Raw genomic sequence first — 72,089 nt, forward strand, 5'->3', positions numbered from 1 at the left:
AGAACAGCAAGGAGGGGACATGAAAAGTCCTTAGCTGGTAGGATTAGGGAAAACCCAAAGGCTTTCTATAGGTATGTCAGGAATAAAAGAATGACTAGCGTAGGAAAAGGTCCAGTCAAGGATAGTAATGGGAACTTGCATATGGAGGCTGAAGAGATTGGGGAGACACTGAATGAATACCTTTCTTCAGTACTCACTCAGGAACAGGACATTGTTGCCGATGTGAATACTGACTCACAATTAATTAGGATGGACATCTTTGAGGTATGTAGGGAAGAGGTATTTGAAATTCTGGAAAGTGTGAAAATAGATAAGTCCGCTGGGCCTGATGGCATTTATCCAAGGATTCTCTGGGAAGCAAGGGATGAGATTGCAGAGCCATTGGCCTTGATTTTTATGTCCTCGTTGTCTACAGGAATAGTGCCAGAAGACTGGAGGATAGCAAATGTGGTTCCCTTGTTCAAGAAGGGGAGTAGGGATAACCATAGTAACTATAAGCCGGTGAGCCTCACTTCTGTTGTGGGCAAATTCTTGGAGACAATTGTAAGGGATAGGATTTATGAACATCTGGATAGGAATAATGTGATCAAGGATAGTCAGCATGGTTTTGTGAAGGGCAGATCGTGCCTCACAAACCTTATTGAATTCTTTGAGAAGGTGACTTAGCAGGTGGACGAGGGTAAAGCGGTAGATGTGGTAAATATGGATTTTAATAAGATGTTTGATAAGGTTGCCCATGGTAGGCTACTGCAAAATAATATGGAGGTATGGCATTGAGGGTGAGTTGGAGGATTGGATTAGGAATTGGCTGGCTGGAAGAAGACAAAGTGTAGTAGTTGATGGTAAAGGTTCATCTTGGAGTGCAGTTACTAGCGGTGTTCCGCAAGGATCTGTTTTGGGACCATTGCTGTTTGTCATTTTTATAAATGACCTGGAGGAGGGGTTAGAAGGTTGGGTGAGCAAGTTTGCAGATGTTACGAAAGTCGGTGGAGTTGTTGACAGAGAGGAAGGATGTGGCAGGTTACAGCAGGATATAGATAAGCTGCAGAGCTGGGCAGAAAGGTGGCAAATGGAGTTCAATGTAGGTGAGTGTGAGGTGATTCACTTTGGTATGAGTAACAAAAAGATGGGGTACTGGGCTAATGGTCGGATACTTGGTAGTGTTGATGAGCAGAGGGATCTTGGTGTCCATATACACAGATCTTTGAAAGTTGGCACCCAGGTAAATAGTGCGGTGAAGAAGGCATATGGCGTACTGGCTTTTGTTGGTAGAGGAATTGAGATCTGGAGTCCTGAGGTCATGTGCAGATGTATAAGACTCTGGTGTGGCCACATCTGGAGTATTGTGTGCAGTTTTGGTTGCCATACTACAGGAAGGATGTGGAGGCACTGGAACGGGTGCAGAAGAGGTTTACCAGGATGTTGCCTGGTATGGTAGGAAGATCGTATGAGGAAAGGCTGAGGCACTTGGGGCTGTTTTCATTGGAGAAAAGAAGCTTTAGGGGTGACTTCATAGAGGTGTACAAGATGATTAGGGGTTTAGATAGGGTTGACCATGAGAACCTTTTCCACGTATGGAGTCAGCTATTACGAGGGGGCATAGCTTTAAATTAAGGGCTGGTAGGTATAGGACAGATGTTAGGGGTAGATTCATTACTCAGCGAGTCGTGAGTTCATGGAATGCCCTGCCAGTAGCAGTGGTGGACTCTCCCTCTTTATGGGCATTTAAACGGGCAATGGATAGGCATATGGAGGATAGTGGACGAGTGTAGGTTAGGTGGGCTTGGATCGGCGCAACATCGAGGGCCAAAGGGACTGTACTGCACTGTATTCTTCTATGTTCTACGTTCTATGTAAACTCCATCTGCCATTCCTTAGCCCACTGGCCCAGTTGGTCAAGATCCCATTGTACTCTTAGACAGCCTTTTTCACTGGCCACGATACCACCTGAAAATTCACCTGATCACAGTCTCACACCTCTCGCCCCTCTCTGCCAGTTACATTGCTACTACCCCAGTCTATATTCAGAAATTAAAGACCCCTTCCCTCCATTTATAACAACTCGATCGTATTTGCAGGTTTCTGTAAATTCCTTGCATTTGTATTCCTCCACATCTTTCCCACTGGGTGGTGACTTATTGACTGCACTGAGAATTCTGTGGACCTTGGTGTTTATCTCTGATATTCCCCCTGGCTCCCACAGCCCAACCAAGTTAGTTTGAACCTTCTAAAACAGCACTAGTAAATCACACGAAAGGAACTCAGTCCCAGGTCTGTTCAGGAGCAACACTGTCTGGTCTGTCCAGGTCCCATCTCCCCCAGACCCGCTCTCAATGTCCCAAAAATCTAAAGCCCTCCCTCCTGGACCCTTTCTCCAGCTCCACAGTCACCTGTGTTACCCTCCTGTTTGTCTTCTCACTTGCATGGGGTAATGGGAGTAATCTGAAGATTCCAACCTTTTCGCTACTGCTCCTAATTTCCTCCCGAGCTCCCTAAATTCTGACTGGAGGACCACATCCCTTTCCTCCCGCTGTCACTGGCACCGATGTGGACCACGACTATTGCCTTTTACCCCTCTCCCCTCAAGGTGCTCTGCAGTCGCTCAGTGACATCTTTGACCCTGGCACCAGGGAGACAACACACCATCCTGGGTTCCCATCTGCAGCTGCAGAAACACCTATCGATTGCTCTCACTCTCGAATCTCCTCACCTCTCACTCTTCCAGTCTTCCTTGTGTCCCCTGTATAGCTGACCCACCCGTGCTGCCAGGGACTTGACTCTGGCTGCACTCCCCAGATTAACCATCATTCTCATTCGGATTCTGAACTGAATCCTGGTTGGAAAGCGGGATGCACTCAGGGGATTCCTGTACGAGCTGCCTGGTCCTTTTGGACTGTCTGCTGCTCCCCCATTCCCTCTCTCCCTGCATACTCAGAAGCTGCAGAGTGACCACATTCAGAAACATGCTCTCCAAGGAGCTCTCAGCCTCAGGGATGCTCCGCACTGACACCAGCTGCTGCTCAAGCTCCGACACCCGGAGCTCCAACTGCTGTCACTGACCACATTTCCTGTAATCATGGCATTCCAGGAACTGAAAAGTATCCTGAAATTCCCACATGGAAGCACACCTCTCCACTCTTTGGTTATCTCTTGGCAAAGTTCTGATGACAAACAGCTACAGCAGGGTTCACAGTTCAGTGGGTTCAGTGTTCCAGGGTTTTGGGGAAACTCTCCAGAAGACTTTAAGAAATAGGAGCAGAAATCAGCCATTCAGCCCATTGAATCTGTTCTGCCATTTGATCTTGGCAGATATGCTTCTCATCCCCATTCTCCTGCCTACTCCACAGGTACCATCAATCCTCTTAACAATCACGAACCTATCCATCTCTGTCTTAAATACACTCAGTGACATGGCCTCCACTGCCCTCTGTAACAATGTGTTCCACAGATTCGCCACCCTCTGGCTGAAGAAATTCCTCCTCATCTCAGCTCTGAAGGGTCGGCCCTTCATTCTGAGGCTGCACCTTGGTTACCGAGTCTCATGTCTTATTGGAAAAATCTTCTCTGCATCCACTCTATCCAGGCCTATCAGTATTCTGTAAATTTCAATGAGATCCCTCCTCATCCTTCCAAACTCCATCAAGTACAGACCCAGAGTCCTCAACCATGTCTCATATGACAAGCTCTTCATCCCCAGGATCAATCTTGTAAACCCCTCCAATGCCAGCACATTGTTCCTTAGAATATGGGTCCCAAAACTGTTCACAACATTCCAAATGCAGTCTGACTAGAGCCTTACATAGCTTCAGCAGTACACCTCTGCTCTTGTATTCTGGTCCTATTGAAACGAATGCTATCATTTCATTTGCCTTCCCAAGCACAAACTGGACCTGCCTGTTCACCTGAAGAGAAACCTGAAAGAGGTTTGTGCTTTAGATTTCCAAAGGCTTTCCTCATTTCACAAACAGTCTTTGCATCTCTTCTTCCTACCAAAGGGCATAATCTCACACTGTAACACATTGTATTCTATCTGCCACTTCTTTGCCCCCTCTCCGAGCCTATCCAGGACCTTTTTCAGTCTTCCCACTTCCTCAACACTATCTGCCCCCCTCATACCGTCTGCAAACGTAGCAACAATGTCTTCACTTCCTTCATCCAGATTGTTCATATATAACGTGAATAGTGATGGTCCCAACATTGACACATGCAAAACTCTACGAGTCACCAGTGGCCATCTTTCCTCATTCTCTGCTTTATGCCAACCTGTCTGTCCTCCGTACATGCCAGTACATTGCCCCTAACACTATGGGCTCTTAATTTATGTCAAAGGCCTTCTGGAAAATCCAAATAGATTACTTCCTCAGACTCTCCTTTGGCTGACTGGCTCATTGCCTCCTCAAAGAATTCTAACAGGATTTGCCAGGCAGGACCTCCCATTGATGAAGCCATGTTGATACAGTCCTATTTTCCCTTTGCACTTCCAAGTCCTCTGCATTTTCATCCTTAAATTGAAGTCTAAAACCTTACCAACAATAGTCCAGGCTAACTGGCCTATAATTCCCCGTCTTCCAACTCCCTCCCTTCTTAAACAGGGCTGTTATGGGAGCAATTTTCTATTTCCTTGCCCCCACCAAATTCCTCCCCACCCCACCGTCACACCCTGACTCCATTGATTCCTGAAAGAACATCACCAATGCCTCCACAATCTCCTTCAGAACAGAGTGATGAAGTTTATCCAGTCTGGGTGAGTTATCCACATTTAGACCTTTCAGCTTCCCCAGTACCTCCTCCTCAGTGATGGCCACTACACGCCCCGCTGCCCCCTGACAATCTTGAAGTACTGGTATGCTGCTGGTGTTTTCCATGGTGCAGCCTGATGCAAAGTATCTATTCAATTCCTTTGCTATTTCTATTATTCTTTTCTCCAACCTCATTTTCCAGTGATCCAATGTCTATTTTTGCCTCCCTCTTTCTTTTTATATATTTGATAAAACTCTGACAATCTTCTTTTGTATTACTGGCACGCTTACCCCCACATTTCACCTTCTCCATCCTTGATGCTTTTATCGTTGTCCTCTATAGGTTTCTCAAGACTTCCTAACATTCTGGCTTCCCACTATTCTCCACCATATCGTATGCCTTTTCTTTTGCTTTTATGCTGTCCTTGACCTCCCTCATCAGCCATGGTTGCCTTGTTCTCCTTTTAGTACGTTTCTTCTTTTTTGGGATGAGTTCCTGCTCTGCTTCCTGAATTACCCCCAGAAACTCTGCTGTTTGCTGCCCCACTATCTTACATGCTCGGCTCCCCATACAATCAACTCTGGCCAGTTCCTTCCTCATGCCTTTGCAGTTACCTTTACTCAACTGAAATACTGTTCCATCTGATTGCAGCTTCTCCCTCTCAAACTATAGGGGGAATTCTATCATGTTATGGTCATTTATCCACAGGGATACTTTCACCTTAAACTCACTGGTCAAGTTTGCCTCATTATACATCACTGAATCCAGAACTGCCTGTTCCATCATGCCTCAACCACAAGCTGCTCCAAAAACCATCTCATAGACATTCCATGGAATCCTTTCCTTGAGACGTGCTACCCAGTCCGCCTATCCATTGAAGTCTGCCCTGACATTTTGTATTCAGCTTCTCTGTCTCCTGATTGATTTCCTTCTCCACACCCTGATTACTGCTTGGAGACCTCGACATAACTTGCTAAGATTCTTTATTTCTTGCGGTTCCTAAACTCTACCCACACAGATTCTTCACCTACTGACTCTCTATCACTTCTTGCTATTGATTGAATTTTATTTCTTACTAACAAGGCAACTCTTGCCCCTCTGCCCATCTGCCTGTCCTTTTGAGAGGACATGTATCCTTGGATATTTAGTTCCCAGCCCGAATCCCCTTACAGCCATGCCTCTGTGATACCCACAACATTGAATCTGCCAGTTTCAATCTGCACTACAAGCTCATTGTTTATACTGTGTGCATTAAATTACAACACCCTCAGTCCTGCATTGACTGTCCACCTTCTCATTACTATTCTCTTATCTGCTGTACTTTACGTTCGACTCCTGATCCTTTCCACACTCTCTGTCCTTTTACATCTTCGAGAAACTTAAATAATCTCCCCTGAGCCCTCCTCCACTTCAAATAGTTTAAATTCCTTGGGAACTCAATTTACCTGGATTTGTGGCATCACTTTGTCGACCTTACTCTGAATGCTTCGTGCATTTCGTTACAAACTCTTTAAGTTTGTTCTATTATTAATTTTCCCGGCGCTTCTTTGGTTCTTTTGATTTTGAAATTTCCATCCCTAACTTTTATTTTCTGGTAACAATCAATCCCATGACTAACCAGCAATCGTACCTTTTTCTTCACCTTGCGTTTTCTCATTTTCCATCCAATTAAACCAAATTACTTTCGCTTTGGGTTACCTTCAGGCATGGTGGCTCAGTGGGTAGCACTGCTACCTCACAGCATCAAGCACTTGGGTTCAATTCCCGTCCTTGGGAAACTGCGTGGTGTTTGCACATTCTCCCTGTGTCTGTGTGGGTTTCCCCCAGGTGCTGTGGTTTACTCTCACTGTCCAAAGATGTGCAGGTCAGGTGAATTGGCTGTTCTAAATTGCCTACAGTGTGAGGTGAAATAGTCAGGAGTAAATGTATGGAAAGTTGCTGGGTGGGCTGCTGTTCGAAGGGTTGGTGTGGACTTGTCAGGCTGAACTGTCTGTTTCCACACTGTCGGGAATCTAATCAGGCCAATATTTATCATTAATCCAACATCATTATTGCTCTTTGATCTCATTGCTTCTACCTGGATCTTGCTGTGTCGAAATTGGCTGCCACGTTCCTGACATTGCAACAGTGACTGCTTGTGAAACAAAACTGTCTGTAAATGTCTTTGTAAGAGCCTGAAATGTTCAGGGCTGAATTGATGCCTGTATCCCTCTAAACTCTTCCTATTCACATATGCATGCCTTTTAAATGTTGTAATTGTACCAGCCTTCACCACTTCTTCTGGCAGCTCATTGTATACATTTAAAACCCTCTGAATGAAAACGTTGCCCCTTAGGTCCCTTTTAAATTTTTCCCCTGTTAGCTTCAACCTAAGCTCTCCAGTTCTGGACTCCCCTGCTCTGGAGAAAAGATCTTCTCTATTCACCTTATCTATGCCACTCATGATTTTATAAACCTCTTTATGGTCACACATCAACCTGCAATAATCCAGGGAAAATAGCCTCAGCCCATTCAGCCTCTCCCTTTTGTGCAAACCCTCCAATCTTGGCAACATCATTGTAAATCTTTTCTGAACCATTTTAAGATTCACAACACTTTTCCTACAGCAGGTATACCAGAATTGCACACAGTATTCCAAAAGTGGCCGAACCAATGTCCTGTCCAGCCGCAACAGCTCCCAACTCCAATACTCAATGCACTGACCAATAAAGGAAAGCTTACCAACTGACTTCGTCACCTACCTACCGACCTGCAACTTCACTTTCAGGGAACTTTTCTTTGTTTTTTGGATGAACTGGGAGTCTTTCAGTTGTGAAAGATGCCATTCCATGGCACAATTGGATGAAGTGCAGGCAGTTCCCCCTGGTGTCCCTGATCAATATTTGTCCCTCAGGCAAAATCACTAAAAATCTATTTCGCTGCTAATTATCATACAGTGTTTGGGATCTCACCGTGCACAGTCTGCTGGAAAGACCCATTGGGACATCCTGAGTTGAGGACAGGTGCGACATAAATGCAAGTTTTTCTTTAAGGTTGAAATCTCCTGATCCGGGTCCTCATCCAAGCACTGCGCACCTTCCAGGGGTCATGGCGTCATTAGGAGCAGTGACCCTATCTGACCCCAGGACATTGAGACTCTTTGCAGTCTCACCCTTGACTCTCAGCCCAGCAGTGTGCAGCAAGGTATGAAATGTGATCTAGAACCTTCTACACAGGCATCCCAATGTGACTCTTTCCCGAAGTGCGTGGATCCGAGTCTGCTCCAATGTTCTCAGATAATGTTCACCTGATCTGTGGGTGATTGCAGGTTTGTTGAAGAGGTATCGAGCTCCATCCCACTTTCCAGCTCTTGTCCTTCTCCCAATAAATACTGACCTGAAATATTTGTTTAGGATCTTACCTATCTCCTGTGTCTTACCAAAATACAGCACTCACATTTATCTGAATTAAACTCCATCTGCCATTCCTCAGCCCACTGGCCCAGTTGGTCAAGAGCCCATTGTACTCTTAGACAGCCTTCTTCACTGGCCACAATGCCACCTGAAAATTCACCTGAACACAGTCTCGCAATTCTGGCTCCTCTCTGCCTGTTACATTGCTACGACCCCAGTCTATATTCAGAAATTAAAGACCCCTTCCCTCCATTTATAATGATTCTATCATATTTGCAAGTTTCTGTAAATTCCTTCAATTTGCATTCCTCCACATCATTCCCACTGGGTTGTGAGGATTCTGTGGACCTTGGTGGTCCTCTCTGATATTCTCTCCTGGCTCCCACAGCCCAGCCAAGTGAGTTTAAACCCTCTCCAACAGCACTAGTAAATCACCCCAAAGGAACTCAATCCCAGCTCTGTTCAGGAGCAACACTGTCCAGGTCCCATCTCCCCCAGACCAGGTCCCATCTCCCCTAGACCCACTCCCAATGTCCCAAGATTCTAAAGCACTCCCTCCTGGACCATCCCTCCAGCTCCACAGTCACCTGTGTTACCCTCCTGTTCCTGTCTTCACTTGCTTGGGGTACTGGGAGTAATCTGAAGATTCGTACCTTTTAGCTTCTGTTCCTAATTTCCTCCCGAGCTCCCCAAACTCTGACTGGAGGACCACATCCCTTTTCTCCCTCTGTCACTGGGACCGATGTGGACCACTACCGCTGCATGGTCCCCCGCTCCCCTCAGGGTGCTCTGCAGTCGCTCAGTGACATCCTTGACCCTGGCACCAGGGAGACAACACACCATCCTGGGTTCCCATCTGCAGCTGCAGAAACACCTATCGATTGTCCTCACTCTCAAATTTTCTCTCAGTATTGCTCTTCCAGTCTTCCTTGTGCCCCCCGTACAGCTGAGCCACCCGTGATGCCAGGGACTTGGCTCTGGCTGCACTCCCCAGATGAACCACCATTCTCATCAGGATTAGGAACTGAATCCTGGTTGGACAGTGGGATGCACTTCGGTGATTCCTGTACAAGCTGCCTGGTCCTTTTGGACTGTCTGCTGCTCCCCAATTTCCTCTGTCCCTGCATACTCTGAAGCTGCAGAATGACCATGTCTAGAAACGTGCTCTCCACGGAGCTCTCAGCCTCACGGATGCTGTGCACTGACACCAGCTGCTGTTCCAGCTCTGAAACCCGGATCTCCAACTGCTGTCACTGACTACATTTCCTGTACTCAAGGTATTCGAGGAACTGCGAAGTATACTGAAATTCCCATGTAGGTGCACATTCTCTCCTCATTGGTTATCTCTTGACAATGACCTGATGATACCTGAAAAATGTGTTGCTGGAAGATCGCAGCATCCGTGAAGAAGGGCTCATGCCCGAAACATTGATTCTCCTTCTCCTTGGATGCTGCCTGACCTGCTGCGCTATTCCAGCAACACATTTTTCAGCTCTGATCTCCAGCAACTGCAGTCCTCACTTTCTCCTAATGATCTGATGATAAACAGCTACAGCAGGGCTCACAGTCCACTGGATTCAGTGTTCCACGGTTTTGGGAAAACTCTCCAGAAGACTTTAAAAAATAGGATCAGAAATCAGCTATTCAGCCCATTGAATCTGCTCTGCCATTTGATCTTGTCAGATATGCTTCTCACACCCATTCTCCTGCCTACTCCACAGGAACATTCAATCCCCTTAACAATCACAAACCTATCTATCTCTGTCTTAAATACACTCAGTGACACGACCTCCACTGCCCTCTGTAGCAATGAGTTCCACAGATTCACCACCCTCTGGCTGAAGAAATTCCTCCTCATTTCAGCTTGAAAGGCGCCGTCTTTCATTCTGAAGCTGTGCCTTGATTACCCCGTCTTCCCTGTTTTTGGAATTATCTTCTCCGCATCCACACTATCCAGGCCGATCAGGATTCTGTAACTTTCAATAAACTCCCTCCTCATCCATTTAAACTCCATCGAGTACAGACACAGAGTCCTCAACCATGCCACATATGACAAGCCCTTCATCCCCAGGACACCTCCAAAGCCAGCACATCATTTCTTAGAATATGGGTCCCAAAACTGCTCACAATATTCCAAATACAGTCTGACCAGAGCCTTACACAACCTCAGCAGTACATCTCTGCTCTTGTATTCTGGCCCTATTGAAATGAATGCTAACATTTCATTTACCTTCCGAAACACAAACCGGACCTGCCTGTTAACCTTCAGCGAATCCTCAATGAGGTTTGTGCTTTAGATTTTCAAAGGCTTTCCTCAGTTAGGAAACAGTCTTTCCATCTCTTCTTCCTCCCAAAGTGCATACCCTCACACTGTCACACATTTTATTCTATCTGCAACTTCATTGCCCACTCTCTGAATCTATCCAGGACCTTTTCAGCCTTCCCACTTCCTCAACACGACCTGTCCCTCCACCTATCTCATGTCATCTGCAAACCTTGCAACAATGTCTTCACTTTCTTCATGTATGACGTGAATAGTTATGGTCCCAACAATGACACGTGCAGAACTCCGCTGGTCACCAGCTGCCATTTTTTCTCATTCTTTGCTTTATGCCAACTGCCAGTTCTCAGTCCATGCAAGTACCTTCCCCTAATACAATGATCTCTTACCTGATATCAAAGGCCTTCTGGAAATCCAAATAGATTACTTCCTTGGACTGTTCTTTGTCTGACTGGCTCATTGCCTCCTCAAATAATTCTAACAGATTTGCCAGCTATGAAGTCCCCTTGATGAAGTCATGTTGATTCAGCCCTATTTTCCCATTGTACTTCCAAGTCTTCTGCAATTTCACCCTTAAATTGAAGTCGAAAACCATACCAACAACTGAGTCCAGGCTAATTGGCCTATAATTTCCAATCTTCTCCCTCCCTCCCTTCTAAAACAAGGGTGTTATGTGAGCCATTTTCCAGTCCCTTGCCCCATCAAAATCCTCTCCAAAAACTTTCACACCCTGACTTCATTGATTCCTGAAAGTGTGGAATCACAAGTGAGGAAAAAAGCCTTCACAATGTCCTCAGCGACCTCCTTCAGAACACAGACGTATAGTTCATCCAGTCTGGGTGAGTTATCCACGTTCAGACCTTTCAGCGTCCCTGTACCTCCTGCTTAGAGATGGCCACTACACTCAACTCCGACCCCTAACAGTCTTGAAGTACTGGGACACTGCTGGTGTTTTTCATGGTGCACACTGATGCAAAGTATCTATTCAATTCCTCTAATATTCCTTTATTTCCTTTTATTCTTCCTTCAGCCTCATTTCCCAGTGATCCAATGTCTATTTTTGACTCCCTCTTCCTTTTTATATATCTAATAAAACTCTTGGAAACTTCTTTTATATTACTGGCTAGCATACCCCCACATTTCACCTTCTTCAGCATCAATGCATTTTCAGCTATCCTCTACAGGTTTTTAAAGGTTGCCTAATCCTCTGGCTTCCCACTATTCTCCATCACATTAGATGTTTTTCTTTTGCGTTTATGCTGTCCTTGACCTCCCTCATCAGCCATGGTTGCCTTGTCCTCCCCTGCGTATGTTTCTTCTTTTTTGGGATGAATTCCTATTCTGCTTCCTGAATTATCTCCAGAAACTCTGCTGTTTGCTGCCAGACAATCTTACCTGCTCGGCTCCCCTTCCAACTAACTGTGGCCAGCACCTTCCTCATGTCTTTGTAGTTCCCTTTACTCAACTGAAATACTGTTCTATCTGATTGCAGCTTCTCCCTCTCAAAGTACAGGGTGAGTTCGATCATATTATGGTCACTTATCTATACGGATACTTTCATTTTCAGCTCACTTACCAAGTTTACCTCATTACACATCACTCAATCCAGAACTGCCGGTTCCATAATGGCTCAACCACAAGCTGCTCCAAAAACCATCTCATAGACATTCCATGAGACGCGCTACCCAGTCCACCTATCCATTGAAGTCTGCCCTGACATTTTGTTTATGGCTTTTCTGTCTCCTGATTGATTTTCTTCCCCGCACCCTGATTACTGCTTGGAGACCTGAATATAACTTGTATGAGATTCTTTATTTCTTGCGGTTCCTCAACTCTACGCACAAACATTCTACACCTTCTGACTCTATATCACTTCTTGCTATTGATTTAATTTCATTTCATACTAACAAGGCCCCTCTGCCCATCTGCCTGTCCTTTTGATAGGGCATGTATCCTTAGATATTTAGCTCCCAGCCCTGATCCCCTGACAGCCAAATCTCTGTGATATCCACAACATCGTACCTGCCAGTTTCAATCTGCAGAACAAGCTCATTGTGTATACTGTGTGCTTTTAAGTGCAACACCCTCAGTCCTGCGATGACTGCCGTCCTTCCCATTATTGTTTTCCTCTAATCTGCTGTGCTTTATGTTCGATTCCTCATCCTTTCTGTACTCTCTGTCCTATTATGTGTTTTTGAAACTTGAATAGCCTCTCCTGAGCACTCCTCCACTTTAAGTAGTTTAAATTTCTTGGAAACTCAATTTACCTCAATTTGTGGCATCACTTTGTCTACCTTACTCGGAATGCTTCATGCATTTAGATACTAATTCTTGAAGTTTGTTCCACTATTGATTTTCCTTGCACTTTTATACTTCCTTTGATTTTCAAAAATTCCATCCCTTTCTTTTATTTTCTAGTCACAATCAATCCATCATTAACCGTCAATCCTACCTTCTCCTTCACCTTCCATTTTTCCATTTTCTCATTTTCCATCCAAATGAACTAAATTACTTTCACTTTGGGTTGAGTTCAGGACAATATTTATCCTTGAGCCAACATCATTATTGCTCTTTGATCTCATTGCTTCTAGTGGGATCTTGCTGTGTAGAAACTGGCTGCCACGTTACTGACATTGCAACAGTGACTGCTTGTCAAACAAAACTGTCTGTAAATGTCTTTGGGAGATCCTGAAGTTTTGAGGGCTGAATCGAAATACAATTAGAGTCAGAGATGTACAGCACAGAAACAGACCCTTCAGTTCAACTCATCTATGATGACCAGATATCCTAAATTACTCTTGTTCCATTTGCCAGCATTTGGCCCATATCCCTCTAAACGCTTCCTATTAATATACCCATGCCTTTTAAATGTTGTAATTGTACCAGTCTTCATCACTTCTTCTGGCAGCTCATTCCATACATTTAACACCCTCTGAATGAAATCGTTGCCCCTTAGGTCCCATTTAAATCTTACCCCTGTCACCTTCAACCTATGCCCTCCGGTTCTGGACTCCCCCACTCTGGAGAAAAGATCTCTATTCACCCTATCTATGCCGCTCATGATTTTATAAACCTCTATACAGTCACCCATCAACCTGCAATGCTGCAGTGAAAGCAGCCTCAGCCTATTCAGCCTCTCCCTTTCACGCAAACGCTCCAACCTTGGCAACATCTTTGTAAATCATACGTGGATCATTTTAAGGTTCACAACATTTTTCCTTCAGCGGAGAGAACAGAATTGCACACAGTATTCCAAAAATGCCCAAACCAAAGTCCTGTACAGCCGCAACAGCTCCCAACTCCAATACTCAATGCACTGGCCAATAAAGGAAAGAGAACCAAATGACTTTATCACTCCCCTACCGCCCTGCAACTTCATCTACAAGGAACTATTCTTTTTTTGGATGAGCTGGGAGTCTTTCAGTTGTGAAAGATGCCATTCCATGGTACTGTTGGATAAAGGGCAGGCAGTTCCCCCTGGTGTCCCTGGTCAATATTTATCCGCCAGTCAAAATCACTAAAACTGTACTTCTCTGCTAGTTATCACATGGTGTTTGGGATCTCGCTGTGCACAGTCTGCTGGAAAGATCTATTGGGACATTCTGAGTTGGGAACAGAACTACACAAATCCAAGTTTTTCTTTCAGGCTGGAGTCTCCTGATCCAGACCCTCACCCATCGTCTGCACACATTCATCTTCCAGGGGTCATGGGGTCATTAGGAGCAGTGATCCTGCCTGACTCTGAAACAGGAAGACTCAGTGCAGCTTCACCCATGACCTTCAGCCCAGCAGTGCGCAGCAAGGTTTGAAATATAATCTAGAACCTTCTACACAGACACCCAACATGATTCTTTCCTGAAGCGCGTGGATCTGAGTCTGCTCCAATGTTATCGGATAAAGTTCTCCTGATCTGTGGGTGATCGGAGATTTGTTAAAGAGATATCGAGCTCCATCCCACTTTCCAACTCTTGCTCCATAGCTCTGGAGGTTTCGCTGTTTGAAATGAATATCCAAGCGTTTTTTCAATGTGATGAGGGTTTCTGCCTCTCCCACCCTTTCAGACAGTGAGTCCCACATCCCACCAGCCTCTGGGTGAAAACAAATGCCCTCAATTCCCCTCTAACCCTGCCCCCAACTGATTTCATTCTCTCCCCATGGTTATTGCCCTCTCTGCTGGTGGAAATCAGTCCTTCCTACCCACTCTATCCAGGCCCCTCATCATTTTACACACCTCCATCAAATCTCCCCTCAGCCACCTCTGTTCCAATGAAACACTCCCAGCCAATCTAATCATTCCTCAAAGCTCAAAGTCCCCACTCCAGACAAACTCTTCCTCTGTCCTGGTCTCTCGAGGGATCACATCCTTCCTATAATGTGGTGACCAGAACTGTACACTGTTCCCTCACTGTGCTCTAACTGGGGTTTTATACAGTTCCAGAATAAACAAACTTCGTGCTTTCACTGTCAATCAATAATGAGATAAGGGAGGTGATGGTCTAATGGTATTGTTGCTGAGCTGTTAATCCAGAGATCCAGATCATGTTCTGGGGACCATGGTTAGAATTCCGCAGATGGTGACAGTCAAATTCAATCAAAAAATCTGCAATTTATGTCTAATGATGACCATGAAACCATTGTTGACTGTCAGGAAAATTCATCTGATTCCCTAATGTCCTTTCGGTAAAGAAACTGCCATCCTTACCATGTGACCTCAAACCCACAGCAATGTTGTTGACTAAACTGCCCTCTGGGTGATTAGCGATGGGCAATACATGCTGCTGATCCAGCACTTGCCATCATTCCATCAAGGGAAAATGAAAAACAGTTTATCCCATGTGTCTTCTTAACCACCTTACTGACCTGCATTAATCACCATGGCCACATCTTCCACCTCCACACACTCCACACACTTCCAGCTTCAAACTGATGAGAGACATTTCTTCATTATCTGAGAAACAGATAGATACGTCCAAAGCTGGAGCAGCAGTAGGCCATTCGGCTCGTCAAGCATGTTCCACCATTCAATATGATCATGGCTGATCATCCAACGCAGTCCCCTGTTCCTGCTTTCTCCCCACATTCTTTGATCTCTTCAATCCGAAGAACTATATCTAATTCGTCATTGAACACACACTGCATCTAATTCCATCATGCTGGTAAAATGGATGAGAATTATTGAGTTGTGGTTTTCTGACCAGGATGGACACAATAGGTCTTTGGGTCTGTCTGACTCTATGACTCTATTATATTATATTATGAATAACTGAGTACCAAGGACTAACACGTGTGGTACCCTGAGTTGGAACTACCTGTCATTCAGAAAAAGACTCACTATTTCTGTCCTGTCTGCCAACCATTTCCCAATCCATGTCAGTACATGACCCCCAATCCGCTTGTTCATTCAGTCCAGACCTGGAAGTCCCACCCTTACTCATTGTGGGAACAGATACTGAATGATCTCTGTCTCGTCCTTCAAGGACTCCCACTGCCCTGACACTGATTTCCCATCATGTCACTGTTTCCGCTCCACTTTTACCAAAGCATCGCACAGTTTAGTAAAATGAAAACTTTTACACTTGCTCCATGGTTCTCCATTTCCATCCCTCCTCTCAAGCTCACTGAGTTCTGATCACTGTCACTAAAATGCTCCCCCATTGATAGCCTTTCCAGCTGCCCACATTTATTCCATAAACAATGGTCCAAAACTGTCCCTTCTCTCTCTCTGCTGCTTCACCATCACCTTCTCAGAAGCAATTAGGGATGGGTAACAAGTGCTGGCCCTGCCAATCACACTCACATCCCAAGACGCAATTTGAACAATGTCTGGTTGTTGTTGTGTTTATTCTGTATTGACTACAAATGTTCAAAAAGATTGAATGGCCAGTGAAAATTGGGAGGTTTGAATTCCCTTCCAGTGGTAGGAATTAAAATTATTTCTCTTGTCTTTCAGGCTGTGACAACTCTCAGCCCAAGCTGACCCTGCTGCCCCCCTCCCCGGAGCAGGTCAATGCCAAGGGCACTGCCACCCTGGCCTTGTCAATCACTTCTATCCCGATGAGCTGGAGGTGCAGTGGAAGAAGGACGGTGCCGTCATTTCGGGGTTCAGACCAGCAACTACCTACGAGCTTCGGACAGCACCTACAGTGTCAGTAGCCTGCTGACCCTCTCTGGGTCCACTGGGAGTCCAACGCTCGCTTCTCCTGTGCCTTTACCCACGTGACCCTCCCCTCTCCCCTCAGCAAGAGCATCAGGAGATCAAAATGTGTGTAGAGTGTTTGAGACAGTCCACAGAAGAGACACAACTTTAAATAGAACAGGGCTGAGCTGGCAGGACTAAGGTCATTGTGAGCACTGAATTTCAACTCTCCTCCTTCTCAGGATTGCTCAGAGAAACATCTGAGGTTTGGATGTTGAAGCATGTCATTGGGATAGTGGTGATAGAGCTTTACATTGGGTCAAACCTCATACTATCCTGGGAGTGTTTGATGGGGACAGGATTGCCTTGTGATGTCAGCTGCACAAAACAATGTAAACCTCAGAAGTCTCTGCTGCAGTAAACCAGATCTTCCTGCTCAGCCACCAGTTCCAATTTAAGGTTTTGTCACTGTTGAAAGGAACAAGATTCTCATGTTATTGAGAAAATCTCTCTAAGTGTTTTCCTCAAGCTCCATTGTGGCTGTGAATTTGAGCAGCTTCCTCTGTCTGGGCTGTTAATTCCAGTTGATTCTTTTTCCGTCAACGTGAATGTGGAAAAGGGAATAAAGGTGAAGATTCAGTCTCTGTCTCTATGTGCTTTGGAAATAACTGACCTCCACCCAACCCCACAATTGATTGGTTGCATTTCAGCAGATCATTGTCACAATTGGTTACTTGTCCTGTCAATCAATTTCAATCATCAATCATTTTCAAGTAGTCCCTTTGATCAGGAATTTATGTAGGTTACAAGATTCCAAAAAGAACAGAAACTGAAAGTTGTTATGACTCAATAAGTACAATGCATTCTCTCTTCACTCTGTTGGTCCAGGCCTAGCTGATGGGATCGAACTGTGCTATAGACAATAGACAATAGACAATAGGTGCAGGAGTAGGCCATTCAGCCCTTCAAGCCTGCACCGCCATTCAATATGGTCATGGCTGATCATTCCTAATCAGTATCCTCTTCCTGCCTTATCTCCATAACCCTTGATTCCACTATCTTTGAGAGCTCTATCCAAATCTTTCTTAAATGAATCCAGAGACTGAGCCTCCACTGCCCTCTGGGGCAGAGCATTCCACCCAGCCACCACTCTCTGGGTGAAGAAGTTTCTCCTCATCTCTGTCCTAAATGGTATACCCCATATTTTTTAAGCTGTGTCCTCTGGTTCAGCACTCACCCATCAGTGGAAGCATGTTTCCGGCTGCCAATCCTTTCATAATCTTATATGTCTCAATCAGATACCATCTCAGTCTTCTAAACTCAAGGGTATACAAGCCCAGTCGCTTCAGTCTTTCAGTGTAAGGTAATCCCGCCATTCCAGGAATTGACCTCGTGAACCTATGCTGCACTCCCTCAATAGCCAGAATGTCTTTCCTCAAAGACAGCAATCTCTGCTGCATGTCAGACAGCCCCTGAAACAATCATTAGCCATTCACAGACATTGCCGGCTGTGTCTCTCTCAGTGTGAGTGTTAAACTTAATGCTGCCTGTAGGTGTCTCTCTGAGTGTGGTCGTGTTACTCAGAGAGACACTCACATGCAGCGCTCGGTAACGCACCCACATTCAGAGACACCTGCAGGCAGCATGGAGTGTGAGCATGTTACGCAGTGCGACCTGTCTCTCAGAGTGCATGTGTTACTTAAGTGCTGCCTGTAGGTGTCTCTCTGAGATATGTGTCTCCGAGCGATGGATTGAGAATGTGCTTTGTGCTGGGGATTGAAGATTAGGCTTCAGTCTTCTCAAATCATGAATGAAAAACAGTTCAGTTGATTCAGTCTGAGATGGCAGCTCATTCAGATGGCCAAAGTTAAAAAAACACACAACACCAGGTTATAGTCAACAGGTATATTTGGAAGTAAAAGCATTCGGAACGCTGTTCCTTCATCAGGTAGCTGGAAGGGCAGGATCATTGGACACAGAATTTATAGCAAATTCAGATGGCTGCTGAAAAAGGTGAATACTGAGAGTACATTCTCAGTAAGGGAGGGAGTTCAGAGGCAGTGGGCACTGTGCTCCCAAATGTGTTGCCGAATTCCGAGGGGATTTTCTGGATCCAGGCTGGATCGAAGGGGCAACAACAGTAAGCATGGGGAGATTGAGGGTGACAAAAAGAGGGGATTGGTCGGTAGGTTGTTATTCAGAGTCAGGTTCCAGAGTATAAGGCCTTCTGACACTCCCCTTTTTAATCTGTCAGCCAGGATTCCCTGACTGGACAAAGTTAACTGTCCCTGTCAGGGAACTCATATTTTATCAAAAAGAATAAAACATTTATTGAAAAAGGAGCTCAAGAGCTAAACAACACGAGACAAAATGAATGGTTTGAAAGGTTTCATCATGGACACCGCAAATAAGATTTGGGGAAGACTGTTTTCATTCAGCGGGTCGTGGGAATCGGGAATGAAATGTCATAGAATCCCTACTATGAGGAAACAGGCCATTTGGCACAACAGGTCCACACTGATCCTTGGAAGAGTAACGCACCCAAGATCCAATCCCCTATCACATTATTCCAATTTTGCCCTGACTAATGAACCTGACCTACACATCCCTGATCACTATGGGCAACTTAGCACAGCCAATTCACATAAGCTGCACGACTTTAGACTGTGGAAGGAAACCCAGAGCACCCAGAGGAAACCTATGCAGACACTTGGAGAAGGTGCAAACTCTACACATACAGTTGCCTGATGCTGGAATTGAACCTGGGTCAAAACTCACGGACTGGCCTTGACTTTGCTCCAGCCTCTGCCTCCACTTTTGGCCCCATCCACTCTGCAACCAAGACTCAGACTGCATTTCCCAGAGTCACCCTGAGTCTAATTGCCTACCTGCAGCGAGCCAGCACACTCGTTCTCCTTCCTCACCCATCCACCCCCACAGTGCACCCGAACCCTCCACTTCTCCCTCTTCACCACATCCCCACGTTCCCACTCCCCCACCTCACTACACAACCCACCTCCGTCCCAATCTCCTTTCTCTCCCACACCCATTCCCCCATGCAACATCACAACCAGCCCTCACCCACCACATGCCATCACCCTTCTCCCCTCCCCACCTTCAGCCAACTTGGGCCCCCCTCAAAAACCTCACCCCTGAGCCTTTCCCCATATTTACTATCCCCCTGACCTCGAACATTCTGAGGCCAAAAGGTCTATTCTCAGGAAAGGGCTCACAGTCATTCCCGTCTGACCCCACCTCAAAAAGTCCCACACCCACCACGACATGGAGCTCTTCTTCCGCAGCATCGACCTCCGTGCCTTCTTCTTTAATAAAAACTCCCAAACTCCCTCTGAAGACCCCTTCTCCCACCTCCAACATTCCTCCTCCACTAGGTCACACCCCCACCCCCAACCACCAGCTGTGTACACACCCGAGACCTCATTATTGCTGACTATTGATGTGCCATCAGTCGCCTTAATTTCTCCCCTCACCCACTCCAAACACACCCCCTCCGATTGCGCACTCCACTCTCTCTGCGCCAACCCCTGGTTCACCATCAAATCCGCTGACAAATTTGGGATGGTGTTAGTTTGGAGAACTGACCTAAATGTCACAGAGGCCAAACTTTCTCCGACACCATGTCCTACCTCACCCTTGCCCAAAACCCCATGGTGTCCCATCAGGCCAAAATCACTCCACTGTCTCCAACCTCATAGTCCCCCAGCCCTGCATTGCCCAGGTCTACTTGCTCCCCAAGATCCACAAGCCCAAGTATCCAGCTGACCAACGTCTCAGCATGCCCCTTCCCCACCGAACTCCTCTCATCCTACCTCAACTCTCCTCCTTGGTTCAGGTACTGCCCACCTACATCCACTGCACCAACCAAGCCCTCCATCTCTTTAGTAACCTCCAGTTCCCAAGCCCTAAGTGCTTTATCTCCACGATGGATGTGCAGTTTTTATATATATCCATACCCCACAAGGATGGCCTCCAGGCCCAATATCTTTACCTCTGCAACAGACCCATCCAGTCCCCCTCCACCAATACATTCCTCCGCCTTGCCAAACTGGTCCAGGGGGTGGCTATGGGCACCCGGTTGAGCTATGTTGACCAGTCTTCAGTGACTATACAGGCACTGTGTCCCAACTATTCTGCCATTACATCAGTACTGGGCATCCTGCACCCAGGCTAAACTGGGGCAGTTCATTGACTTTCCCCACAACTTCCACCCTGTCCTCAACTTCACTTCATCCATCTCAGACACCTTTCTCCCCTTTCTTTACCTCTCCATTTCCAATTCTGGCGATAATCTTCAGAGAGACATTTACTACAAACCCATAGACTCCCATGACTACCTGGGCTACACCTCCTCCCAACCAGTATCCTGCAAGAACTCCATCCCATTCTCCCAATTCCTCTGCTTCCGCTCCATCTGCTCGGACGAGGAGACATTCGACTAATCACAGATGTCCACCTGTTACGAACAACGTGCTTGTCCTCCTTCTGTCATTCACTGCACCACCTCCATTTCCCGTTCCATTGCTCTAAAACCAACCCCCTCTTCAAACGCAATAAGGTCAGTGTCCCCATTGTCCTCAACTATTACCAATCTTCATATGCAACGCATCATCCTAAAACACTTCCACCAACTCCAACTGGACCACACCACCAAGAACATCTTCCTCTCCCCACCGCTGGCTGCCTTCACAAGGACTGTTCCTTTTGACAATTCTTGGTTTGTGCCACTTGCCCACCTACCCTCCCGAACCCCCAGGAACCTTCCCTTGCAACCCAAAAAGATGCAAAGCCTGCTTGTACACCAACCCCTCACCTCCATCCAGAACCCCAAACAGTCCTTCCAGGTGGAGGCAGAGGTTCACCTACCTCTCCTCCAACCTATTTCACTGCATCAGGTGCCCGCGATGTGGTCTTCTCTACATTGGGAAGACCAAATATCATCTTAGGGAACGTTTAATCGAGCATCTCAGCGAGGCCTGCAGGGGCCGACCAGACCTCTCAGTCCACAATTGGAGGAACAATACCTCATCTTCCGTCTGGGCAGCCTACAACCCAGATGACTCAATATTAAGTTCTCCAATTTCAAATAACCACTCTTCCCTTCCCCCGATTGCCTTCCCAGCCCCTCTCCCTCCCTTCCACTCCTCCCTGCCACCTACCGGATACATTCCTCCCATTTACCAACCAAGTTGTACCATCTACCTGTCATCACCAATCCCCACTTCATCATCCTGTCCCCACCAGCCCCTTTATCTGCAGTTTTCTCGACGCCTAACCCCATTCCTGAAGAAGGGTTACACCCAAAACATCAGCTTCTCCACCACCTGATGTTGCCTGTCTTGCTGTGTTCTTCCAACCTCCTGCCTGTCACTGAATGGAAGCAGCAGGAAAGCGTTAAACAATCGTGTCAGGGCCATCAACATATGGGATTGGGGCATGCTACAGATAGATGCATTGAGATGGTCAATCATAAAGAGAAGACCAAACTGGAAATGAAACACTAATACACAGTGGATGGAATTTAATGTCAGAAAGTGTGAGACCATGCACTTGGGTCGGAATAATTTAAAGGCTGACTCCGATTTAAATGTGAGAGATTCCAACAAAGTGCAGTACAGAGTGATCTGGGTAGTATTGTGCATGATACACAGAAAGTTAGTGCAGGTACAGCAAGTAATTGAGAAGGCGAATTGAATTTTCACCTTTATTGCTGGCGGATGGAATTTAAAAGTAGAGAAATCCTGTTAAAACTATAGAGGGTGTTAGTGAGCCTGCATTTGGAGTATTGTATGCAATTTTGGTCCCTGTATTTAAGAAAGAACGGACAGTTATTGGAGGCTTCCTCCTGCTCCTATTTCTCATGTCCTTATGTGCTCCAGTGTCCTTCCCTCACAGCAGAGCTGGTTGGAGCATGCCTGCAGTAGCAGCCTCCAGTCTCTGGGTGGTGCTGCCTAATGATCTGCCTTGCCCAGGCTTTCACAATTCCCCCATTGCAACAATGTCTGGACTTTGGAAGTATTCCATTGACTGTAAAATATTTCCAAACATCCTATGTTCAAGGAACGTATAACACACATATAATTCTCTCTCCTTTTATATTTTATCTCCATGTCTTCCCAGCTGTCGCCTGACAACATCACACACTTGCGTAAAATGTAGAATGAATCATGAATCACTGGGAGAACTTAATCTATGAAAACACTGGGACTAATGACCACCTCCTCAGTGGGCTTTGAGGGTGAAGGTCAATAGCAGTCTCATTGGGACTTGATTTGGGTTATCTTGATCGTGATCCAGTCAGTCAGTGTTTTTGTCTGGGTACAGATAGTACAGACCAACCTCGGAACCTGTAATCTGATTGAAGTGAAGGGTTAGCTGTGCAGGGCTTTCACACATGGCTCACACACATAGTGAAGCAGGGATTACACATTTCATGAGAGTAAATGGAAGTAACAAACTGGGTGGATGTGACATCCCCACCCTGTCCCCAAGAGAGTGGGGACAGAAACAGGAATATTCTCAAACAGAATGGATGGTAAAAATGATATCCCACAAAGAGAGAGGAGACAGGAAAAGTGACGCTCCCCAGAGATAGGCGAACAGTAACTGTCTGATTCCCACTTTCTTCTTGTGACATATGTCCTTGGGAAATGGGTTTGGTTTATATTTTCTCAATTGTATTTAGATTTGATGAGGTGATTCGGGAACAAGGATTCCAATTCAATATTTTGCATAGCAGCAGATCTACTGAAGGACATGTTTTCATTTGGAGTTTGCCCGGGATTCTGTCCAGGTTGATACAGCTTGATCTACCAGCACTGCTCCTATTGGGCTAAACTATCATAGACCAGGGAGTCTGATGGGCACTTTCTCTTTGTGCCAGCAAAGGGAAGGATTTGCTTTTACTGCAATGGCAACCAAAGAAATTAGTCAGTGGATGTTGTTCCAGCTGAATATAATGTTCTGATGTTCATGATGGGATTAACCTCGACAGTTCCCACTTGCCTTTACCCCGACAATGGGACAGGAAGTCACCATGCAGTGGTCTCTTGGCTCACACTGAGAAACCAAGTTGATGGTATAACTGCAGAGAGCAAGGCAATGGCTTGGACTCACCGAACAACCAGAGGCTTTGGCCAGAAACTGGATCACAGGCAAATGAAGTGTTGTGTAAACTTTCAGTATCTTGGGAACAAACACAACTACTGAGCTACAAAACTGAACAGGATATTTTTATGTCAAATTGGCATTCCAAAATTAAATAAAAACACAATATGCATAAAACCTGAGTACAATCTAATTTCAGAGACTACAGCATTTTCTTTGGAAACTGGATGATACTGAGATGAGAATTCAAACAGCCACCCATTCCATCAAACGGTGTTGAAGTTGCATTGTCCTCATCATAACACGTTTGCAAGCTTCTTAATAACACGAAAGGGGAGAGAAACATTGCAAAATATATTAACACGAGTGAGGATCCATTAAAAACTAGGACTATGATGTTAAATTATCCAAGCCATAAATAACACTGATGCATTCACATCATTAGAATGTTAAATGATGTTAAAAAGTCTGCCAACCACTTTCATGAAGACGGAGTATTTAAATCTCAAGAGGCATTGATGACTTTTTTTCAGTAGTATGCAAGGAAGCAGCAGCTGTCATATGAACTCCAACAAACTAATGATAACAGGCACTGAATAGAGAGCAGGTTCTTGAGAGAGAGAAAAGAAATCAACAGCCGTGGTCTGTCCAGTACTGGGATCATTTTAGACAAGACAGTTTGTTGTCAGCAAGTTACTGCAGCATAAAAACTCCAGTACGGTCAGAAAGAGAAAAAGGACAATGTGCATATTGTTGAACAGGCCCCTACACCTGGGCCTGAGGCAGGAGCCCAAGCTCCAACACACTGGCCTCACTTCACACCAACCTTCACACAGTGCTGGGTCATGAACTCTGGCCTTCAATTCTGGGACCTGGACGGAGGGAGCAGGGGTAATTGTAGAAGTGTCAATAGAGAGTAAAGCAAGATGGACAGGGTGATTTGGAAAGGGGTTCGAGAAGGAAATATACTTTGTGCCACTCAGTACTGACATTGTCTATGTGTATCACAGAATGAACAAAACAGCACACTGTGAAGACGAACAAAAGTCACATCAAAGTACTTTTCTTATCACAGGGAATATTTTCATTGTGGTGTGATAAGTACCCTGCTTCTAAAGCTGTACATTCTTTGTGTCTGGAGGAGAAAGTGAGGACTGCAGATGCTGGAGATTAGAGCTGAAAATGTGTTGCTGGAAAAGCGCAGCAGGTCAGGCAGCATCCAAAGAGCAGGAGAACCAAGGTTTCGGACATGAGCCCTTCTTCAGGAATTCTATTTGTTTCTACAGATTGAGTCGGTTAGCTCCAAGCAGGGCCCCATTTTACGTTTTACTGATTAGGGACAGTGAAGCAACTGCCCTCTAGTGGCGAGAGAGCGCTTGCACGGCTGCTGAGGATTATGGGTAAAGTCCCCTTCCATTCGCGCCCACACAAACCAGCAGCCACTTCAGCTGGTTTATTGAAAATCACAAGCTTTCAAGGCGCTGTTCTTTCAACGGTGGAACTGGCCACACGATCATACGAATTAGAGACAAATGAAGGAGATTCATCCTCTTAAGCCTGCTCCCCATGGCTGACCTGATTATTCCATCTTCTTGCCTCACTCCAACAGATTTATGATAAGCAATGGCTATCTACTTCTTCACTACAAGCATTCAGAGGCTTCATTTCTATGTTTGAAGAAGAGTTCCAAAGACCTATGACCTTAAGCAAGAAAGAAAACCTGCTTATCTTGGTCTTAAATGAGGGAACTTATTTTAGTTTTATATTCTCCTTGAAAAGGAAGCATTCTTTTCACATCCACGCTGCCTATCCTGCCACCTTCAATGGCTGATGCACATAAACATCCAGGTCCCCCTGCCTCTATACCCACCCATACTTGCACACTTTGTTTGTCTCTCCACATTTTCCTTCCAAAATGAACCAGTGACAGCTCTTTCCATGAAATTCTATCCGCAACCATCTGTTCATTCCATTAACTTGCATATATATTTTTTGAAGTTAGACACTATGTTCTTCATGACCCGTAATGTATCCAAGTTTCATATCATCAGCAAATTTTGAAATTATGCCTTGTACACTCAGGTTAACATATATTTAACTATTTTAAATCGTTTTTAAAGTGAACTATCGTATAAACTATTGTAAATTAAACCTCAAATTTATTGCTCATCTGTAGTTACTAGGACTGAGTTCTGAGCCAAATCATGGGGCCTTTAAGAATGAATCAGGTCACTGTGGGAGCGGATTCACAGACCGGATGATGTCTGGGTTCCCTTGTCCAAACTACATTCATGAACATGACATTGAGTTTCATGGGGTTTTTGTGCTCAGATCCCAGCACCTTCCTTCCCAGATAATACATGGCTCACCACCGCCCTCTCCAGGACAATTTGGGAAGGGCAACGAATAGCAGCCACTTTTGTGCCCCCCATCCCAGGAGAAATCACAATAAACGAGATACACTTCAAATGATCAAAGTGGTGAGGCTTGAATTCATCTCTTTGAAAGACTGGAGCCAAGCCTAGAAATAGGGCCATGACATGGGTGAACCTGATTTGCCAGACTGAAAGGTGGAGTGTCCTTTGGATTGACACTGTGATCAGGCACAAAATGAATTACACTCAAAGACCGAACACACGGCTATCAAAGCGTGTCACCAAACTGCAAAGAGCAGCAATTTAACTGGGAGAACTCAACAGGTACCAGTGGGTGTAAGAGCATTAGGCAGGCAAGTGTCAGATATTGTTGAACACACCAGAAGCACAGTCACACAGAAAGAGAAGCTATTGGGATAGAGCAGGGAAACGGGAATGACTGAATTTCTCCACTGAGAGCTGGAAGGGATTTTCCCGATTGTAACTCCTCTGAGAACGATAAAGGCTTAGGGGCCATTTATATTATAAATAACACTGCAGTGCGCAAGAAAGAACGTCGAGTGACATATCTACTTTAACTTGGAAATGATATCAGAAACATAAAAGTTTTGGATTGAATATTGAGAGTGAGGCGATGGAGGGAAGAATGACCATGGCAGCTGCCCTGAAGAATGGTTAGGTCATGTCCAGAACATTATTGTGGTGACCTTTTGGGAAGAGTTGGCTGTTCTTGTCCAGCAGCAACATTCTCCATGGTAACGCTTCATTGCATTCCAAAAGTACATGTTAAAACCTGAAAACTCTGATCTTGCACAAAGACAGTACGAATTATTGACAGATTTTATGACTTGTATTACTTGGGGGGCACAAGTATCAGCCTTGGCTAACTTGGTAGAACTCCTTCCATGGAGTCAGAATCGTCTGGATTCAGTCCACTCTAAGGTGGGTCAACAACGATCTCACCCATCAGTGACAGAACTGCTGGGGAGCTCCTTCTGGTTCCTGGGAATGTCCCCAGTTAGAAACGAGCAGAGCAATGCTTGTTGGAGGTAGTGTTCTCATTGGAGACCTTGGCTTATTATGGAATCCCAGACCATATGCAACTAAAGGCAGGCGTGGGTCATGAGAGAGGTGGCAGTTTAACATGAGGACATCATCTGAAGCTCGGTCCATTGATTGGACAAATTGTGGGAAAGCCAAGCCTATTTAATCCCTGAGCTGCCATATAATCAGGATAGATTCAGGAATTTAGTGGTCAATTGGTTCCTTAGTCTAGTTGATATCGTCTGATGGTGGCTGAGAATTCCAATTCATTACTTCTATCCTGATATTCATTGGGAGAGATTTGCTGCCATTGGGGACATTGAAAAGGACGACATGAATGATTAAGTTTGCCTAGAGTCACCTTTCCAACTGCATTAAATCTAGCCCAAAGCGTAAAAATCAAAACTGATGTTTCATTTGCAAAACTGAGAGAAGATGCGTAGGTTGGGGGATTGGCCGTGCTAAATTACTCATTATGTCCAAGAGATGTGCTGGCTAGGAAATGGAAAATGCCATGGAAAACACAGGGTTACAGGGATACGGTAGGGGAGGTGTGGGTCTGGGTGTGATGGTCTTCAAAGGGTCGGTATGAGCTTGTTGGGCTGTGTGGCCTGCTTCCACACTGAAGGGATTCCTCAATTCTATGATTCTATGAAGGCGAGAACAGAATCTCGACAGTGGAGAGAAGGTATTCTGATGTTCAAAAATTCTTATACAAAGAAACACAAAAAATATATATTAACCATCAGAGCATACAAACTGAGCGGCAAAATGACACATTCTCCAGTCATATACCAAGTACAGAAATGAAATCAGGAAAGTTATTTTGATGCAGTTATTGGAATTTAATGATTAATGATGTATAAACTGAGTGCTCCATTCAAAAAAAGACAGAATTATTTTTAGAATTTCAGCAGGTCTAAAGCAAAAGAGGAAATCAGGATCGAATAGTCATTTGAGAATCTGGAACTTGAGTGAGAGAAAGTCCTTCTTATGAAAACATTTCATTTTGCCTTGCTTTTTATCCATGGATGATGCCTGACCCGCTGGGGTCTCCAGTCTATATGGTGTTTGCCTTTGCTGTGCTATTTCTTGCAAATTGCCCTGATGTGTGCAAGACAAAATCTTCGACAAAATGTTTCTTTTTTCAGCAACACTCAAATCCAGATCAGTTTGGAGAGAAAGTAGGGCCACGGAATCATCTGTCCGTGCAGGGAAGGAGTGTGTGTGGAATCTTCCATGGTCAGGGTTCTCCACATCAGGAAGGCTGGAGCTTGATGATCAAGGTGAATGGACAGGGCTCACTCTCACAGTCCTCAGGGCCATGGAGTCTCTTGTGATGGGAGCATCTGCTTGGTGTCAGGGCAGACAATGACATTGCAGTGGGATTGGAAATGGGACAACTCAACAATGGATACTGCACAAGGGCTGCACTGCCTCTTCCTCTCTGCCTGGTCCCTTCAGGAGTGAACATGGATGTACAGAATAGCTGAACACCTTGGTTTTTGAAGATGGATGTGCAATGGAACTTTATTCTCCAGCTGACTGTCACCAGCTTGGTGCTAGAAAAGGTTCCTTTATTCAGTGTGCTGAGAGCCTTGCTCCTGACCCAGCAGATTGGTGTTGAGTGGAGTTTCAGGAGATAAAGAGAGGCTGAGAAGGGAATGAATGAGCAAGTGAATATACCTGCTTCTCAAATTTCCCAGCAACAATGAGAGCTTAGGGTTAAGACACGAATGAGGAAGGGTGAAGCTTTGAAGAAATCTTTCACACAGAGAGTGTGCATGAGTGGGTACAGAGAAAAAACCATTCAATTGTTTTGAACTTACAAATTAGAGGCTGAATTAGGTCATTCAATCCTTCAAGACTTCTCGACCAATCAATAGGACCATGGCTGATGTGATTTTGCTTCCAATGCCACATTCTCAACCATCACAGAATGGTGAATGCACAGCAAAAATGGACAGAAAAGCCAGATCCTGAACTACAACAGCAACCACCCAAACACACACAGGAGAAGCTGCATTAGGCCTCTGTTCAATAGGGCTACAATACACAGCAGCACTCCCGACCTGCAAAGAGAGGAACACTTCTACAAAGTCTTTACCAAGAACGGATTTTCCTGCAACCTCATCCGCAGATACCTAACAGACAAACAACACGATGAGGACATGCTCCAACCTAACTCACTAGCCACGCGACCTTATATAAAAAAAAACGCCACAGAACTGACAGCCAGACATGTCCAAACATGGAACAGTGGCTCAGTGGTTAACACTGTTGCCTCACAGTGGCAAGGATCCAAGTTCAATTCCCACATCGGGCAACTGTCTGTGTGGAGTTTGCACATTCTCCCCGTGTCTGCATTGATTTCCTCCGGGTGCTCTGGTTTCCTCCCACAATCCAAAGGTGTGCAGGTCAGGTGAATTGGCCATGTTAAATTGCCCCTAGTGCTAGGTGCATTATCCAGGGTCAGTATTAGGTAGCGGACTGGGTCTGGGTGGATTACTCTTTAGAGGGTCGGTGTGGACTTGTTGGGCCGGAGGGCCTGTTTCCATACTGTAGGGAATCAAATCAATCATAAACTGCCCAGACACTGACAGCCACGCTCAGACAACAAGGGATGAGAACAAAAGAACCAAACCAATCATGTGAAAGACAAATATAGTTCACAAGATTCCATGCAAAGCCTGCACGAAACACACAGGAAACACAGCCAGACAACTAGCAATCCACATCCATGAGCACCAACGAGCCACTAAACCCCATGAGCAGCTGTCCCGAGTAGCTATACACACAGATGACATGGACCACAAATTCGATTGGGCCAACACTATGATCATAGGACAAGCTCAGCAGAGGGCGGCCAGAAAATTTCTAGAGCCATGGGCTCCATCAATAAACACATTGACTGAGACCCAGTATACCGACCACTGAAATGAAGATTCCCAAACCAACAACCGGAAACAGCAGGAATGGAACCAAATAAATTCCAGAAGACACAGTACAACAGTGCTTCACGGGAAGCGCCAAAGTTCTGAAGGTGTCAATTAGACAGGGGACAAAATGTCTTCAAATCAACTCCCCAGCTCAGCGAACATACCCACAACTAGAGCAAGAGTGAGGGGTTTTCGCGTCCTACACTATTCTCCAAATCCTTACCTGCCCTCCCCATTGTCATATCCTCATGCCCCTTACTACACATGGAATGGGACTACCTGTTCCTGAGGCTTATAACTTCCTTCTGGAACAAGGTCTCCAGGTATCTCTGCACCTCCCTGATGTGTCACCAATTATTTCAACACAGCCTCCAGTCCAAACACCCTGTGTGGGAGTTGTTGTAGATTTATACATTCACTGCAGATGTATTGAACCTGAGTCACTTTAACTTAATAAAGAAATATAGATCCCACTTACAAATGGAAGATACACCTTTCCTCTCCTAATCCAGGAATTGTCTTCAGTATCTGAATTTAAGTTTTCGTGCTTTCAATTTATTGACCTTCTCGAATGGGGATATCCCGAAGCAGTACAAGATGACGCGAGTATATAGACGGGCTGGGAGGGTCAGATGGGCTGATCAGTATCAAGTGGAATTCATTCAGATAAATGTGAGTGAGGTGAGGGCAGAGTGACAGCTGGGCATCAAGGAGCCTGCTGTTGCATGGAAGGGATCAACATCTGGATCCTTCCGAGCAACTCCTGGGAGTTCTGTCATCCCAAAGAGACACATCCTCCTCCTCAGTTCACACAAACAGCAGCAAGTGTGCCACACACACTGTCCAAACTGTTTGGGGGAACTGACCTGAACTCTCACAGCCCTTGTACCGTGCTCTGCTGAAAGATGGAGGGACTACTGGGGAACCCTAGGGGCAGACAGTTCCACCAATATTGTTGTTCTTTAAATGTGAATGTGAACTTGTCCTGGTCCTCATCCCTCCCTGACTCAATATGGACCAGGGCACATTCGAAATGACCAACTGTGTAAAGACCCATTTCCAGTCCATCAGCAATGAGCCAATCTGCTCTGAACACTCCCTGAGTGAGCGCACTCCATTATGTTCAGATAGACTGCCAGAGAGCCCACCCTTACACTCCAGGGTTTTGATAGCCCTCCCATCACAGAGTCCTCCCATCAACCTCTTCAGTTCGCTCTCCACGAGAGAGGGCTGGGCCCAGTGGTTTTGATGGATGCATCTGTGAGTGAGATATAATGAGATATATACATATATATAATATATATAACTCGATATGTTCCCTATTCCCCACCCACACACGTATGGACACAGGCTCTTCCCCATTCATCGTGCACTATCAGGCACAGGTATTCAGGATGGGTACTGCCCCTTCAGAGCACCACCATGGTGGATGGGGGGTTATGGAGTGAAAGGTACCCTCCATACTCTGGGTTTGGACCTTTCCATCTACACTCTGAGTTCAGCTCACTCTCAATCTTTCCGAAGGCAACATACCTTTCTTCTTTTCCCCATTTATTGGGGAAGATTTTCTTAGGGTCCTGCATTCCTGCTGAAAGTGCCCCTTCTCTCCCCAACTGTAGTAATGCCCTTCTGCTCCCAGGACCCCATTGCCCTCTCTATTCTCCCCCTCGTGTTCCGTGCCTTGATGGTGGAGGGTTTCACTTCACACACCCTTTCCCTGAGGCTTCAGCTTGGGCCATTACCAAAGCACACACGAGACAGAGACTGAATCTTTTTCATCTTTATTCCCTTTTCCAGATTGACATTGACAGAAAACAGACTACAAATAACAGTCCAGACAGAGGAAGCTGCTCAAATTCACATGTACAATGGAGTTTGAGGAAAACGCTTGTGGAGATCTTCTCAGTAACATGAGAATCCTGTCCCTTTAAACAGTGACAAATCCTTTAGGTGGAACTGGTAGCTGAGCAGAAAGGAGGTCTGGTTTGCTGAAGTAAAGACTTCTGAGGTTCACATTGTTTTTATGAAGCTGAAAGCTTTCAATATCTTTGAAAGGTTATGCTTGTTATTGCAAGTCAACACTGTCCCCAACAAACAGTCTCCTGGACAGGGACAGAATAGGGTTAGATCCAGAGTAAAGATCTTCCTGTACTTTCCCACCAAAGACACCCATGACAGGGACAAGATAAGAAACAGAATAAAGCTGTCTCCACACTGTCCTCGTCAATACTCCCAGGACAGGGACAGAACTGGGTTCTCAACAGTAACACAGTGACCTGCCTCAACACCTGAATCCCTGAGTCTCCCAGAGGCCAGTCTCAAGAAGGAAGGGAGTTGAAATTCAGTGCTGACAATGACCTTTGTCCTGCCAGCTCAGCCCTGTTCTATTTAAAGTTGTGTGTCCTCTGCGGACTATCTCAAATACTTTACACACATTTTGATCTCCTGATGCTCTTGCTGAGGGGAGAAGGGAGGGTCACATGGGTGAGGGCACAGGAGAAGCGAGCGTTGGACTGGCAAAAGTATCATTTTGAATATTTGTATCCAATGCTCAACAAACCCGATATTTTTGTAATTCCTTTTTGATTGTGGACATTAAAGTTCTCCAACCAGAGTACATGCTGTGCCCTCACCACCCTCAGAGCTTCCTCCAAGTGCTGTTCAACATGGAGGAGAGACTGATTCCTCAGCTGAGGGAGGACAGTACGTGGTCATCAGCCAGAGGTTTCACCGAATCAGCGAATCATACAGTGTAGAACAGGTCCCTCATCCGATCATGTCTGTCCCACCAAGGCAAAACTAAATCTACTGCCCATCCACTTTCTCAAACTGGGCCCAAAGCATTGAATGTTCGGATATTTCAGGTGCTCAACCAGGTATTTATTAAAAGATATATGTTTAAAATATTGACCAGGACACCATGGGGATCTGCTCTGCTCTTCTCATAGTGTCATGGCATATTCTACTGTCCCCTGAGAGGGTAGACATCAGAACATCCAATCTGAAAGATGGTCCCTGAGCACTGAACCTCTGATAGTGTTGCACTCCCTCAGTATTGACACAACAGCTGTACAGCACTCCTTCAGCATAAACTATCTGATAGTACGGCACATCCACAGGATCGACTTTCTGACAGCGTGGCATTCCCTCAGTACGAACCCTCTGGCAGTGCATGACACCCCCAGTACTCACCCTCTGACAGTGCAGCACTCCCTCAGTACTCACCCTGTGACAGTGCAGCACTCCCTCAGCACTGACCCACCATTAGTGCAACACTCCCTCAGTATTGACCCTCTGACAGTGTGGCAGTCCCTCAGTACTGGCCTTCTGACAGTGCAACACTCCCTAATCCCTGGACAGAAACCTGGGCAACTCCAAATGAAAGGATGACCTTCAGTGGATCTGCTGCTACAGGAAATATAGGATTGGAATCCTTGTTACTGAATCAACTCATCAATCCCAATTACAACTGAGAAAATATAATCCAAACCAATTTCCCAGGTCATACATCACAATACAGGAAGAAAATGGAGAACAGGCAGTGACTGTCCCCTGTCTCTCTCGAGTGTCACTGTAACTGTCCCCTCTCTCTTAGGGGAGTGTAGCTGTTCCTGTCCCCTCCCTCATTGGGGGCCATACCATTTTGAGAATCCTCTCTGTCTGAGGATGTTACTATCCTGTCTCCACAACTCTCTCGGTATCGGCGTCAGGGCGTCACAGCCACCCCATTTGTTAGTTCAATTTACTCTCTTGTGAAATGGGTAATCCCTGCTTCACTACACTGATCCATGTGTTAATACCCGGCGCAGCTCACTCTTCAACTCAACCAGATCACAGGGTCTAAGGTTGGTCAGTACTGTCTGGCCCCAGAACAGTAACACTGACTGACTGGAGACAACCCAGATCAAGTCCCAATGAGAGTGTTATTGACCTTCACACTCAAAGCCCATCGAGGAGGTGGTTGTTAGTCTCAAATGTTGCCACAGAATAAGTTCTCCCAGAGATTCATAATTCATTCTAGATTTTACACAAGAGAGGATGTTGTGAGGAGATAGATGGGAAGGCATGGAAGGGAAACAAAAAGGAGAGAGAATTGTATTTCTGTTACACCGTTCATGAGCTGAGAATGTTCAAAGACGTTTTCCAGACAATGGAATATTTTCAAAGTCTAGACATTGGTGTAATGTGGGAGCTGTGACAGCTCATTTACTCTCAGCAGGCTCCCACAATAACAGCAAGTTATTGACCAGGACATCGGGGTGGTAGGACACCAGAGTGGAGAATGGGACAGGCTGGCAAATAAACCCCATGTAACCAGTGAGGCCTGAGTATTGGGCTGGGTGGGATGGAGAGGCCAAAGTAAAGGGAGTTCTTAAAATTCTTTCATGGTATGTGGGGGTCACTGCCTGGGCCAGAATTTATTACCCATCACTTGTTGCCATGCTGAAGTTGGTGGTGAACTGCCTTCTTGAACCACTGCAATCTATGTGCTGTAGGCCTCCCCACAATATACTAAGGGAGGAAATTCCAGAATTTTGACCCGGTGACAGTGAAAGAGCTGCGATATATTTCCAAGTCAGCCATGGGGAGTGGCCTGGATGGACACTTGCAGAGAATGGTGTCCCACGTATCTGTTGCCCTTGTCCTTCTAGATGGTAGTGGTCATTGGTTTGGAAGGTAATACCTTAAGGAACCTTGGTGAGTTGGTAGTGATGGTACAGCGGGTAGCGGTGGTACTGCAGGTAGTGGTGGTACAGCGGGTAGTGGTGGTACAGCTAGCTAAAAATGATCACCTCTCCACAGTCAGTGGTCATTCCCTTTCCTTTTATATCAGTGAAATGTGTCAATGACTAATGCCTGGTCAGTAACAGCAACAACAACAACTTGTCTTGATCTAGCATCTTTAATGTAGGAACCATCACACAGTTTTTGTGATGATGACCAGAAGGAGACAAAGAGCTCTTTCGAAGAAGGGAGAGGGGTTTGTGGAGGAAATCCCCGTGCTGAGGGCTGTGTGGCTGAAGTCACAGCTGCCAGTCATGAGGGGGAAGGCTTGGTTGGAGAGTTTGGGAGATGGGGGAGGGATTGAGGATAACCGAGTGGTCCATTATATCGCCTCCCCAACCTGCTGCAGCAGGAGACTGGGAGAGGAATCGGGTGGCTGGGCAAGGCACCACCCAGGGACTGAAGGCTGATACTGCAGGCAGGCTCCAAACCAGTTTGGCTGTGAGAGAATGAGACTGGAGAGCACAAGGACAGGGGAAATAGAAGCAGGAGGAGGACTCCAATGCCAGTACATTCTTTGTTAAACACAGGGATCAATACTACACACAGTACTGCACATGCAGACTCATTAACACCCTGTACAGTTATAACAAGATTTCTCTACGTTAACATTCCAACTCCCAGCAATAAAGGTTCCAATTCAATTCGCCTTCACAATTACTAGCTGCACCTGCACTAACTTTTCATGTTTCATACACAATAACATCCAGATTCCTCTACATTGCACTTTGTTGGAATCTGTCTCCATTTAAATAATAATCTGCCATTTGATTATTATGACCAAAGTGCATGACCATATACTTTCCAAATTTAAACTCCATCTGCTGTGTATTAGTAATGTCTTATTTCTGCTTGGTCTTCTTTTCGTAATTGTCTGTCTCTGTGTATCTGCCTGTACCATGTCCCATTCCCATTTGCTTACGGCCCAGAGACTTGGTTGTTCAGCCCTTTCCTGTTGGTTCCATTCAATATTGAACAGTTTCCTCGAGACAACGTAGCCCAGCATCTCATCCCCTCCTTCAACCGGGATTTTCCTTGTTGTCTTGTGATGGCATATTCGAGGCTCGGAGAGTTACTTCATGACTCGGTCCCGGGCTCTGTGACGGGCAAGGGTGTGGGAACAGAGGGAGTTCCAGTCTCCGTGACTGGGGAGTGAGGGGAGACCCAGGGCCAAGGCTCCGTGATTGGGAAGTAAGGGGGAGACCCAGGCACAGGCTCTGTGACTGGGGAGTGAGCAGGAGACCCAGGGCCCAGGCTCCGTGACTGGGGAGTAAGGGGGAGACCCAGGGCCCAGGCTCTGTGACTGGGGAGTGAGGGGGAGACCCAGGACCCAGGCTCTGTGACTGGGAAGTGAGGGAGAGACGCAGGGACCAGGCTTCATGACTGGGGAGTGAGGGGGAGACCCAGGGCCTAGGCTCCGTGACTGGGGAATTAGGGGAGACCCAGGGCCGAGGCTCCATGACTGGGGAGTCAGGGGCGACCCAGGCACAGGCTCCGTGACTGGGGAATTAGGGGAGACCCAGGGCCCAGGCTCCGTGACTGGGGAGTCAGGGGAGACCCAGGCACAGGCTCCGTGACTGGGGAGCGAGGGGGAGACCGAGGGACCTGGCTCGGTGACTGGGGAGTGAGGGGAGACCCAGAGTCCAGGCTCAGTGACTGGGGAGTGAGGGGGAGACCCAGTGCTCAGGCTCTGTGTCTGGGGAGTAAGGGGTGACCCAGTGCCCAGGCTCTTTGACTGGGGAGCGAGGGGGAGATCCAGGCGGTCCCTCACACTGTGTCCACCTTGCCCACTCAGGTTGAGGAAAAGGCTGATGTCCTCCAAATCAAACAGAGGCTGTTGGAGACTGAAGATGGGAAAAGGAGACTGGAGGAGGAGGAGTCAACTCAGGGAGTGAGAGGGCAAGGAGAGGTGGGGGGAGGTAGTAGTATGGTCCGTGTGGTTATTGTTTGATGCTGATTGAAACGCTTGTTCTGATCTTTGCTTTCCTGCTGTTGCAGATTAGGGAGGTTTCTCACAGGGAGTGAGAGGAACCGGAATGTGAAGCCTGCAGATCAAGTGCCATCATTTCGGAACACAGACAGGTACAGACACCTGCTGCCTATTTCCTGGGAGATGGACACTGAGCAAATTGGGTTGAACCGAATGGTGCATCGGGTGGCTGGGTATTTCAGGGTCTGAGTGTGGGGTTTGTCTCTCATTCCTTTCTTAATGTCAGTGGGTGATCATCCTCGAGCAGCTGCACCCTGCTGGGGCCTGGCTTCCTGGTTTCCTTTCACTGATGACACATTCTGAGGTTTCATCTTCAGTCTCATATTCAGGTGATACTTTTGTAGCTTTGAGACATTCGATTTGAACATACCCAGTCTGCCTTAGCTGCTGTGAGCACAGTACCTGCTGACTGCTCAAAGCAGTTTCTGAGCAAAGACATTTTCCTGTCCCTTCCTCTTGAGGCCTGTACCTATTCCTGCATTTTCATAGCGCAAATCCTTCACTTACCACAACCACCTGTTGATGAGTAACTCACTGGAACCTGCTTTCTCCTGACTTTCTCTCCCAGCAAGAGCTCCCTTTAGCAAGTGTCCTCTTGTCACGTCCGAACCTCTGATAAGCACAAAGACCCTGAGCAAGCATTTTATTTTTATCCCCTCTCTGCAGGCAGGCGCAGAGGGATCTGGGGGTCCTGGGACATGAATCACAAAGTTGCACACAACGATAGCAAAAGGCGAGGAAGGTCATAGATCATAGAATCCCTACAGTTTGGAAGAAGGCCATTTGGCCCATCGATTTCACACCGACCCTCTGAAGAGCATCCTGATCAGACCAATCCCATTCTTCTAAGCCTACATTTCTCATGCTTAATCCACCAAGCCTGCACACCCCGGGCACTATGTATAATTTAGCATGGCAAATCCACATAACTTGCATGTCTTTAGATTTAGGAGAACACTGGAGTACCTGGAGGGAACCCACGCAGACACAGATCAATGTTCAAACTTCATTCACACAATCACCTAAGATTGGGATTGAATCCGGATCCCTGGCACTGTGAGGCAGTAGTGACCATGCTACCTGGAGCCATTGTAGATGGAGTGTTGACTTCTCGGCCTTTTGGCTAAGATCAAGTGTCTGTTCTTATCAGGACAGGGGTCGAGTTGCGAGTCATCAGAGCTAGTGGAGATCATCGCTAGATTGTGATCAGACGTTGGAGGATCGTTTGGTTATGCTGACCTGCCCTTGGTGGATCTTCATGCTGGCTTTGGCCTAACGCCAATTCAGGGACCAGCCAACCTCAGAGCTATGGCCTCAGCAGTTGCCCATGCCCCGGGCCAGGGCAATAGACAATCGACAATAGACAACAGGTGCAGGAGTAGGCCATTCAGCCCTTCGAGCCTGCACCGCCATTCAATATGATCATGGCTGATCATTCCTAATCAGTATCCTTTAACCTGCCTTATCTCCATAACCCTTGATTCCACTATCTTTGAGAGCTCTATCCAACTCTTTCTTAAATGAATGCAGAGACTGGGCCACCACTGCCCTCTGGGGCAGAGCCTTTCACACAGCTACCACTCTCTGGGTGAAGAGGTTTCTCCGCATCTCTGTCCTAAATGGTCTACCCCGTATTTTTAAGCTATGTCCTCTGGTTCGGCACTCACTCATCAGCAGAAACACGTTTCCTGCTGCCAGAGTGACCAATCCTTTCATAATCTTATATGTCTCAATCAGATCCCCTCTCAGTCTTCTAAACTCAAGGGTATGCAAGCCCAGTCGCTTCAGTCTCTCAGTGTAAGGTAATCCCGCCATTTCAGGAATTGACCTCGTGAACCTACGCTGCACTCCCTCAATAGCCAGAATGTCATTCCTCAAATTTGGAGACCAGAACTGCACACAGTACTCCAGGTGTGGTCTCACCCGGGCCCTGTACAGCTGCAGAAGCACCTCTTTGCTTCTATACTCAATTCCTCTTGTTATGAAGGCCAGCATGCTATTAGCCTTCTTCACTACCTGCTGTACCTGCATGCTTGCCTTCATTGACTGGTGTACAAGAACACCCAGATCTCTCTGTACTGCTCCTTTACCTAAATTGATTCCATTGAGGTAGTAATCTGCCTTCCTGTTCTTGCCACCAAAGTGGATAACCATACATTTATCCACATTAAACTGCATCTGCCATGCATCTGCCCACTCACCTAACTTGTCCAGGTCACCCTGGAATCTCCTAACATCCTCATCACATTTCACCCTGCCACCCAGATTTGTATCATCAGCAAATTTGCTAATGTTATTAATAATACCATCTTCTATATCATTAATATATATTGTAAAAAGCTACCGTCCCAGTACGGATTCCTGCAGTACCCCACTGGCCACTGCCTGCCATTCTGAAATGGAGCTGTTTATCACTACCCTTTGTTTCCTATCAGCCAACCCATTTTCAATCCAATCTAGTACTTTGCCCACAATAGCATGCGCCCTAATTTTACTCACTAACCTTCTGTGTGGGACTTTATCAAAAGCTTTCTGAAAGTCCAGGTACACGACATTTACTGGATCTCCCTTGTCCATCTTCAGAGTTACATCCTCAAAAAATTCAAGAAGATTATTCAAGCATGATTTCCCCTTCATAAATCCTCTGTCCTATCCTGTTGCATTCGCAACACAGTCAGGGTGACTGTCAAGAAGGTGGAGGAGCGTACACCAGTCGATCAGATGGTGTTCATCAAGGAGATGTTGCTTGAGTGCTGTGGGTTTGCTGCAGCGGATGTTCACTGCTGCAGGATTTCCCTCGGGCAGGCTACTTTGACATCACCTTCAGGACCGTGAAGCAATGCGGGCAGCTCCTGAAGGTCTTCAAGGAGAAGGAAGGCAAGCCGCTGTTCTCCATCTTGTCAGCGGTCCCGCTGTGTGTGCTTCCTGCGCAGAGGAGTTGGGTTGTTACACTCCACATGAACAACCCAAATGTTCCAGCAACCGATGTCCTGACGTTCCTGAGAAGATATGTGCAGGTTGAGGGAGAAAGCACCGACGTGGTTGACCCTTTCAGGATCTGGACCAGCAAACGACAGGTCAGGGTAACCCTGAGGGATGATGCTAGTGGGAACATCCTCCACCCACCCTCCAGCTTTGCTATCGGAGGGAGCAGAGGGTACCTGACATACGCAGGGCAGCCAAAAGTGTGCCAAAACTGCGGGAGGTCAGGCCACATGGCAGCGGACTGCAAGGTCACGATCTGTCAAAACTGCAAGAAGGAGGGTCACCCGACCAAAGAATGCAAGTAATCTGTGTGGGGAGGTGGGCCACAGGTACAAGGCCTGCCCAAGACGAGGGGCCGCTACCGACGTGCAGATGGCCGGGAGTGGACCGCAAAAGGACAACGAGGCACCACAAACCAGCAAGGGAATGGTGTCTGGGGGCACGCAAAAGGAAGGACAGGCAGGAGTACAGCAGATAACAGTCACTGGAGAGATACAGCTGCCGATCGAAGCTCCTACAGGACAGACGGAGGAGGAGGAGGAGGGAACGAAGGAGGCAGAGGAATGGATTCCTGTACAAAACAGAAGGAAGGAAACCCGCCAGGCCGCCAAAACCATCCAGAAAATGGGGAAACGGCAGCTGCATGTGGAAGACACAGACAGCTCTTCGGAGGGTGAGGACGGGCGCAAGGAGGGTCATCACCAAAAGAAGAGACAGGGCACTGTGGGGAGAAAGGAGGGCAGCACCTGCCAAACAAGAAAGGACGAACCTCCTGAGGCAATGGAAAATGACCACCCCCCACCAGGTGAAAGCCAGGAGGGCCCCACCACCACACAGCTCCAGGTTACTGGGAACAGCGACCCTCTGACAGCCCCGCTGTCAGATATAGAATCGGACTGCGTGGACCCTGGTCCCAGCCCGATGACACAAGAGTGGGCAAATGGGCCCCAGTGAGTAGCTGGACAGCGACCTCAGCCCTGTGAGGGTCCAGCAGTTCGTGTTCAACATGGGGATGCAGACTGCTACCGCAGACGGGCAGGACCAGCGGCAAATGGACACGGGTAACCTCACAACCTGTTAAAAATGGGGATAAGAATTGCAAGCATTAATGTGTGCAGCATAAAATCTGCTGCGCGACGTGTTTCTACGTTGGCCTTAAAGTCGACATCCTGTTTCTGCAGGAGTGTGGGATACCACACCTCCGCAGCTGCAGGAGATGGTCAAGCTTGTGGGCCCATGCGCCGTCGGTTTGGTCGGGGGCAACAATATCCACTCCTCAGGCCTGGGTATCCTGTTGTGAGGAGGCAACTTCACCATCTCCGAGATTAAGGAGGTGGTTGGCGGGCGCCCCCACGTCGCAAATGTGACATACAGAAACGCTCCCACGATACTAATCAACATGTATGCCCCAGCAGGAAAGAATGAACGGTTGGCCATCCTGCAGCAGCTTCCACTGTTGCTGGCTACGTCCAGGCCGGTCATTCTGGCTGGAGACTTCAACTGTATCATTAATGCAGATGGACGATCCGGCGGAGGAGTGGGGGGGGGGGGGGAGAGTAAACTGGATACCACGTCCAGAGCCCTGATGGACACGGTAAAAATGCCAAGCTGCATGACATCTTCAGCACCCCTGCAGACAGAGCACAGCGTAGATACACCTGGACATGGGCAGACGGGTCTATCCGCTCAAGGATAGATTACCTGTTTGCATCCAGAACACTCTTGGTCAGATCCACCGACATCAAGCCGGTGTTCTTCTCTGACCACTGCCTCCTTCTGGCCGACTGTCACCTACAGGACAAGCAGTGTGCTGGTAAGGGAACGTGGAAGCTGAACACAAAGCTGTTGACCCTGGGAAACATTGAGGAGCTGAAGAGGGACTATGCAGGTTGGAGAACCGTGAAGCCCCTCTTTGAGTCCCCAGCGGACTGGTGGGAAACAGTAAAAGGGAACATCAAGAGGTTCTTCATCCTCAAAGGTGTTCAGGAGGTGAGAGAGAGGCGGGGAAAACTGTCCCAACTCCAGGAAAGTATGCAGAACCTGCTCCTTCTGCAGACGATGGGGGTCGATATCACGGAGGACCTCCAGGAGGTGAAGGGCCAGCAAGCCTCGCTCTTTGCCTCGGAGGCCTCCAAGATAATCTTCCAGTCCAGAGTCCGCTCCGTGGAGCAGTACGAGACGTGCTCATGTCGCTTCTTCCAGAAGGTGCACAAAGAGAGCTCAGTGCTCAGCAGCCTGAAGGAAGAAGATGGCTCGGTAACGTTACCTCAGGCTGACGTCATGAGGATCAGAAAATCCTTCTATGCCAGTCTGTATGACTCGAATCAAACCGACAGCGCGGCCTCCCAGTCGTTCCTGTCCTCTATCACGGAGGTCTTCGACGACAGAACACGTGAGAGGCTGGACCAGCCGCGATCTCTGGATGAGCTGAACAAGGCCCTTGAGTCCTTCAAAAAGAATAAAAATCCCACAAGCGACGGCTTACCGGTCGAGCTCTATTCTGCTCTGTAGGATTTGATTGGCCAGGACCTGCTGGAGGTGAATGACAGTATGTTTCGGGCAGGTACCATGTGTCAATCCATGAGAAAAGGCATCATCACCCTCATCTACAAGCAGAAAGGGGAGACGGAGGAAATTAGAAATTGGAGACCAATCTCACTGTGAAAAACAGACTACAAAATCTTGTCAAAGGTCATCGCCAACGGGTCAGGACTGCTCTGGGATCGGTGATCCACCCTGACCAAACCTGTGCTGTACTGGGCAGGAGGATCACTGAGAGTCTCGCACTCCTCAGGGATACGATTGCCTACGTGCAGGACAGAGGGTTGGACACCTGCCTGATCAGCCTGGACCAGGAGAAAGCCTTTGACAGGATATTGCATACATATATGAGTGATGTCCTCTCCAAAATGAGTTTTGGGGACGGAATCGGTAATTGGAACAGACTGTTCTACACCAACATTGTCAGTGCAGTCTCAATCAATGGGTAGGAATCAGATAGCTTCCCTGTAAGATCTGGAGTCAGGCAGGGCTACCCTCTCTCTCCTGCCTTGTTTGTGTGTTGCATAGAGCCATTTGCTGAATCCATTAGGAAGGATGCGAGCCTGAGAGGGGTGACTATTCCTGGCAGCGGGGGCCTACAGGTTAAAGCCACCCTGTACATGGATCATGTCACCGCTTTCTGCTCATATCCGCTGTCCATGCAGACTCACGTGCGTCTGTGACCAGTTCGAACGGGCCTCGGGGGCCAAGGTAAACCGAGGCAAGAGCGAGCCTAATCTCTTCGGGAACTGGGCCGACAATCCTCGATCCCTTTCACCATCAGGACTGACCACCTGAAGGTGCTGAGTATTTGGTTCGGTGGAGCTGGGTACCGTGCGCCAAGACCTGGGAGGAGCGGATCAGGAAGATGAGGCAGAAACCGGGCAGATGGAAGCAATGGTTGCTCTCCGTCGCCAAGAAAAACCTGGTCATCAGGTGTGAGGTACTCACAGTATTGTTATATGTGGCACAGGTCTGGCCTATCCCCAGAACCTGTTCCGCCACAGTCCCGTGGGCCATCTGCCTCTTCATGTGGTGATCAAAGATGGACCGGGTCCGTAGAGACACAATGTTCAAAGACCGGTGCAATGGCAGAAAAAAACACACCCAATGCCACCCTCATCCTGATGGCCACCTTTGTGTGTGGCTGCATCAAGCTGTGTGTGAATCCCCAGTATGCAAACACCAAGTGTCACTATGTACTGTAGTTCTACATGTTCCTGGTGCTGCGAAGGATGGGCCTGACCGTGCTGCCGCGGAACACTCTGAGTAGTTGGACTGTTCCGTACCACCTGTCCTTTGTGGAGACGTTTATGAAGAAAAACACGTTTGACCACAAGTCCATCAGGAAGTGGTCAGCACGTCGTGTCCTTGAGATCCTTTGGGAAAAGGAGAGGGCGGATCCTCTCAAGCGGTTCCCTGAGCAGACTGTCAAAGCCATTTGGCAGAATGCCTCATTGCTAAAACTTTCCAACAAGCACCAAGACGTGGCTTGGCTGGTGCTGAGAAGGGCTCTGCCTGTGAGATCCTTTATGCACGCCCGGATTCTCAGCCGCACCGCACGCTGCCCTCGAAGCGGATGTGGGGAGGACGAGACTGTCACACACCTCCTTCTGGAATGTGCCTATTCAGAAGAAGTCTGGAGAGGAATGTAGTGGTGTTTGTCGAGGTTCGTCCCAAGCAGCTCCATGACACGGGACTCCGTGCTCTATGGTCTGTTCCCTGGGACACACACCGAGACGACCATCAACTGTGCCGAGAAGATCATCAACTCGGTGAAGGACGCTCTCTGGTTGGTCCAAAACCTGTTGATCTTCCAGCTAAAGGAGTTGACCCCGACTGAGTGTTGTAGACTGGCACATTTCAAGGTCCTGCATTACGTGTTGAGGAACGGGCTGAATCTTGGGGTAGCTGCTGCCAAGGAGCGGTGGGGAAAGACCACCATGTAATGTCTGCCTGCCTAAGAACAGGGGGCCCACGCAGTCATTTGGGCTCTGCTTACCCTCCAGCGAAATATGTGGATAGTAATTGTACAGACCTGTATATATAAATGATTATTCTGTCCCTGTATGCAAAGAAATGGAATGTTTACGGATGTATGGCATGAACTAATTGTACAGATCATCAAAATATTTTATGAATAAAGTATATTTTTGAAATTTAAAAAATGCCTTATTCACTAACTTTTCGACCTGTGACTCTAATTTCAAGAAACTATGAACCTGCACTCCAAGGTCTTTTTGTTCAGCAACACTCCCCAGTACATCACCATTAAGGGATGACATGGTGGCTCAGTGGCTCAGTGATTAACACTGCTGCCTCACAGTGCCAGGGACCTGGTTCGGTTCCAGCCTCGGGTGACTGTCCATGTGGAATTTGTACATTCTCCATGTGTCTGCGTGGGTTACCTCCCATAGTCTAAAGATGTGTAGATTGGTGAATTGGCCATGCTAAATTGCCCAAAGTTCAGGCATATGTATAATAGGTTCATTAGTCAGGGTTAAATGGAGAAGAACAGGATAGGAGAATGGGTTTGGATGGGTTACTCTTCAGAGGGTCAGTGTGGACTTGTTGGGCCAAATGGCCTGTTTCCATACTGTAGGAATTCCATGATTAAGCATCTAAATCCTCTCCTGATTTGACTCTCCAAAATGCAGCATCTCACGTTTATCTAAATTAAACTCCATCTGCCACTCATCGGCCCATTGTGCTCTGCGGTAACCTTCCTCACTGCCCACTACATCTCCAATTTGGTGCCATCTGCAAACTTACTAATTATACCTTCTATGTTCACATCCAAATCGTAATGTCAATTTCAAAAAGCAGTGGACCTAACACTGATCCTTGTGGCACACCACTGATCACAGGCCTCCAGTCTGAAAAGCAACCCTCCACCATCACTCTCTGTCTTCTACCTGCATGCCATTTCTATATCCAAGTAGCTAGTTCTCCCTGTATTCCATGTGATCTAAACTTGCAAACCAATCCACCACAAGGAAACTTGTTGAATGCTTCACTGAAGTCCATACAGATCACGTCCACTGCTCTGATATCCTTAATTGTCTTTGTTATTTCTTCAAAATCTCAATCAGATTAGTGAGTCATGATTTTCCAGGTACAAAGCCATGTTGACTATCCTGAATCAGTCCTTGTCTTTCCAAATATATGTAAATCCTGTCCCTCGGGACTCCCTCCAACCATTTGCCCACCAACGATGTCAGGCTCACCGGTTCCTGGCTTTTCCTTACCATATTAGCTAAACTCCAGTCTTCCAGCACCTCACCTGTGATCATCGATGCTTTAAATATTTCAGCATGTGGCCCAGTAATCATTTCCCTAGCTTCCCACAGAGGTCTGGGGTGCACCTGATCAGGTCGCAGTGATTTATCTACTTTTAGGCATTTTAAGACATACTGCACTTCTTCATCTGTAATATGGACATTTTTCAAGATGTCACCATCTATTTCCCCAAATTCTCTAACTGCTGTGTCTTTCTCCACAGTAAACACTGACGCAAAGAACTTGTTTAGTATCTGCCCAATCTCCTGCAGTTCCACACATAGGCTGCCTTGCTGATCTTTGAGGGGCCCTATTCTGTTAATTATTACTCTTTTGTCTTTAATGCATTTATAAACTCCCTTTGGATTCTCCTTAGCCCAATTAAGCAAAGCTATCTCATGTTCCCTTTTTGCCATCCTGATTTCCCTCCTAAGTAGGAGGAGTTAGCAATTCTGGAAAGTGTGAAATTATTTAAGTTCCCTAGACCGGATGGGATTTATCCAAGGATTCTCTGGGAAGCCAGGGAGGAGATTTCTGAGGCTTTGGCTTTGATCTTTATGTCATCATTGTTTAGAGGAACAGTGCCAGAATACTGGAGGATAGCAAATGTAGTCCCCTTGTTCATGAAGGGGAGGAGAGACATCCCTAGTAATTATAGACCAGTAAGCCTTACTTCAGTTATGGGTAAAGTGTTGGAAAAGGTTAGAAGAGAGAGGATTTATAATCATCTAGAAATGAATAAGTTAATTAGGGATAGTCAACACGGTAGCTCCGGCCTCACAAACCTTATTGAGTTCGTTGAGAAGGTGACCAAACAGGTGCATGAGGATAAAGCGGTTGATGTGATGGATATGCACTTCAGTAAGGCATTTGATAAGGTTCTGCACAAATACCAAGGCATGGGATTTAGGGTAATTTAGCGGTTTGGATCAGAAGTTGGCTAGCTGAAAGAAGACAGAGCATGGTTTTTGATAAATAATGTTCATCCTGGAGTTCAGTTACTAGCGGTGTACTGCAAGCATCTCTTTTGGGGTCATTGCTGTTTGCCATTTTTATAAATGACCTGAATGAGGGCATCGAAAGATGGGTTAGTAAATTTGCAGATGACACTGAGGTTTGTGGAGTTGTGGAGAGTGCTGAAGAATATTACAGGTTACACAGGGACATGGATAAGCTGCAGACCTGGGCTGAGAGGTAGCAAATGCAGAGTTTAATGCAGAAAAGTGTGAAGCGATTCACTTTGGAAGGAGCAACAGGAATAAAGAGCACTGGGCTAATGGTAAGATTCTTAGTAGTGTAGATGAGCAGAGAGATCTCGGTTTTCACGTACACAGATCATTGAAAGTTTGATAGGAGAAAGTGAGGACTGCAGATACTGGAGATCTGAGCTGAAAATGTGTTGCTGGAAAAGCGCAGCAGGTCAGGCAGCATCCAAGAAGCAAGGGAATCGACTTTTCAGGCATGAGCCTTCTTCAGGAATGAAGAAGGTCTCATGCCCGAAACGTCGATTCTCCTGCTCCTTGGATGCTGCCTGACCTGCTGCGCTTTTCCAGCAACACATTTTCAACCCAGTTTGATAGGGTGGTTAAGTAGGCTTATGGTGGGTCAATTTTTATTGATAGAGAGATTGGGTTTAGGAGTCATGAAGTCATGTTGCAGCTGTACAAGACTCTGGTTTGGCCGCAATTGGAGTATTGCATACAGTTGTGGTCACCACATTAAAAAAAGGATGTGGAAACTTAAGGATTCAAAGGAAATATACTAGGATGTTGCCTGACAGGGAGGGAAAGCCTCATGAGGAAAGGATGAGGGCCTTGTGTCTGTTTTCATTCGAGAGAAGAAGGTTGAGAGTTGTCTTAATTGAGACATACTAAGACAATCACAAGGTTAGATAGGGTGGACAGTGAGAGCCTTTTTCCTCAGATGCTGAGGGCACATAGGTTTAAATTGAGGGGTGATAGATATAGGAGAGATGTCAGAAGTAGTTTCTTTACTCAGAGACTAGTAGGAGCATGGAATGCACAGCCTGCAACAGTAGCAGACTCGCCAACACTCAGAGCATTTAAATGGTCACGGGATAAACATATGGATGAAAATGGAATAGTGTGGGATAGATGGGCTTTAGATTGGTTCCACAGGGTGGCGCAACATCGAGGGCCGAAGGGCCTGTACTGCGTTGTCATATTCTATGTTCTATGTTCTACGTTCTAGATCTGACATTGCTCACCACCGCCCTCTCCAGGACAATTAGGGAAGGACAACAAATAGCAGACAAATCAAAGCTTGCCCCATCCCAGGAGAAATCAAAATAAATGGTGTACAATTCAAATGATTAAACTGGGGAGGCTTGAATTCATCTCTTTGAAAGACTAGAGCCTCGGTCATGACATGGGTGAACCTGCATTTTCAAATTGCAAGGTGGAGTCCCCTACAGATCAGGCACAAAATGAATTACACAAAAACCGAACAAATGGCTACCAAAGTATGTCACCAAACTGCAACTTTACGGGCGGCACGGTGGCACAGTGGTTAGCACTGCTGCCTCACAGCGCCAGAGACCTGGGCTCAATTCCCACGTCAGGCGACTCTCTATGTGGAGATTACACATTCTCCACGTGTCTGCATGGGTTTCCTGTGGGTGCTCCGGTTTCCTCCCACAATCCAAAAATGTGCAGGTTAGGAGAATTTGCCATGCTAAATTACCCGTAGTGTTAGGTGAAAGGAAAATGTAGGGGAATGGGTCTGGGTGGGTTATGCTTCGGCAGGTCAGTGTGGACTTGTTGGACCAAAGGGCCTGTTTCCACACTGTTACTGATCTAATCAATTTGTCAGGAAGAACTCAAGAGAAAGCCATTAGTGGGTGTAAGAGGGTAAGACAGACAAGTGTCAGATGTCATTGAATGCAGCATAAATGCACTAAAGCTGTTGGGATAGTGCAGGTCAATATTGTAAACAATGTACTGCAGTGGGCAAGAAAGGATGTTGAGCAACATAAATGCTTAAAATTGGGAAAGAAAATCAGAAAAAAAGAAATAGGAAAGGCCAATGGGATTTATAAATGAAAAATGAAAGTGAGGAGATAGAGGGGAGAGTGGCCATGACAGTTGTACTGAAGAATGGTTAGGTCACATCTGGAATATGGTGTATCTGAGTTATGTGCTTCCACGAGGGGCAGTGCTGAATGGGACAGGGATAGAGGATCTAGGTTACAAGGAAATGCTAGAACAGGATCTCGAGGAGGGAGGGAGGGTATTCTGATAACAAAACGTCTTTATAAAGTCGATACAGTAAATGTAGATTTACTGTCAATACCGACAAACAGAAAGGCAAAATGACACATTCTCTGGTTATTCACCAGGAACAGGAAGGAGATCAGGAAAAATATTTTGATGTAGTAATTGGAATTTAGCAAGTCCTGGTAAACTGGGTCATCCATTCAAAATGGGACAGAGTTACTTCTTGGAATTTGAACAGGTCTGAAGCAAAAGAACAAATTAGGATCAAATAGTCATTTGAGAATATTGAACTGGCCTGAAAAATGCTTGGTTTTTGGAAGCTTTTCATATTGTCCTCATCAGGTCAATTATAAAAGAACCAATCAAAGGGGAAAAACATGACATTTATATTGCATATGAGGAAAGTGCTGACAGGTTGAGATGTTGTCACTATGAACACACCATAGAACATAGAACATAGAACATAGAACAATACAGCACAGAACAGGCCCTTCGGCCCACGATGTTGTGCCGAACTTCTATCCTAGATTAAGCACCCATCCATGTATCTATCCAAATGCCGCTTAAAGGTCGCCAATGAATCTGACTCTACCACTCCCTCGGGCAGCGCATTCCATGCCCCCACCACTCTCTGGGTAAAGAACCCACCCCTGACATCTCCCCTATACCTTCCACCCTTCACCTTAAATTTATGTCCCCTTGTAACACTCTGTTGTACCCGGGGAAAAAGTTTCTGACTGTCTACTCTATCTATTCCGCTGATCATCTTATAAACCTCTATCAAGTCACCCCTTATCCTTCGCCGTTCCAACGAGAAAAGGCCGAGAACTCTCAACCTATCCTCGTACGACCTACTCTCCATTCCAGGCAACATCCTGGTAAATCTTCTCTGCACCCTCTCCAAAGCTTCCACATCCTTCCTAAAGTGAGGCGACCAGAACTGCACACAGTACTCCAAATGTGGCCTAACCAAAGTCCTGTACAGCTGCAACATCACCTCACGACTCTTGAATTCAATCCCTCTGCTAATGAACGATAATACTCCATAGGCCTTCTTACAAACTCTATCCACCTGAGTGGCAACTTTCAAAGATCTATGTACATAGACCCCAAGATCCCTCTGTTCCTCCACCTGACCAAGAACCCTACCATTAACCCTGTATTCCGCATTCTTATTTGTTCTTCCAAAATGGACAACCTCACACTTGGCAGGGTTGAACTCCATCTGCCACTCCTCAGCCCAGCTCTGCATCCTATCTAAGTCCCTCTGCAGCCGACAACAGCCCTCCTCACTGTCCACAACTCCACCTATCTTTGTATCATCTGCAAATTTACTGACCCACCCTTCGACTCCCTCCTCTAAGTCATTAATAAAAATTACAAACAGCAGATGACCCAGAACTGATCCCTGCGGAACTCCACTTGTAACTGGACTCCATGCTGAATATTTACCATCTACCACCACTCTCTGACTTCTACCGGTTAGCCAGTTTTCTATCCAATTGGCCAAATTTCCCTCTATCCCATGCCTCCTGACTTTCCGCATAAGCCTACCATGGGGAACCTTATCAAATGCCTTACTAAAATCCATGTACACTACATCCACTGCTCTACCCTCATCCACATGCTTGGTCACCTCCTCGAAGACTTCAATAAGACCAGTTTAAATATTGTTTTCCTTTGCGGTGGCATTTCTTGCAAATTGTCCTGATGCATGCAAGACAAAAAGCTTCAACAAAATGTTTTGTTTTTCGAAACATTCAAATTAGGATCAGTTTGGAGAGAAAGTATGAAGATGGAAATGTATTAAGTTAACAATGAAAATTGGTCTAAATTCAGCAGAGACCAGGATAGCTTCACCTTGAACTTGATACAGGAATTACCAGGTGAAATTTAATCACTGGAATGATTTAACCACCTTCCACCAGTTTCATTGTTTGAATTGCTCATCAGTTATTTTGATTACTCCTGGGATGGGGAGGACATTGATAGGTCTGCTATTTATTGCACTTCCCTAACTATTCTGGAGAGGGCCGTGGTGGGCCATGAGTTTCTCGAAGTGGATCTGACAGTGGGACAAGATCATGTGCTGGGCCTTAGTACAGCTGTCCCTTAGGAGAATGAGCTGTGGCACAAGGAAAAACCTGGGAGTGGTGGAAAGGCACAGGCAGACCAGCTAGGCTGCAGAGGGGCAGAACCAGTTTTGACGAATGAGCTGAGGTCCTTCTGAGCTGAGTTGCAGACTCAGGCTTTCAGGGCCGCACACCTTACACTGTTACTGACCACAGCTCCATGATTGATGAGGCCTGCCACAGGAGAACATCCACAGAAAGCTGCCTCCAGTGTGTTTGATATCTCTGTGTGTCTCTCATACGTGACTGAGCAGACAGCAAGGGTTTCAGCAGCAACAAAGGTGTTACTCTAGTGCCCCTCCCACTTTCACCCATCGACCTACAAACTCTTCTGGGGAAAGGGCTCAGCACCTGCCAATGCCTGCTTCACTTTGTCCTGTGTTTGAGACAGTCCACAGAGGAGACACAACTTTAAATAGAACAGGGCTGAGCTGGCAGGACAAAGGTCATTGTCAGCACTGAATTTCAACTCTCTTCCTTCTTGAGACTGGCCTCTGGGAGACTCTGAGGTTCAAGGGTTAAGGCGGGTAACTGTGACACTGTAGCGAGAGGGATTCACTCTGTACCCAGCCAGTGCTGTTCCTGTCAGTGTGGAGACAGCTTTATTCTGTATCTTATCCTGTCCCTGTCCTGGGTGTTTTTGGTGGGAACAGTACGGAAAGAGCAATACTCTGTATATAACCCTATTTTGTCCCTGTCCAGGAGACTGTTTGTTGGGACAATGTTGACTTGTAATAACAAGCATAATCTTTCAAAAGTTTTGAAGACTGTCAGCTGTATAAAAACAATGTGAACCTCAGACTTCTCTGCTTCAGTAAATCAGATCTCCTTCCTGCTCAGCCACCAGTTCCACCTTAAGGTTTTGTCACTGTTTAAAGGGACAGGATTCTCATGTTATTGGGAAAATCTCCACAAGTGTTTCCGTCAAGCTCCATTGTACATGTGAATTTGTGCAGCTTCCTCTGTCTGGGCTGTTAATTGCAGTCTGTTTTCTGTAAATGTCAATCTGAAAATGGGAATAAAGATGAAGAAGATTCAGTCTCTGTCTTTGTCTCTGTCTCGTGCCTGCTTTGGAAATGGCCCGAGCTGAAGCCTAAGGGAAAGGTGTGTGAAGTGACACCCTCCACCATCAGGGCACGGAACACGAAGGAGAGAATAGAGAGGGCAATGGGGTCCTGGTGGCAGGAGGGCAATACTACAGTTCAGGACAGAAGGGGCATGTTCAGCAGGAATTCAGGACCCTGAGAAAATTTTCATTTGTAAATGGGATTAACTTTTCTTTATTGAGTTAAATTGACTCAGATTAAACATATCTATCGTGAATGGATAAATCTACAACAACCCCCACGAAGGGTGTTTGGATTGGAGGCTGAGTTGAAAGTATTGGTGACACATCGGGGAGGTGTGGAGTTACCTGGAGACTTTGTTCCAGAAGGAACTTATAAGCCTCAGGTCCAGGCAGTCCAGGAAGGAGCAGGAGGGTATGACTATGAAGATGGCAGGTAAGGATTTGGAGAGCACTGTCGGACAGGAAAACCCCTCACTTTTGCTGTAGTTGTGGGTATGCTCGCCAAGCTGGGAAGTTGATTTGTAGACATTTTGTCCTCTGTCTAGGTGACATCTTCTGAGCTTTGGAGCTTCCTGTGAAGCGCTGTTGTTCTGTGTCTTCTGGAATTTATTTGGTTCCATTCCTGCTGTTCCAGTTACTGGTTCCTGATGTTTGTTGCAGTGGTCAGTATACTGGGTCTAGGTCAATGTGTTTATTGATGGAGCCCATGGATAAGTGTCACACCTCTCGAAATTCGCTGGCTGCCCTCTGTTGAGCTCTGTCCTATGATCATAGTATTGGCCCAATTGAATTTGTGGTCCTTGTCATCTGTGTGTATAGCAACTTGGGACAGCTGCTCATTGGGGTTAGTGGTTCGTTGGTGCTCATGGATGTGGATGGCTAGTTGTATGCCTGTTTGACTGAGGTGTTTCATGCTAACATTGCATGGGTTCTTGTAAATTACACCTGTCTTTCACACGGTGGGTATTGGGCCTTTTGTTCTCATGAGTTGTTGTGTGAGTAGGGTTGTCAGTTTTTGGGCATTTGTGAGTGGTTGGAGAGGTCTAGCTGTTAGTTCTGTGATGTTTTATATAAGGTAATGTGGCTAGTGAGTTAGGTTGTGGCATGTCCTCATCGCGTTGTTTGTCTGTTAGGCATTTGTGGATGAAGTTGCAGGAATATCTGTTCTTGGCAAAGCCTTTGTAGAAGTGTTCTTCTCTTTGCAGGTCGGGAGTGCTGCAGTGTGTTGTAGCCCTATTGAACAGGCTCCTAATGCAGCTTCTCCTGTGTGTGGGGAGGAATCAGGCAGAGAGGAAGAGGCAGTGCAGCCATTGTGCAGCATCCATTGTTGCGTTGTCCCATTTCCAATCCCACTGCATTGTGATTGTCTGCCCTGCATATGCTCTCATCACAAGAGGCTCCATGGCCCTGAGGACTGTGGGAGTGAGCCCTGTCCATTCAGCTCGATCATCAAACTCCAGCCTTCCTGATGTAGTGGCAGCCAGGAGAACCCTGACCATGGGAGATTCCACATATGCTCCCTCCTACCCAGCAGGGAAAGATGATTCCATGGCCCTGCTTTCTCTCCAAACTGAACCAAATTCAAGTGTTGCTGAAAAAAAAGCGTTTTGTCAAAGCTTTTGTCTTGTACACATCAGGACAATTTGTAAGAAATAGCACAGCAAAACTCTGGAGATCCCAGCGGGTCAGGCAGTATCCATGGAAAGAAAGCAAGGCAAAATGAAATGTTTTCACAAGAAAGATCTTGTCTCACTCAAGTACTATATTCTCAAATGACTATTTGATCCTGATTTCCTATTTTGCTTCAGGCTTGTTGAAATTCTAAAAAGTAATTCTGTCTTTTTTTTAATGGAACACTATGTTTATCATCATTCATCATTAAATTCCAAGAACTGCATCAAAATATTTTTCATGATCTCTTTTCTGTATCTGGCATAAGTCATTTTGCCTTTCAGCTTGTCTGCACTGATGATAAATCTACGTTTACTGTGTTTATTTGTTTCAGAATTTTTGAACATCAGAATTCCCTCCCTCCACTTTCGAGATCATGTTCTGGCCTTCACAGAATCATAGAATCGAGGAATCCCTACAAGTTGGAAGCAAGCCACACAGCCCAGCAAGCTTGTTCCGACCATTGAAGACCACCCCACCAAGACCCACACCTCCCCTACCTTATCCCTGTAACCATGCATTTTCCATGGCGTTTTCCATTTGCTAGCCTGCACATCTCTTGTGACCCTTGATCCCCTGTCCATGGCCCATTATGTATTGTCCCTCAAATCAGCCATTACGAGTACAGCATTCTAGCCATGACCTAACCATTCTTCAGGACAGCTGCCATGGGTCACTCTCCCCTCCATCTCCTCACTCTCACTATTCAATCCAAAATCACATTGACCTTTATTTCTGATATTGTTTCCAATTTAAAGGAGATCTATCACTCAACATCCTTTCTTGCACGCTGCAGTGTTATTTATAATACAAACGGCCCTTCAACATTTATCATTCTCAGAGGAGTTACAACTGAGTAAACCCCTTCCAGCGCTCAGTGGAAAAATTCAGTTATGCCCGTTTCCCTGCTCTATCTCAATGGCTTATCTTTCTGTGTGGCTGTGTTTCTGGTGTGTTCAATAATATCTGACACTTGCCTGCCTAATGCTCTTACACACACTCATACCTGTTGAGTTCTCCCAGATAAATTGCTGCTCTTTGCAGTTTGGTCACACGCTTTGATAGCCGTGTGTTCGGTCTTTGAGTGTAATTCATTTTGTGCCTGATCCCAGTGTCAATCCGAAGGACACTTCACCTTTCAGTCTGACAAACCAGGTTCACCCATGTCATGGCTCTATTTCTAGGCTTGGCTCCAGTCTTTCAAAGAGATGAATTCAAGCCTCACCACTTTGATCATTTGAAGAGTATTTCATTTATTTTGATTTCTCCTGGTATGGGCGGGCACAAAAATGTCTGCTATTTGTTGCCCTTCCCTAATTATCCTGGAGAGGGCAGTGGTAAGCCATGTAATATCTGGGAAGGAAGACGCTGGGATCTGAACAAAAAACCCATGAAACTCAATGTCATGTTCATGAATGTAGTTTGGACAAGGGAACCCAGTCATCACCCGGTCTGTGAATCCAGTCCCACAGTGACATGATTCATTCTTAACGGCCCCATGATCTGGCTCAGAATTCAGTCCGAGCAACTGGAGATGGGCAATAAATTTGAAGTTTAATTTACAATAGTTTATAAAATAGTTCATTTTTAAAAAATAATACAATTTATTTAAATCTATGTTAACCTGAGTGTACAAGGCATAATTGCAAAATTTGCTGATGGTATGAAACTTGGATGTATTATTGCTGATGAAGAAGATAGCGTCGAACTTCAAAAAGGATGTAGATAAGTTAATGGAATGAGCAGATGGCTGGAGAAACAATTTAATGGAAAGAGATGTCACTGATTCATTTTGGAAGGAAAACGTGGAAAGACAAAACAAGCTAAAGGGTACAAGTATGGATGGGTGTAGGGGAGGTAGGACCTGGATGTTTATGAGCATCAGTCACTGAAGGTGGCAGGTTAGGCAGCTGTTCTCATGAGAGAGCAGCTGATTAAAGCAGATGCCATATCAACATGAACATAGAATACAGCATGGATGTGAAAAGAATGTTTCCTTTTCGGGGAGAATATCAAATTAAAACAAGTTCCCTCATACAAGACCGAGATAAGCAGTTTTTTTTATTCTTGCATAAGGTCATAGGTCATTGCAACTTTTCTTCAAACACAGAAATGAAACCTCTGACTGCTTGTAGTGAAGAAGAAGATAGCCATTGCTTTCAAGAATCTATCAGAAGAAGGCACGAATGTGAAATAATCAGGTCAGCCATGGGGAACAGGCTCAAGAGGATGAATCTCCTTCCTCTGCCCCTAATTCATATGATCGTGTGTCCAGTTCCACCGTTGAAAGAACAGCGCCTTGAAAGCTTGTGGTTTACAATAAAGCAGCTGAAGTGGCTGCTGGTTGATGTGGGCGCGAATGGAAGGGGACTTTACCCATAATCCTCAGCAGCCGTGCAAGTGCTCTCTCGCCACTAGCGAGCAGCTGCTTCACTGTCCCTGATCAGTAAAAAATAAACTGGGACTCTGCTTGGAACTAACCTGATGAAGGGTTTTTGCCCGAAACGTCGATTTTGAAGCTATTTGGATGCTGCCTGAACTGCTGTGCTCTTCCAGCACCACTAATCCAGAATCTGGTTTCCAGCATCTGCAGTCATTGTTTTTACCTTCGAGCTAACCGACTCAATCTGTAGACACCCATAGAGAACCAGTGCAGCTTTAGAAGTAGGGTACTGAGGGCACCATAATGAAAATATCCCCTGTGATAAGAAAAGTACTTTGATGTGACTTTTGTTTGTAATCACAGTGTGCTGTTTTATTCATTCTGTGAAACACGTAGACAATGGCAGTATTGAGTGGCACAATGTATATTTCCTCCTCTAACCCCTTTCCAAAATACCCTCTCCATATTACTTTATTCCCTATTGACTCTTCTACAATTGTCCCTTTTCCCTCACTGCGTCCCGGTCCCAGAGGAATTGATGGCCGGAGTTCATGACCCCGCACTGTGTGAAGGTTGGTGTGAAGTGAGGCCAGTGTGTTGGAGCTTGGGCTCCTGCCTCAGGCCCAGGTGTAGGGGCCTGTTCAACAATCTGCACAATGTCATTTTTCTCTTTCTGTCTTTATTAGAGTTTTCAAGCTGCAGTAACTAATTGGCAACAAGGTGTCTTGTCTAAAATGTTCCCAGCACTGGACAGATCTCTGCTGTTGTTTTTTTTCTCTCTCTGGAGCCAGCTCTGTATTCAGTGCCTGTTATCATTGTGTTCGAGTTCATATGTCAGCTGCTGCTTCCTTGCCATGGAACTGGAAAAAAATCATCAATGCCTCTTGAGATTTAAATCATTTATCATTCCAATGATGTGACTGCATCAGTGTTGTTTATGGCAGGGAGTATTTAACATCATGGTTCTAGGTTTTAATTGATCTTCTGTCGAGATAATACAGTTTGCAATGCTTCTCTCCCCTTACCTGTTATTCAGATGCTTGCAAACCTGTTATGATGAGGGCAGTGCATCTTCAACACCATGTGACGGAGTGGACGTGTGTTTGATTTCTCATCTCATTATCGCCCAGTTTCCAAAGAAAATGCTGTAGTCTTTGAAATGACATTATCTATCATGTGTTTGGATTTTATTTTTGCAATGCCAATTTTCATAAACAATATCCTGTTCCATTTTTTAGTTGTTTGTCAATGAATGTTTTCTGAGATACTGAGAGTTTATACAACACGCCATTTGCCTGTGGCCCAATTGTTGATTGAAGCCTCTGGTTGTTCGGTTAGTCCAAGCCATTGCCTTGCTCTCTGCAGTTGTACCATCAACTTGGTTTCTCAGTGTGAGCCAGGAGACCACTGCGTGGTGACTTCCCGTTCCACTGTCGGTGTAAAGGCAAGTGGGAACTGTCGAGGTTAATCCCATCATGAACATCAGAACATTCTGCTCAGCTGGAACTACATCCACTGACTAATTTCTCTGGCCACCATCACAGTAAAACCAAATCCCTCCCTTTGCCAGCACAAAGAGAAAGTGCCCGTCAGATTCCCTGGTGTGTGATGGTTTAGACCAGTAGGAGCAGCACTGGCAGATCATGCTGTACTAGCCTGGACAGAATCCTGGGCAAACTCCAAATGAAAATGTGATCTTCAATGGATCTGCTGCTACAGGAAATATACAATTGTAATCCTTACTGAATCACCTCATCAAACCTAAATACAACTGCGAAAATATAAGCCAAATCAATTTCCCAAGTTCACAACACAACAAGAAAGTGGGGAACAGACAGATACTGTCCCTTGTCGTTAGGGAGCATTGCGTTTCCTATCCCCTCTCTCTCTGTGGGTTACAATTTTTACCATCCTTTCTGTGTGAGAATATTACTGTTCCTGTCTCCACTCTCTTGGGGACAGGGCGGAGGTGTCACATCCACCCAGTTTGTTCGTTCCATTTACTCTTCTGAAACGGGGAATCCCTGCTTCACTATGTGTGTGAGCCATGTGTTAAAGCCCTGCACAGCTCACCCTTCATCTCAATCAGATCACAGGGGTCTAAGGTTGGTCAGTACTGTCTGGACCCAGAACAATAACACCGACTGACTGGAGATAACCCAGATCAAGTCCCAATGAGACTGCTATTGACCTTCACCCTCAAAGCCCACTGAGGATGTGGTCATTAGTCCCAGTGTTGTCACAAAGTAAGTTCTCCCAGAGATTCATGAACCATTCTAGATTTGACACAAGTGTGTGATGTTGTTGGATGACAGGTGGGAAGGCTTGAGACAAAACATAAAAAGAGAGAATTTTATTTCTGTTATGCCGTTTTTGAGCTTAGGATATTGGAAAATGTTTTACCCCAACTGAATACTTCCGAAGTCCAGGCATTGTTGTGATGTGGGAATTGTGACAGCCTTGTCAAGGCAGATCATATGGCAGCACCACCCAGAGACTGGAGGCTGCTACTGCAGGCAGGGGACAAACCAGTTCTGCTGTGAGGGAAGGACACTGGATGTGAGAAATTGAAGCAGGAGTAGGACTCCAATGACTGTCCATCCTTTCTTAAATACAGGGACCAAAATTGCACACAATACTTCAAATGCAGGCTCACAAACACCCTCTAAAGTTTCAACAAGATTTCTCTACTTTTAAATTCCAACCCCAGACAATAAAGGTAAAAATTCCATTTGCCTTCTGATTACTTGCTGCACCTCCACTAACCTTCAGTGTCCCATGCACAATATTACCCTGATCGCTCTGTACTGCACTTTTTTTAAATCTCTCACTATATAAATACTAGTCGGCCTTTCGATTATTCCGAACAAAGTGCATGGTCTCACACTTTCTGACATTAAATTCCGGCCACTGTGTATGAGCGTTTCATTTCCAGTTTGGTCTTCTCTTTGTGATTGACTGTCTCAATGCATCTGTCTGTACCATATCCCATTCCCATTTTTTGATAGCCCTGACCCTTGACTATCTAACCCTTTCGTGCTGGTTCCATTCAATGTAGACAGACAGGAGGTTGGAAGAACACAGCAAGCCAGACAGCATCAGGCGGTGAAGAAGTTGACGTTTCGGATGTAACCCTTCTTCAGGAAGAGGGTTGGGTGTAGGGAGAGCTGCAGATAAAGGGGGTGATGGGGGGATGGTGGAGAACGGGGATAGATGAAGACAGGCAGAGGACATGACCTGGTTCATCAATGGAAGGAATTAATCTGCTTGGTGGCAGAGAGGAGTGGAAGAGATGGGAGGGGCTGAGGAGGGAGTCAGGGGATCGCAAGTGAGGGTATTTGAAATTGGAGAACACAGTGTTGAATCCTCTGGGCTGTAGGCTGCCCAGGTGGAAGATAAGTTATTGTTCCTCCAATTTTCGGTTTGGTTCATTGTGGCAATGGAGGAGGCCAAGGATAGTCATGTTGGAAAGGGAGTGGGAAGGGGAATTAAAGTGAGTGGTGACTGGGAGGCCTGGTCGGCCCCTACAGGCCCAGCTGCCTGAGTTTATGTTTGGTCTTCCCAATGTAGAGAAGACCACATCGGGGGCACTTGATGCAGTAAACTAGGTTGGAGGAGGGGCAGGTGAACCTCTGTTTCACCTTGAAGGACTGTTTGGGGCACTGGATGGAGGTGAGGGGTTGGTGTACCAGCAGGCTTTGCATCGTTTTTATTTGCAGGAGAAGGTTCCTGGGGGTTCAGGAAAGATGATGGAGACAATGGCGCAAACCAAGAATTGTCAAGGGGAACAGTCTTGAGGAAGGCAGACAGGGGCAGAATGAGGAAGACATTCTTGGTGGTGGGGTCTTGTTGGGGTTGGCGGAATAGGATGATGTGTTTGATACAGAGATTGGTTTGGGTGATAGGTGAGGACAATGGGGACTCTGTCTTTATTCTGTTTGGAGGGGGTGGCTTTAGAGCAGTGGAACAGGAAATGGAGGGGGTGCGATAGATGACAGAGGGAGCAAAAGCACGTTGTTCGAAATAGGTGGGCATCTGGAATATTTGGGAGTGGAATGTCTCCTCATCCGAGCAGATAGAGCAGAGGCGGAGGAATTGGAAGAATGGGATGGAGTTCTTGCAGGATACTGGGTGGGAGAAAGTATAGTCCGTGTAATAATGGGAGTCTGTGAGTTTGCAGTAAATCTATATCTGAACACTGTCACTGGAGATGGGAATGGAGAGGTCAATAAAGGGGAGGGAGGTATCCAAGGTGGACTAAGTGAATTTGAGGGTGGGGTGGAAGTTGTGGGCGAAGAAGATGAACTGCTCCAGTTCAGCCTGGGTGCAGGTCACATACCATCAGTGTAATGGTAGAAAAGTTGGGACACAGTGCCTGTGTAGGCACTGAAGAGGGACTGTTCAACATAGCCAATAAAGGGGCTGGGGTAGCTGGGGCCCATCCATGTACTCCTAGCCACCCCCTGGATTTAGAGGAACTGGGAGGAGTTAAAGGAAAAGTTGTTGAGGGTGAGGACCAGTTCGGCCAGATGGAGGAGGGAATTGGTGGAGGGGGAGTGGATGGATCTGTTGGAGAGAAAAAAGCAGAGGGCCAGTCGGCTGATCTTATTGGGTATGGACGTATATAAGGACTGTCCATAGTGAAGGTAAAGAGCTGGGGGCCTGGGACTGGAGGTTACTGAAGAGATGGAGGGCATGTTTGGTGGAGCTGAAGTAGGTGGAAAGTGCCTGAACCAAGGAGGAGAGGATGGAGTTGAGGTAGGATGAGAGGGCTTCGGTGGGGCAGGAACATGTTGAGATGATTGGTCAGCTGGGGAAGTTGGGCTTGTGGATCTTGGGGAGCAGATAGAACTGGGCATTGCAGGGCTGGGGTTCTATGAGTTTGGAGGCAGTGGAGGGGAGATCACTGGAGGCATTGGGTCACTGACAGTGAGAGTGATTTTGGCCTGATGGATCATGGTAGGGTCATGGGCAAGGGGGAGGTAGAACGTGGTGTGAGAGAGTTGGGGTTTGGCCTCCACCACCCCACATTTGTCAGCGGGTTTGACGGTAAACGGGGTGTTGGTACAGAGAGAGTGGACTGCTGCACTTTCGGGGGGGGGGGGGGGGAAAGAGTGGTTGGAGAGGGTAAGAGGGGGTGGAGAATTTGAGGTGACTGATGTCACATCAGTGGTCAGCAATGAAGAGCTCTCGGGTTTGTACACATCTGTGGTGGGGGGTGACTAAGTGGAGGAGGAAGGGTCCTCAGAGGGAGGTTGGGAGCTTTCGTTAAAGAGGAAGACACAAAGGTCGAGGCGGTGGAAGAAGAGCTCCACGTCCTGATGGGTGCGGGATTTTTTGAGGTGGGGAACGAATGTGAGCCCTTTCCTCAGAATAGACTTTTAGGCCTCAGAGGGTTCGAGGTCGTGGGGGGATAGTAAATATGGGGCAAGGCTCGGGGTGGCAGACGAGGTTTTCAGGGGGGTCCACGATGGCTGAAAGAGGGGACGGGGCAAGTGTGATGGGAATGGGAGAGAATGGGTGTGGGAGAGAAAGGAGATTCAGGCGGAGGTGGTTAGTGGAGTGAGGTGGGGGAGTGGGAAAGTGGGGATGAGGTAAAGAGGGAGAAGTGGAGGGATAGGGTGCACTGTGGGGGTATATGGGTGAGGAGGGTGGGTGAGTGTGCTGGCTGGCTGCAGGTAGGCAGTAGGACTCAGTCTACATTTCCCAGAGTCTCCCCTAAGTCTTGGTTGCAGACTGGGTGGGGCCAGAAGTGGAGCCAGAGGCTGGAGCGAAGTCAAGGCCAGTCCGAGTGTTTTGACCTGGGTTCAATTCCAGCCTCAGGCAACTGTCTGTATGGAGTTGGCACATTCTGCCCGTGTCTGCATAGGTTTCCTCTGTGTGCTGTGGTTTCCTCCCACAATCTAAAGACGTGCAGGTTAGGTGAATTGGCTGTGCTAAGTTGCCCATAGTGATCAGGGATGTGTAGGTTAGGTTCATTAGTCAGAGTAATAAGATAGGGGATTGGGTCTTGGGTGGGTTACACTTCCAAAGGTCAGTGTGGACATGTTGGGCCAAATGGCCTGTATCCTCACAGTAGGGATTCTATGACAGTTCATTCCAGATTCCCACCACCCGCTGAGTGAAAAAGTTCTTCACCAAATCTCATTTGCGGTGTCCATAATGAAACCTTTCAAACCATTCATTTTGTCTAGTGTTGTTTAGCCCTTGAGCTCCTTGTTCAATAAATGTGTTATTCTTTTTGATAAAATATGAGTTCTGTGACAGGGACAGTTAACTTTGTCCAATCAGGCAATCCTGGCTGAAAGATAAAAAGGGGAGTGCGAATTGAATAAAGATTTGTGCACTTTGTGTCTTTCACTGTGTCTCACACCTGCACACACACACACACCATGGGTGCTGGGGAAAAAAATAAGCACTACCGCACTTAGGCGGTAGTGTGGGGGTAAAAAAGAAGAAAAAAAAATAAAAAAATAAATAAAATAAAAAAAATATAACCAGGAGTTCAGTGCAGGGAGTGAAGTCCATTATTTCCCCCTCCAACTCTATTTTGATTTAGTCCCTTACCCTCCCCTTCACTGTTTTGATCACACGGCATTGCCTTTTGATGTGAAGGGCACCGCTTGTCACTGGCCACCCGGGTGTTTTTCTATCTTCCTGGTGGTGGAAACCGAAAAAAGATTTGTGCACCTTGTGTCTTTCACTGTGTCCCACACCTGCACACACACAACATGGGTGCTGGGAAAAAAAAAGAAGAAAAAAAAAGAAAAAAAAAGGGGAGTGCGAATTGAATAAAGATTTGTGCACTTTGTGTCTTTCACTGTGTCTCACACCTGCACACACACAACATGGGTGCTGGGAAAAAAAAAGAAGAAAAAAAAAGAAAAAAAAAGAAAAAAAAAGGGGAGTGCGAATTGAATAAAGATTTGTGCACTTTGTGTCTTTCACTGTGTCTCACACCTGCACACACACACCATGGGTGCTGGGGAAAAATAAGAACTACCGCAGTTAGACGGTAGTGTGGGGGGTTAAAGAAAAAAGGTGTAATCAGGGGATTTTGATGTGAAGGGCAGTGCTTGTCACTGGCCACTCGGGTGTTTTGCATTTTGGGATTTGGACCATTTTGTGACTGACTGTGACTGTGACTGTGCGAGGACTGTTCCTGTTGCTGCTTCGGGCCTGCCTCCCTGCTGCTGCCTGGGGCTTGCCTTGGCGCCCCTCCCCAGGACTTCCACCACTACTGTTGCTGCTGTTACCTGAGGAGAGGCCTGCCTCCACTGCTGCTGCTGCCCGAGGCCTGCCTCCACCAGCGCTGCCTGGGACTCGCCTTGGGGCCCCTCCCCAAGACCTCCACCTCTGCTGCTGCTGTTGTCTGAGGCCTGCCTTCCACCACCGCTGCCTGGGACTCGATTTTGGGGGCTGCCTGGGACTTGTCTTGGGGGCCTTCCCCAACAGGCCTGCCCCCCCACCACTACGACCGAGGGACTGCCCAGGAATTGCTAGAGGCCTGCCTCCACTGCTGCTGCTGCCTGAGGCCTGCCTTCCACATCCGCTGCCTGGGACTCGATTTTGGGGCTGCCTGGGACTTTCCTTGGGGACCCTCCCCAACAGGCCTGCCCCCCACTGCTGTGACTGGAGGAACTGCCTGGGACTTGCCGGAGGCCTGCCTCTACATCTGCTGCCTGGGACTCAATTTTGGGGCTGCCTGGGACTTGCCTTGGGGACCCTCCCCAACAGGTCTGCCCCACACCGCTGCGACCGAGGGCCTACCTGGGACTCGCCTGAGGCCTGCCTCCACCGCTGTTGTCACCTGAGGCAGGTCTCCACCGTCGCTGCCTGGGACTCTCCCTGCAACCTCCACCACTGCCGCTGCCAGAGGCCCAACTCCACCACCACCACCAGCAGCAGCAGAACATGGCGAGCCCGAAGGTTGCGGGGCCCAGCCGCACCTACGCCGGGGTAGCCGCTGCCTTAGGCTCGGCTGGCCCAGCCCCGGCTGCAAACCACACTCCCTTCAGGCACCTCACGAAACGCCTGGGGGTCAAGGCCTATCCCCACCCGAACAAGACCATCGAGGCCTGCAGCAAGGCCATGGCTAGTGTGGTCGGCCCACTGGCCATAGTCGCTGCGGCCCGGATGTACGGGAAGGCCGTATTTTTCCTGAGGACCGAGCAGGCGGTCCACCTGGCCGTGGAGAGGGGGCTCACTGTGGGCGGGACACATTTGCCCGTCGACCCTCTGGAGGTTACGGCCCAGAGGGTCGTGATCTCCAACGTCCCGCCCTTTATTGCCAGCGAGCTCCTTCTCCCCCACCTCACCACCTTGGGGGAGATCCGGTCAGGGATCCAGCCGCTCCTGCTCGGTCTGAAGGACCCCGCCCTCCGGCACATCTACTCCTTCCGACGCCAGGTGTTTATTTGCCTGGCCCGGGAGGAGGTTACGGACGGCTCCTTTACCCTCCTCCACGAGGGCGCGGCCTACCGCGCCTTCTGGACGGTGGACGGCGTGCGGTGCCACCTGTGCCGCGAGGTGGGGCACATTAGAAGAAACTGCCCCACCCAAAAGGCCGCCCAGCCCTCGCCAACGGCTGACGGTGGTGCCGCCGCACCCACTCCCCCTCCCCCAAAGTCAACACCACAGGCCCCGGCACCGGAGCCTGAGCCGGAGGCTTCCGATCCTCCAGCCTCCGGCAGGGAGGGGGGTGAGCGTCCAGCCGGCCGGAAGGCGCTCAGGAAGGCGCGACGCGTCAGGCCCGCCCACGGGGAGACCACCCTATCCCCATCCCCGACACCCAGCCCACGACCTGCCCCGCCCCGGCACGACGATGCCCTTGCGGCCGTGCCAGCGTCGCCCCGGCGCGGGAACCCTGACCCCCAAACCCCCGAACCCGTACCCGACCCTGACCCCACGGACCCCACATCCAACCCCCACCCCGATGGAGAAACCCCTGGGGCTGCGAGGCCTGCCCCAGGCCCTGCAACACCTGGCCCCGGGGACCCCGAGCCCTGCCCCGCCTAGCCACACCCTGGCACTAACCTGGGGGGGACCACTGCTGCCCAATCTCCCGCAGCAACCGTGTCTCCGGGCCCCGGAGAGGGAACTGGGCCCCTGCCCCGCCCGCTGTCACCTGATAAACCAGGGGCGGGGCAGGAAATGACACGGCTGACCCTCCCCACCCTGGCCACGCCCCCTGCCTTCCCCCAGCCAATCGTATTCCGGGAAAGGCTGGGGGGAGGGGCCTCAGGCCCCATGACCACCAAGGCGGGCGGGGAGGGAAAGGCCCATAAATCCCCCCCTGTCTCTCTGGGAAAGAGGGGCTGGCCCTTGGAGGGGAGAGACAGTCCTGCAGCGCGCCGGCGGCGCTGCTCCTCTCCAGGGGACGGGCCCAAGGGACCCTCCAACGATCCCGCACCGCGGCCTGACCTGCCCAATGACGACGAGGGCCGCGGTGCGGGCGTCGACAAAGGACCCTTTACTGGGTCGCCGAGCGGCGGAGGGGAGGTAGGTGTTATCCCCGCTCCTCCCTCCCAGACTGTTTTTCCGGGAGCCTTGGCCCTGGGGGACGATCTTTTCCTGGGGGATGACCTTTTCCCCGAGGAGCCAGGCGTCCCGGTGTCGGGAGGAGAGCGGGGCCCCGAGCCTCCGCCGCCCGACGACCCGAACTCGGGGCGTTCCGGGACGGGGTGCGCCGAGGAAGGTACCGCCGGTGACCCTGGGGGTGGGGTCGCTGGGGGTTCGAGGCCTGTTGGCGGCGCCGGACCAGCCCCCATCCTCTCGGTGGGGGAGGGGTCGGTGACCGAGGGCGACCTCCCGGAGGAGGGTTCGGAATCGGTGGCGGACACCGGGGACGACGCGGACTCCGTCTGCAGTGACGTTTTTGAGACCCAGGTGCCCCCCGCCGATCTCCCCCTCATCCCCCTCGAGGAACTCTGGGAATTTGTCGAGGAAACTCGAGGTCAACTCGAGGATAGAGCCCAACTGGCGCTCGACCACTGGAGCTCTTTTGAAAAAGTTTATTGGTCGGCCCACGCTGCTCGCCAGGCGCCTGGGCTTGACGTCAACGAGCGAAAGCGAGTCAGGAACTTCCTGGGGGCACTCCTGGTGAGGGCGAGGGACTCCTGTGCCCCTCCCTCGTCCTCCCAGTAATTGTACTTGTTTTTTAACTGTACTGGTGGTGGTAGCACAATGCTTCCGACATGGAGACTACTATAGCCAGCCTCAACATCAACGGCAGCAGGGAGTCACAGCGCAGATTCCAGACCCTGTCGGTCCTTCGGGACGGGAGGTATGCGGTGTGCTTCCTGCAAGAAACCCACACTACCCCGGGAGACGAAGCCACCTGGCTCCTGGAGTGGCGAGGGGGGGTCTATATGAGTCACCTCACCCGCAGATCTGGCGGGGTGGCTATCCTGTTGGCCCCGCATTTTCAGCCAGAGATCTTGGGGGTCAGGGAGCCGGTGCCAGGCCGTTTGCTTCACCTGACGGTTCGGCTGGGGGTGCGCGGTGCTTCACTTGGTGAACGTATACGCTCCCCTGGCCGGGCCGAGGCAAGCGAGCTTCTTTCAAGAACTGTCCGCTCATCTGGCTTCCATCGACGAGAACCAGTGCGTCGTCCTCGGGGGAGATTTTAACTGCGTCCTCGAGGGCAGGGACCACGGCGGTACCCGCACTGGCTGTGCGTCGGGGAAGAGGTTGGGGGACTTGGTCAAGTCCTTCGACCTGGTGGACGTCTGGCGGACTCTCCATCCCGACTCCATCGCCTTCACCTTCGTGAATCGACCGCCTGTACGTTTCGTGGGCGTACGCCTCCTGTTTTCCGAAGGCCTCCACGCGGCAGGTGTCGTGCACGGACCATCACCTGGTGTGGGCGGAACTCCTTCCGTTCGGCGCCAGGCTCGGCTCCGCGTACTGGCACCTTAACAGCCTGCTGCTGGAGGACGAGCGGTTCCGGGACTCGTTTCGTCGTTTCTGGGCCGGCTGGAGAAGGAAGCGGGGAAGCTTCCCCTCCCTGAGGCTATGGTGGGACGTGGGCAAGGCTCACGTCCGCGTCTTCTGTCAGGAGTACGCGAGGGGGTCGACCAAGAGGCGGAAATCCAGGATCGTGGAGTTGGAGAGGGAGATGCTCGACCTGGAGTCACGCCTCGGTCAGCCCGACGCGGACCTGGCCCTGCGCGGGGTGTACGAAGAGAAGAAGGCCGCGCTCCGGGACCTGCAGCTCGTCGGGGCTCGGGGCGCGTACGTGAGGTCGCGGATTCAGCTCCTGCAGGACCTGGACCGCGGCTCCCCCTTCTTCTACTCGCTGGAAAAAAGGCGTGGCACCCGTCAGCAGCTCCTTGTGCTGCTGGCCGACGACGGGTCCCTCGTCTCGGATCCGGAGGGCGTCAGGGCCCACGTCCGAAACTATTACACGGCTCTGTTCTCTCCGGATCCGTCCAGCGAGGACGCTCGCAGAGTTCTGTGGGAGGACCTGCCGCAGCTCGGCCCGGAGGACGCCGGAAGGCTCGACGCTCCCGTCAGTTTAGAGGAGCTGACCGGCGCCCTCGACCGGCTCTCGAGGGGCAAAACCCCGGGGCTGGACGGGCTGACTGTGGAGTTCTTCAGGGCGTTCTGGGACGTCCTGGGGAACGACTATGCACAGGTCCTGGGGGAGTGTCTAAATGCCGGACAGCTGCCCCTTTCTTGGCGCAGGGCGGTCATCGTCCTGCTGCCGAAGAAGGGGGACCTTCGTTCTTTGAAGAACTGGCGTCCGGTCTCCCTCCTCAGCACGGACTACAAAATCTTCGCCAGGTTGTTGTCTTCTCGCCTGGCTTCCGTGCTGGCCCACATGATTCACCCAGACCAGTCCTACACGGTCCCGGGCCGGCGGATACACGACAACGTCCACCTGGTCCGGGACCTGATCCATTTCTGTCGACGGGCTGGTCTGCCGAGCGCCTTCCTGTCTCTCGACCAGGAGAAGGCGTTCGACAGGGTCGATCACGAGTACCTGCTCGGGACTCTGCGGGCGTTCGGGTTCGGGACGCGGTTCGTCGCCCGGATCCGACTTTTGTACGCCGCCGCAGAGTGTCTGGTTAAAGTTAACGGGTCCCTGACGGCGCCCCTTCGCTTCGGGAGAGGAGTGCGTCAAGGCTGCCCCCTGTCCGGCCAGCTGTATTCCCTGTGCGTGGAGCCTTTCCTGCGCCTCTTGCGGAGGAGGTTGTCGGGGCTGGTTCTGCGCGGCGCGGGCACGGGGGTGGTCCTCTCGGCCTACGCCGACGACGTGCTCCTCACTTTCACCGACCCGGCTGACCTGGGGAGGATGCGCGAGTGCCAGGCCGTGTACTCTGCGGCGTCTTCCGCCAGGATCAACTGGGCCAAGTGTTCCGGACTACTGGTCGGCCCGTGGCGGGTGGACTCTCTGCCGGAGGAGTTACGGGGGTTCAGCTGGAGTACCACCCATCTCCTCTACCTGGGGGTCTACCTCAGCCCGGCTGAGGAATCCTGGCCGGCCAACTGGCAGGAGCTGGAGGCCAAAGTCTCGGCTCGCCTAGGCCGCTGGACAGGACTGCTCCGAGTGCTATCTTACAGGAGTCGAGTGCTGGTCATAAACCAGCTGGTGGCCGCCATGCTGTGGTACCGGCTGGTCACTTTGGTCCCTCCTCCTGGCTTTGTCGCTGACATCCAGAGAACGTTGGTCGACTTCTTCTGGGACAAAAAGATGCACTGGGTCGCCGCGCAGGTTCTGAGTCTCCCTATCGAGGAGGGCGGTCAGTCGCTGGTGTGCGTCCGCACCCAGGTCGCGACGTTCCGCCTTCAGACCTTGCGGCGATACCTTTACGTCGAGCCTCCTCCTAGGTGGTGCGCCCTGGCGACGTATTTTTTCCGCCAGGTGCGTAACCTCAACTACGACACGCAGCTCTTGTTCGTCGACCGCGACGGTTTGGAGGTCGCCCTCAAGGTGCTGCCTGTCTTTTACCAGGACCTGATCACTGTCTGGAACATGGTCGAATCGCGTCGCGCCTACCCTCCGGCTGGAGTAGCGGCTGTCGTCAGGGAGCCGTTGCTCAGGAATCCGCACCTCCGTACTCGCGGGTTCGAGTGGCTGTCGGAGGGGAGGGCCGTGGCGGCGAGGGCGACCAGGGTCGGGGACGTGCTGGGTGCCGGGGGCCTGGGCTGGACGCTGCCGCAGGACATAGCGAGCAGGGCAGCGGTAGACGTCCGGTACGTGGCCACCGCCATCCGACGCCTTAAAACGGCGGTGCTCGGACCCGACGTAGTGCACCGGTTGGAGGACGCTCAGGTGTGCGGTGGGATCCCGTCCGCGCTCACCCCGGCCCGGACGGAATTTCACATTGGCCCCAAGGTCCCGTACTTCCCGCGGGAGCCTGTGCCCCACAACCTGAGCCGCCTCCTGAATTTTAGTTTTGTTCCTTTCAAAGATATAAAAAGGAAGGCCCTGTATCGACTGCTGCTGCACACCGTCCACCTCTTCTCCCTCATCCACCGTCCGGACACGCCTTGGCGTGCCCATTTGCCACCGGGCGGCGGAGATCCCCAGTGGAGGGCTCTCTACGCGGGAGTCCTCCCCCTTTCTCTCGGGGATCTGGGGTGGAGGGTGCTGCACGCAGCAGTCCCCTGCAACCGCAGATTGCGGTGGTTCCCGGACTCCCAGCCCAACTGCTTGTTCTGTGGCGCTGTGGAGTCCGTGGACCATGTATATATTGGGTGTGGGCGTTTGCACTCCCTTTTTGATTTTCTCAAAAACCTTCTCCTCTGCTTTTGGCTGCACTTCAGTCCCACGCTCCTGATCTTCGGGCACCCGGTACGGAGGAGGGAGGGCAGGTCCGAGGACCTCCTCGTGGGTCTGCTCCTGGGCCTGGCCAAACTGGCCATCAACAGGTCCAGGCAGCGGGCCGTGGAGGGGGTCGTTAGGGCCGACTGCCTGCCCCTCTTCCGGGGTTACGTTAGAGCCCGGGTGTCCTTGGAGAAGGAGCACGCGGTGTCCACCGACACCCTGGAGTCGTTCAGGGAGAGGTGGGCGCCGCAGGGAGTGGAGTGCATCATTTCTCCCTCCAGCTCTATTTTGATTTAGTCCCTACCCTCCCCTTCACTGTTTTGCTCACACAGCATTGCCCTGTGGTTTGAAGGGCAGTGCTTGTCACTGGCCACTCGGGTGTTTTTCATATCTTCCTGGTGGTGGAAATTGAATAAAGATTTGTGCACTTTGTGTCTTTCACTGTGTCTCACACCTGCACACACACACCATGGGTGCTGGGGATAAAAATAAGCACTACCGCACTTAGGCGGTAGTGTGGGGATAGAAAAAAAATAAATAAATAAATAAATAAAGGGTGACTTGCTGATGGGGAAAAAAAAATGAATACATCATTCAAAAGGCTGATTCAGTGAAATTAGTCGGTGAGACGTAGTTTGCGACTGTTGGCATGAGAACTGCAAAGGAGAATATCAAGTCAGTATAAAATTTTAAAAAGGGGAGTGTGTCTCACACCTACTCACACACACCATGGGTGCAGGGGAAAATAAGCACTACCGCAGTTAGGCGGTAGTGTGAGAGTCTCAAAAAATAAACAGGTGTGAGCATTGCCCTTTGATGTGAAGGCCAGTGTTTGTCACTAAAAAAAAGGGGAGTGTGTCTCTCATTGTGTCTCACACCTACACACACACATACTATGGGTGCTGGGGAAAAATAAGCACTACCACAGTTAGGAAGTAGTGTGGGGGTTAATATAAAAGAAAAAAAAAAGAAAAAAAAGAAATAAGGGGAGTGTCAGAAGGACTGATACTCTGGGACCTGACTCTGAATAACAACCTGCCAACCAATCCCCTCCTTCTGTCACCCTCAATCTCCCCATGCTTACTCTTGATGCCCCTTCGATCCAGCCTGTGCTGCCTTTGTGAGAGGTTGACATTCTCTCCATCACCCAGGAATGTGGTCATCATCCCAGAGCAGTCACACGTTTAACCTGAGGGTCATCACAGCTGAGGCGGGGGAGAAAAAGTGGCACCTTCATGGTGGTCATACCTGTCATTAATCCGCCACAACCTCTCTTGGGGCTGCAAAAATTCAACCTCGCTCACTCTGACAGCTCCCGTCCCTAGAAGGTAATATTGCTGCACCTACTTTTGGGTTAATAAACCACTGAAATATGATTATGGGGACTCAGCATTGGTTGGGCAGGCAGCCACGATTGACCCTGGATTCAGAAAGTCCCCTTGTAAGTGGGCAACACATTAGGGAGCACAGTCCAGATGAGAATAGTGCTAGAAAAGCACAGCAGGTCAGGCAGCAGCTGAGGAGCAGGAAAATCAACATTTCTGCATTGGGGAGCACAGTGCCCACTGCCTCTGAAATCCCTCCCTTACTGAGAATACACTCTCAGTATTCACCTTTCTCAGCTGCCATCTGAATTTATTATAAATTCTGTGTCCAAAAGATCCTGCCCCTCCAGCTATCTGATGGAGAAGCAGTGCTCTGAACACTTCTCCTTTCAAATTAACCTGTTTGACTATCACCTGGTGTTGTTGATTTTTAACTTCGGCCATCTGAATGAGCTGCCATCTCAGACTGAATCAGCAGAACTGTTTTCCATTCATGATTTGAGAAGATTAAAGCCTCATCTTCAATCCCCAGCACAAAACCCATTCTCAATCCATCAATCAGAGACACATAGCTCAGAGAGACACCTACAGACAGCACGAAGTAACACACACACTCTCTGAGACAGGCAGCAGTGAATAACATGGTAAAAACAATGACTGGAGATGCTGGAAACCAGATTCTGGAATAGTGGTGCTGGAAGAGCACAGCAGTTCAGGCAGCAACCAAGGAGCTGTAAAATCGACGTTTCGGGCAAAAGCCCTTCATCAGGAATAAAGGCAGAGAGCCTGAAGCGTGGAGAGATAAGCTAGAGGAGGATGGGGTTGGGGAGAAAGTAGCATAGAGTGCAATAGGTGAGTGGGGGAGGGGATGAAGGTGATAGGTCAGG

Source organism: Chiloscyllium punctatum, chromosome 7 (assembly GCF_047496795.1).
Source record: "Chiloscyllium punctatum isolate Juve2018m chromosome 7, sChiPun1.3, whole genome shotgun sequence".
Taxonomy (NCBI): Eukaryota; Metazoa; Chordata; class Chondrichthyes; order Orectolobiformes; family Hemiscylliidae; genus Chiloscyllium; species Chiloscyllium punctatum.